The sequence below is a fragment of the Anarrhichthys ocellatus genome, unplaced genomic scaffold, assembly GCF_004355925.1.
Source record: "Anarrhichthys ocellatus isolate YVR2014 unplaced genomic scaffold, GSC_Weel_1.0 scaffold23, whole genome shotgun sequence".
Lineage (NCBI taxonomy): Eukaryota > Metazoa > Chordata > Actinopteri > Perciformes > Anarhichadidae > Anarrhichthys > Anarrhichthys ocellatus.
In genome coordinates this window covers 4,667,925-4,737,295 of record NW_022280053.1, presented here as the reverse complement: position 1 = coordinate 4,737,295, position 69,371 = coordinate 4,667,925, and the positions used below count along the sequence as shown (strand labels likewise).

The 69,371-nt window shown below is 40.2% G+C and overlaps 4 protein-coding genes across 6 annotated transcripts in view; all 4 read left to right on the top strand.

Moving 5' to 3' along the window:
• gpsm1b (G protein signaling modulator 1b) overlaps positions 1-4,477 on the top strand; it is a 20,878-nt gene extending 16,401 nt beyond the window's left edge. The window contains exons 12-14 of the mRNA XM_031860052.1: positions 1,948-2,110; positions 2,217-2,422; positions 2,578-4,477. Coding sequence (XP_031715912.1) covers positions 1,948-2,110; positions 2,217-2,422; positions 2,578-2,778 — 570 coding nt within the window. The 3' untranslated portion in view covers positions 2,779-4,477. The remainder of the gene's footprint in view (positions 1-1,947; positions 2,111-2,216; positions 2,423-2,577) is intronic.
• A 713-nt stretch (positions 4,478-5,190) lies between these two features.
• ak1 (adenylate kinase 1) lies at positions 5,191-10,871 on the top strand. The gene is made up of 7 exons (XM_031860053.1): positions 5,191-5,306; positions 8,266-8,303; positions 9,008-9,043; positions 9,150-9,313; positions 9,617-9,733; positions 9,831-10,022; positions 10,112-10,871. The coding sequence occupies exons 2-7, from the start codon at positions 8,297-8,299 to the stop codon at positions 10,175-10,177; spliced, it is 582 nt and encodes a 193-aa protein (XP_031715913.1). The 5' UTR covers positions 5,191-5,306; positions 8,266-8,296; the 3' UTR covers positions 10,178-10,871.
• A 5,123-nt stretch (positions 10,872-15,994) lies between these two features.
• On the top strand, positions 15,995-52,554 carry eng (endoglin). 3 transcript variants are annotated; one of them, XM_031860015.1, is made up of 14 exons: positions 15,995-16,084; positions 17,181-17,351; positions 31,052-31,194; positions 36,905-37,018; positions 40,470-40,647; positions 42,559-42,739; positions 42,843-42,945; positions 43,116-43,311; positions 43,744-43,895; positions 44,179-44,403; positions 44,663-44,729; positions 48,357-48,467; positions 48,557-48,604; positions 48,691-52,554. In XM_031860015.1, the coding sequence occupies exons 2-14, from the start codon at positions 17,294-17,296 to the stop codon at positions 48,810-48,812; spliced, it is 1,698 nt and encodes a 565-aa protein (XP_031715875.1). In that variant the 5' UTR covers positions 15,995-16,084; positions 17,181-17,293; the 3' UTR covers positions 48,813-52,554. The 3 variants fall into 3 exon arrangements, with proteins under 3 accessions (XP_031715875.1, XP_031715873.1, XP_031715874.1); XM_031860013.1 differs by having other exon boundaries at positions 17,150-17,351; XM_031860014.1 differs by having other exon boundaries at positions 16,035-16,096; positions 17,150-17,351.
• Positions 52,555-68,684: 16,130 nt separating this feature from the next.
• The window catches only part of brinp1 (bone morphogenetic protein/retinoic acid inducible neural-specific 1), a 152,914-nt gene continuing 152,227 nt past the window's right edge, over positions 68,685-69,371 (top strand). Inside the window, exon 1 of the mRNA XM_031860066.1 lies at positions 68,685-68,917. The gene's annotated coding sequence lies outside the window, so the exon portion shown is untranslated. The remainder of the gene's footprint in view (positions 68,918-69,371) is intronic.

Sequence of the window (69,371 nt, the reverse complement as noted above, 5' to 3'; positions counted from 1 at the left end):
GAGAGAGAGAGAGAGAGAGAGAGAGAGAGAGAGAGAGAGAGGGAGAGGTGGAACAGAGGGATACAACAGGAGAGGAACTGTTGAGGGAGGTAGTCTAGTACAGCAAGGGAGCAGAGAGAGAGAGTGAAGTGGTGGGTGAAAGTAGAGGAGACAGAGGTGTGAGTCAGGCGTGAGGACAGAGCGAGAGAGAAAGAGCTCAGAGAGGAGAGAGGAGAGAGAGAGAGACAAAGCAACAGTGCTGACGGTAAGATATTTCATAAGGTAAGTTAAAGCTCAGTTTAGTTTGATTTCCAATAGAAAAAGAGTTAAAGGGGGGGAGCATATTGCTAGAATAGAGGTGAGGGAAATCAGCTGTCTGCTGACGCTGACCTACTTCACATCTCGCCTGTAAGGCAAAGTGATTTTAACTTCATCCACTAGTTGTGTTAGAGATGTCACACATTTTTCAACCTCGTGGTATATTGTTGAACTTGTAAATGGCGAATGTTAATGGGGGCAGTTTGTTAAGATGGAAGAAAGAAGTGTAGCCAAAAAGCTTTTATAATAGAGACACTGTTCTCCTTCTGTGATGCTCAATCTTACCTCGTCCCCCGGTAACCCGGTAAAGTGATCACAAACTGATTGTTGTTCATGTTCACTAAAGTGTGTGTTGTCTTGTCAAGTATGAGTAGTTAAAATGAGTCCTAAATCCACCGTTAGTTTAGTTAATCAACGTTTAGCCAGTTTAAGAAAATACATCATTAATTGCAGAATGATGTGATGCTGTATCGATGATATTCTGCTGTGAACTGACCTGCATAATGTAGTTTAATATTTTATTGGTCTTCAGTAATGACTACTTTGAGTCTTGCATACTTTTAAAATGATATTTATCATATGAATATTCTATGTAGTAGATATAGTAACTCTTCAGTGGATGACTTTTGATGCTTTAATAATGTGCCTTTTATCTCACAATTTCAGCAGCTTTATTCTAATGATTCATTCTAAAGTTTTGCTCACAATCGAGATGCATGTTGTTGAAATGGTTAAGAAAAAAACCCTTTTTAATTAAGTTAGAATTATTGATCTGGTTAGCTTTGCTGGGTGTCTGTTTGCTCTTGGTGTTTCAGATGTGACGGGTTTTACTCTTCGGGTTTATCCACATCTTCAGTGAACCTCTTCTTGGAACTGTCCCCGGGCATTTCTAAGTAGAGCCCTTTAAATCCTGATAAATTCAGCCTATTATCGTACTTTTAGTTTATTTACTTTTGAAATACAGAGGAAAGGTTGGTTTTTTTATTATATTGTTTTTGCTTTTTCTGAAAATTTAAATTAAATTGTTGGCAGTTTAATATTTTTCAGTTGGTCAGCAGCTTATTCTTTTTTTTTTTTTTTATTTTGGCCCAGAATATTTTAGTCGTGCTGGTTAAACAGAACACATTCCACATCTGCTTTGCTGCCTCTGCGTATGCGTACTCTGACACTGGATCAGCATCATTGGGTGTGATGTGAGAGAGCACCTCTCGGTGTTAAAGCAGCACCGTCAGAGGCTAGTTGTGAGGATGTAACACATTAACAGCATTCAGTCAGTCAGTGATTGAATTATTGATCGGCTGATCATTGATTGGAGCTAAATGCTCATTTCCAGCCCTGCCAAGTTGCATTTAGTTGGTAACAATTGCACCGCTTAAGTGTGAAAGTTTAAACTAATCCAAACTTTTTGATTTACTTTTCTCTTGTTAGATCAATAAACTAAATAAACCAAAAATGTAACAAAAAAACAGTACAACTATCACAACGTGATCTTGCAGATCATATTTCTTGTATATAGGAGTGGTTCAGCATAATTATGTAGTCCAGTAAGATCTAGCTCTGAAGCGTGGCAGAATCTCTCCTGTAATATCCATATTCAGTCTTGTGCTGACCAACGACGAGTGTTTTACCAACTTGTCATTCTTCTTCCAGAAGCTGGGCCGTGACCCGTCCGATGAAGACTGCTTCTTTGACCTCCTCAGCAAGTTCCAGAGCAGCCGCATGGACGACCAGCGCTGCCATCTTGATGAGCCACAGAACGGAGACAACGGAGAAGGCGCCGCGAACTCCGTGCCGTCCCTGAACGAAATAATAGGTTGGTTGAGAACAGTATTCCCATACCTGTTTGGTCCTTTTTTATTTGCTATTTTAAGGACACATGAACTCCTTTTTGATAACTGGACTCCTCTGTATTCTTCTAGATCCTGCAGTCACCACTTCCCCCCAGACGGAGGAGCTGTTTGATTTGATTGCTAGCTCCCAGAGCCGCCGTCTAGATGACCAGCGGGTTAATGTTGGGAACCTACCGGGACTGAGGATCACTCATAACAATCTGGGACACCTGGTGGGCGAGGGAGATCATCAAGAACCCAGCGATGACTTCTTCAACATGCTTATCAAGTGCCAGGTGAGGCCACAACTTAAATGACAAAAGTCAAGGGTTCACTCCTCTTTGATTCCTAATTCTCAGTCTTATAATTGACATTGTCGTACAAGGAGTATGCCGCAATCTCGGTCACATTTGCTTCTACACTCTAAATGTATCTGTCTCTCTGTCTGTAGTCCTCTAGGATTGATGATCAGCGGTGCTCCCCACCAGAAGCTGGCCCCCACGCCCCCACAGTGCCTGACGAAGACTTCTTCAGTCTAATCCAGAGGGTGCAGGCCAAGCGCATGGACGAGCAGCGCGTCCACTTGCCCTCGGACGACCAGGACGACCCTCCATCCCCTGATCCTGAGCCGCCTGGTGGTTTTTCCAGCTAGGACTTGGTGAATAATGCTGCAAAATTTCATGTCAAAAGAAAATGCAAGCGGAGGAAATGGAAAGAGGGACGAGCCAACATTTTAAGGAACGGCACCGAAGGGTGAACTAACAAGATTTTTAATAACAAGACAAATTCCATGTGCAATAGGTGGTGGCCTGTCAAATGTTGCTCAATGTGTTGTGTTCTAAATGTGCGTTAATATAAGGGGAAAACAAGTAGAACTCAAGCTCGATGGTGTAAGAAGGTAATACATTTGGGATAACATGAGACAAACATGAACTAATGTACTCGATCTAATGCCTTAATCAGACTCAAGATTGTATTCCCTACTGTCAGATGTGTTCTGTAGAGGCACATGATGGGCATACAGTGTAATATGGACGATTAATGAGCAGAGCTACAGCACGAGTTGTGGGAATCACAAAGATATGATGATAGTAACTGTTGATGAAACATCAGAGAAATGACAGATTTGCACAGAAAATCTTAACCAGTTTTATAAAGATATGAAATATAATGTGTATACCAAGTGTCTTTATCAAACAAGTTGAACTCTGATCAATAGTGCTTTATCATTCACTGTTTGTGGTTCCCGCTGCTCATAGACAACTGGTGTTATTTGTGCAGTAACAGTATTAGGACTCATCATCATCCAGTGAAACTGCTTTGGTCAGTTTAAACTTTCCACTGATTGATAATCACGCTCTATTGATTCCTTTTCAAATAGACAGACTGAGTGAAATATGACTTCCCACATAAATGTTATTTATGTGCATTTGTGCGAGGATTCAAGCTCCGGCTATGTGTTTCTGCTTAGCTTTGAAAATAATGCAATCTGCTGCCCACAACGTTCGCAACATCTGATAACAGACTACTGCTTACTGCCATTATTAGCATCACTTAGCATAGATATAGAAGCAGATGGATGTGTCATATTGTGACGAATCTAATACCGTGAACAATATTGAAGCACTACTTCTAGTGTGCTGCCTCCCTGTGGTCAGAGCCCTGTATTACCTCTGTGAAATACAGAGTACTATTTGGGGTGAAAGGCGTTCCCTACATCTTGAATATTTGTAGGACGACATTATAATAATAATATTGCCACACACTACAAGTATGACGATTCTGAAAACATTCCTCTGGTTTCAGCAACAGTGTTTTTGCCAACTTGCCAAGCATCTCATAAAGGTCACAGTGTATCGTTTTAGTTCAGTTTCTATATATTCTTTGCCATACAAGTTCCCAAATCAGCAGGAGAGGTACAAACTGCAGAAAGTACATTTTAATCGGCTAAGAGTTTGAAACTTTTTGCCGTGAAGAGCATCTGTATAATGTTACTGTGCAGAAAGAAGTGGACCTTGCCTCTGGGCTTGGTTTTTATTCTTAAGTAGTGCATACCTCAATTTTTGTACCTCAAAGCTCCTGAACTGAGATGTTGAGTTCTGAACCAGGATGGATCATGTAGCAGGGTCTCAGTGGTTGTTTGATTCATCTAACTTTCATAAAGAACACATTGGGAGCTAAAGTAAATATTTTCATTGTTTTTTTTTTTTTTGTGAATTAACAAAAGTACTTTGTACGCTTCTATTTGTCTTTGCCATAATTTGTACATGTAAATATATTTTGTATTTATGTTCCATATGAGGACATGAATATGTCCCCTCATGCTTTTAATAAAATGTTTCAGATGTTTATTTGGGTTCTATTTTTTTGTTTTTTGGCACAATTATGAATAGTGTCATTACAGTATCGGTACACATCAACTCATAAGGAAAATGACATGAGCAACACTGACCTCGATAGCACAGAGATATCATCACATTCACTACGTTGGAAAATAAATGGATTGCCCCAAACTCTAATCCTTAGAACAAAGCACGAGAGGCTGACCAAACATCTTGGTTTACTTCCAGTGTGGTTGCATCACCGTGATTCAGTCATTTATTAAAAGGCAGAGATGTGTATTCAGCACTTTTCATTGTTATATTGACACTTTTCTTTTTTCTGACCCTTATATTAAGTCATGTCTAATTTATCTCAATTCTCTCAAATCACAGTCACTGACTCTTAGAATAATTACTGTATTACAACAAAAACCGTGCCATGACATATTTCCCCTTTTCAATATTTTGCTGGGTTTGAATAATAAGTGTTGCGTGAAATGTTAAATATAAAACACTGTGCACAAAATTACCTGAACTAATGACTTGCGGTACCCTTCTTTTTTTTTTTTGTTTTTCTCTCGTGCCTCCTCTTGTCCATCCTGTCTCTGCCTCCCTTCCTCTTTCACATCCATGCTCTCACTCTCCTTATGTTTGTGCTTCCTCCTCCTTACCCAGAATGCAACGCCGGCTGAGCAGGCTCAGCAGAGCTATAAAAAGGCATAGCAAGGGGGAGGGAGGGCTGCCGTGCAGTAGGAACTGTGCAGACACACACACACACACACACACACACACACACACTGGGATCCAGGGACGGCAGCCCCTTTGCACTGGGATCTAGAGCCACAGCGCGAAAAGAGAGGTCAGTACAGAGGACAAAGGCTCTATAGAAGAAGCATGAAATGACAGAGAGTGGGTCTGACTGTCAGAGGGAGTGTCAAATAGAGAGATGTCAGAGAGAAAGAATGTGGGCAGGTCGGTTTGACGGGATGGAAAGTGAGACTAACAGACTGTAATGGTAAACTGTCATCTGGTTTCTCGGGAATCTTTGGTGAGCGAATGCTGTTTAAAATGGTTGACATTGTCAGCAGATCAGGCATTTCTGCATAGAGCAAAGGCACGAAGCTCTACTGAGATGACACTCAATGCATGACATAATTATTTTGCAGAAACAAATGTGTAATACCATCATTGATTCTTGATTTTCTTTTCCTCCAGACATTAAATTTGCATATGGTTTGCCTTCTCTCCAATAACATGTCAACATTATCCTCCACCTACACCCATTAAAGGCTGTTTTCATGCAGCTAGCCTTTTAATTCCACTGCCAATGTTCTAGCCCCAGTAACAGTCATTAACAACTGAATAGGGGCTGAGTACTATTGATTCTTGTCAGTAGATGGCACACATTTAAGTGAACCAAAGCTTGCCATTTGGAACACAAACACATCCACAACAGCCACAGCTAACGCAAACATTATCTCGCTCCATCCTTTCACAAACATAATGGAATATCTCCCACTGCACTGACGTCAAAGGATCCCCTGTTCTCCCTTAAAGGAACAGTACGCTCTATTAATTTGCAGAGTGCCTTGGTTACGGTACACAGAGAGAATGCAGTGCACTAATAGATCATGTGCTCAGTACTTTTGTTTTCACTCCTGTTGCTTATACGGGCAGTCAGTGAAAGCTTCATCCCCATGTGCTTTTTGAGAATGGTTGACACGCTATCCCTTAACAGCTGAGTCTTTTTTTAGCAAGGCCAAATGTTAAAAAACAGTAATAAGACATGAGGGTGGGACGGGTGACCCATATTGGGTTGGGGGTTGTGGTGAGTCCAGGATCTCTACATACAAAAATCACATGTTCAAATGTCTCTCCATGTATCAGGTGTCATTCTGTATTAACAGCGCACTTGTCACATGATGCCACATTATTTATGCAGTAAGAGATTTATAAATGTGAAGGGAAACAATATGGATCTAATCCTACAGCACATTCATAGGCTTTGGCCACAAATTGATGAAGTCCAGTTCAAACATCTTGCCACATCGATTTCCTTTACTGATACTGATCCAGTACGGCATTCTGTTGGGATGTGTATTAGCACTAATGCGCTCAAGCAAATCCATGTAAAGTTTCGTTGCATGGTAGATTTCCATTCCACAATTTCATGCAGCATTGAGTGCAATTCCCACACACACCGAGAGCCATGTAATCTTGTTTGCACCCTATTAGAACCAGAACATCTATCACATGCCAAAGAAGCATGGGGACCCTCAAGATGGCACCATAATAGGCCAGAGAGGGATTCCTAAACCGGCTCTGTGCTGACTCAGATACCAGCCTTGAAGTGACCTTTACACGGACGACAGGGTTAAAGGCCGATGACATTAAACTGGACACCTGAGAAGCAGCAAGCTGGTAGCATTTGGTGTGTTACTCTGCTAAAATATAGCTTAAAGTTGAACCAGGAAACGTGCATCAGCACTGGAAAAATCTATCATTTGGACCATGTATAGTGTAATATAACTATATTCTTCCACTGCTGCAGTCTAGCTGCAATGAAATAACACACCTTTCTGATACCGTACTTTCATTAAAGCATGTTTGTCAACCTGGCTTGTGACAGATTTGATTAAATAGCAGGCATGTGGCAGTGAGCAAACAGCCACATTGTCACCAGGTCAAATTAATTTGTATTTCTTATGAAGTAGGGCAAAGAAAAATATGCAGGGTGTAGAAATACCCACCAAGACTTAGAGAATAAGTCTAAAATCCCACGATAATACTCAAAATGTTTAATACCGCACCTATAAAGAGATCTGTAATTATAACTGTGTGCAGTATGTTCTTTCTTCCCTGCTGACCATACCAAGATACTCCTATCCAAGCGGGACCATGTAATCTAAGAAGTCAGTCCTTTACCCCAACTGTCACAAATCTGGTTTCACAAAACCCAGACCAGCAACTGCTCAGGTTACTTCATGAATGTACTGCGCATGTGTGGAAGATTTAAGTAACCCAGTTGGCAAAACTGGAATGTGTACGGAAAGGTGAATATCCCTGTAACATAACAATAAGATACAGATAATTTACATTGACTTTATGTCTCCAAATTAATTCCAAATGTCAGACGGAAGTAGCTGTATTGAAGGTAACAAATGTATTTAGAATACATGCAAAATTGAGAGCAGGCCTCCTCAAATGTGACCTATAGAACGTCTCGATGGTCAGCGCAGACACAGGCAACACTTGGTGCTTATTTTGGCACATAGGCACCACCTGTTGAGCCAAATCTTAAAGTTATTTAAAGTCGGTTCTTTCAAACACACTCGTTATCAACCCCGGGGCACATGACACAGGCAAGCATTTGGAGAAGGTATCTATTTACACATGCCAGCAGCGATGACTCCCTTGGTCTCCTCCTTCCTTATCTTTAAGTCAGCTAGAAGAGAAGTGTAAACAGGAAACCACGCGGTCTTTTTTTAGATATATTCAGTACTGTTAACACAGAATTAATCGGCATTTCCTGTCTCAATCAACTAGCGCTAGACTAGAGCCTTTTGTCAGTGGTGAGACACATTGGAAAAGCCACCTTACTCACGGCTCCAATTCTGCAAATGACAAAAACACAATCAACAAAGTGTCCCTTGCCTTTTCTGACCTTGTGACAAAGACACCGAGCTTTTCACAAGATACAGAATGTTAGTTCATCCGTTCAGCAATGGACTCTCTGAATAAAGTGTAACTGCCTTTAATTAAAAAAGATCTGCTGCTGTGAACTTATTTGCTCTTCTTTGTCCTTTTCTGTCTTTTAGTTGAAGGAAAATACTCATCTAACGCAACACAATGGCAGGTAATTAATATATCATGCAGGAGATTGATTGATGATGATTAATGATGCACTGAGTTAAAATATAGCAGAGGCAGACTTGTTGTGTTCTCTTAAACTCTACTGCCCTCTTATGGTGGTTGTTGAGATTACAGCGGAGGTCTTGCATTTTAAATTTTATGAAAACTGCACTTAGACATGATATTCCTTTAAAAAAAAAACATTGCTATGATAATGCATTTAATTAATAACACAACATTATACCATTATTATAATTATATAACAATATAGCTGTACACATTATTATACTATATAGTTAAGAACATATCAAAAGTTTGTGGTTTCTTTTCGTTTTTTGCACTTTTGTTTAATTTATAACTCATACTTTCCCTGTTCCCTGTGAACAGTTGTACCCGATTAACTAAAACAATCAGGGGACAACAGTTGCCATAGACACACTGTTTGAGTAATTGCACAAACCTACACAAGCTAGCACAGTCATAACAGGCTAGTGGAGTGGGCAACACTGTGTTGAAACTCAAAATAGGAAGTATATGTACTACTGATGATTCAACTGAAGGCCTTTCCTCCACATTTGACTGTCGAGATGGTTTGTTACAAAAATTTTTTACTCGTGAATTTTCTTTGTCTATTTTTTTGTTGTTGTTTGAAAAAAAGTTGCCATATCACATGTACGGACTCATAATTTTTGTTTGTGCTCATTTCAGACAAAATTAAAGATGCTAAGATCATCTTTGTTGTGGGTGAGTACATTAAGGCGGAATTTCTGTCTAATTTAGCAACAAAACACTGCTAAAAAACAACATTCTCCCTTGTGCTATACCAATGCTTTTTGTCCGTCTTCTTCAGGTGGGCCTGGCTCTGGAAAGGGCACCCAGTGTGAGAAGGTAGTCGCAAAGTATGGCTACACCCACCTGTCATCTGGGGATCTGCTCCGCGCTGAGGTGTCTTCTGGCTCTGAGAGGGGCAAGCAGCTCCAGGCCATCATGAAGAAGGGAGAGCTGGTGCCCCTGGTAAGAGATATGATCTAATGCGACACTCCTGCATTACCTTCACAAAGTTTATAATGTTCAGTTGTGTTGAAACTGTGTTCGAGAAGTGATTAGTCAACCTGATTTATGATCATTTTGGAGGATGTAGTTTGTGGTGCTGTTTAACTGCATTATAGAGGTGCTTTTCTTATTTAGCCTACCCCCATTGATATTAATGGGGAGACAGAATCTGTCAGCATAATAAACTAGCAACTGAGTGTATTTTCTATCAGAAGAGCCATATTATTGCGAAGGTTGATCATAATGCCTTGGGTCTGTTTTCAGGACACGGTCTTGGACATGATTAAGGACGCCATGATCGCCAAGGCTGATGTGTCCAAGGGCTACCTTATTGATGGCTACCCCCGTGAAGTGAAGCAGGGAGAGGAGTTTGAGAAGAAGGTAGGTGCCTATAGCAGAGGGCATGAGGCTTTGTTCTATAATTCATCCCTGCAGAACAAAGGAAAACATTGAACGAGCAAACTATCTTTGATCCCAGATCGGCAAACCCTGCCTGCTGCTGTACGTTGACGCAAAAGGAGAGACCATGGTGAAGAGGCTCATGAAGCGCGGTGAGACCAGCGGCCGCTCTGATGACAATGAGGAGACCATCAAGAAGCGCCTGGACCTGTATTACAAAGCAACTGAGCCGGTCATCACCTTCTACGAGAGCCGCGGCATCGTCAGGAAGGTGCCTATGCCTGCTACTGTGTGGTAGCAAACATTTTAAATTCAATGTGAGATGTTTGTAAAATCTAACATGTATTTTATTGATCCTAGGTTGACTCTGAGCTCCCAGTGGATGAGGTCTTCAGCCAAGTCTCCAAAGCTATTGATGCACTGTAGTAAAACAACATAGATGAGCTGTGTCTGGTTGTTGTTTTATTTTTTTTTATTTCATCAGTATAAATTTCACAAACACATAACATGAACAACGACTAATTTAATACCCTAACCACTATTCTTGGTCGTTAAAGATCAAAGATGCCTTAAGTAGGAATCTACAAATTCTTGGAATGAATCTGCTTAAAGCGGCATTGGAAAATCCATTTGTGTCTTTCTTTAAGTATTGATTCTGTTCTGTGCTAAACTCGTAAGTGGATGTATCCAAGTGACATCTCAAAGGGTACTACTGTATACAGGAGGTGTGGACCATCTCCTAACCTTTAAGGCACCATGCTCACGCTCTGGGGCAAACCTGCACTTTACACAATCTTGTTTCCAACTTTAACCCTACCATATAGAATCCGGAGTTTATGGGAAAGTATTAGAGTCCTTTATGATTGTGCCATTCAACAATAGCAGAGATCACCCACTGTGGGCAAACTGTATACATGTACATTCACAGAACTGTCAAATTACTTTTCTCAACCACCATTGACATCATACATTATTTTCTATTAATCCATTTATAACTATATTTAAAGCACAGAAATCTATATTTTTTTCCCATCAAGATGCACACATGTAACATGCTGGTGTATAAAGTGGTATATGTGAAAAAGAAGAAAAAATAAAATTAAAGTATATGGGAAAGCAATGATATTTGAATTAGTTTATTAGCTGCAACCGTGTTTGTAAAAGATGGAATTTCCAATGACATGCAATCTATATTTCTGCACTGGTTGACTGTAGGCAGACTGAAAGTGTGAGTAATCCTGGACAAACATGTACACAAACAGACATCATGGCTGAAAAGGAGAAAAGCATTGCTATTTAGACAACATGGTCAAGGTGCTGCAGAATGTAGACACAACAGGATGCCGGACACGCTGCTACATCCACAGTTCACTCCTGTTATTATAACTTTTCCTTTGAGCCCATGATGACCAACATGTCTTCCTTTACCTATCACCTTCCTCACACACACACACAGGCACAGACATGCACACACACACACACACACACACACTTCCAGCTGGCCAAGCAAACACTGCAACAGGTATCCGGTGTATCCCCAAAGGAGAGCTCTGATCATGGCTGCGCTGTGGGGATGAGGAAGAGGAAGACGGCTTCTGAAGGGGGACAGGATGTGTCCATCGGAAAGTCAATCAAGAAAAGGCGTCTGTGAGCACTTTCATAAAGCGATCGAGGATGCTGCTTGAATGCTAGGAATGCAGCTTTTACCTAATAAAGGTACAAAACAAAGGGGGAAGAAAGGAGATGGCGGTCACGTAGCAGAGAGAAAAAGAAAGAGACACATGTCTGCGAATGTGGGGGTGAGAGGAAAACAATGAGTCGACGTGCCACTGTGTGTGGACTTAACTAAGTCCCGCAATTCAGGTATTACAACCTATGCTAACTTATACTGCATTTAGTTTTGAAGACGATCCCTTGAACCGCCAAATACAGAACATTAGAGCATTCAAGACACAAGACAACTCACTTACAGCTCCTATGTGTACGATTAGTTAAGGCAGACAGCCCTGGGCTACACCATTTAAAATTTGGTATAACATTCTCATCTCAAATTGAATACTCATCTCATTAAATCAAAATAAAGCAATGCAAAGGAATAATATAGGACCAATAAAGGATCGGGAGAATATTAAAATGTTTAGATCTTTCAAAAATAGCAGATGATCAATGCATTCACTTTTTGTCAAGGAAAAAGCAACCAGATGTCTAAATGATGGGACCCATATGGTTAAAAAAAGCCCACATTTAATCAACTTTTTTTTATTCATCACAAGTAGATAGGCGTCAACTAAATAATTTATGTTTCATCTACCTTCGGAGTTAATGGTTAAATCTTTGAAATACGTTTAATAATCAAATTTGCAAACGTAACCTTCTGTGAGAGGCATTCCAAGGCAGATAAGATCAACCTAAAAAATATGGAATATATAGAATTGTGTGCACTTACGTACATGTAGCTGCAAAGTCTGACATAATTATTGTGGCACGAAGCAGCTAAAAACAACCAAACATGTTGTACGGTTACACAACATATATGCATGCATACATGATGCTTTTGTTTCGGCTGTAAAAGGAGTGTGCCAAAATGTAAATACAATTAAATAAATTTACATCTCTGTGAGTAAGAAAGGCTGGTAGGCTAAATGTAACCTGGTTACGCAGTATCTCGTGGGAATCATCTGGGCTACCAGTGAGTTATTCATCCGAGGGTGATACGGGGACATTCATAGCTTGAAACATGGCTGTCTTGCTGAGAAAATAATCCCTTTTCAGACTGTCACAGACAATTACATGCAGCCTTGTGGCTCCAATGTAAACTGAACCAGGATCGGCCACTTAACAGAATGCTAGCTGCTTTTATTTTTATGCAAAGATGGGATGTTTCTCAGGCCCTGTCAATTAGCTGCCTTGTGAAAATGTAAGTGTAAGTTACTTTGTAACGGCTGACAGGCCTCTGTTCATCCAGGTTCAGTCTCGGATATTACCGCTGCAAGTGAATGCGTCAGATCACCCCCCCTTGGAGGACGATAAGTAAACAAGTAAACTGGCACACACACTTTATTCTCTCCCCCCCCCCTCCCTCTGCTATAGACTGCAGAGGGCTGGCAGGCACCACAGAGACCCAGTGGCACCGTGCGGGAACCAACGTCAACCTGCGATGAAAGACGATGGCCGATTGTTTCCTGTTATTGAAACACTACTCATGGGTGGGGGTGGAGAGTCGAGGGGAGGCTCCAATAAAAAAGGGAAGCCAGTGAAAGAGAGTGCTACTGTAGAAGTGTTAGCCTCAGATGTGATGAAGTACCTTGAATACCATGAATGAATGCCAGCCGTGACATAATGCCTCAGCAACTTAATACACGTCAAGTCAACTGTTAGAGGATTGCAATCATTTCAGTAACACGGAGTACAAATGTGTCTCTACTTGGTGTCGTATCCCGTGTGCATTTCTTTGTTCGTGCTGCCAAGAGGAATGAGGTCAAGGCAAGTTCACAGAGTCAATAAGAAGAATGTCAAGTAGTCTCAGGAAACTCTATGTACAGTGCAACTGTTGCAATGCACCATGGGATTGGAGCACTCTTACATGTAAATTAGTCCAATTAGTCGTTAAGCACTCATGATGTGCAATCATGGATTAACTAGATTAGGCCTGTTGAGTGTCTACAGTTCGAGTGCCCATTGAGATCAATTTCAAATGATGGTGGCAGGTGTATTCTTCTTTACAGTATCCTGTACATGTGAATTGTTTGCTAAAATTGAGCAGTTTAGTGCTTAATTAAAGTGGGTGTTATTACACTGGCGACCTTCTTAAATATCTGCTACAAAAAAACCCACTAGATTTGTTCATTAGGTGTCCTGGTTGACGATGCCAATAAAGAGTTTGAATTAGAGCCATGACACTTGTTGTGACAACGCTTTACATTACTTTGCACCTTCGTGATTTACCGTACTTCACTGATTCTGTAACACGCTGTTTTTGTTTTGTCCTGCAGCTGCACTTGGTTCCTGTTTCATACATAGTAAAGGAGACTTCAAACACTCCTTTCAACTTTTTTTTACTGAATATAGAATGGAAGTTGATGGAGAGACAGCTTGGTGCCAGCGTTGCTGTTAATAAGTGCAACACATGACACACACACACGTGGAGCAAAATTAGAGAGAGAGAAAGAGAGAGAGAGAGAGAGAGAGAGAGAGAGAGAGGGGGGGGGGGCAGAGTTGCTGTTTGATAAATTTGCTTTGCTGCAGCACTTTTGTTGTTATTCTAAATGCTTTTGTGGCATTGTTGAAGTGTAGTCCATACGTTTGTTTTTCTTCTCTCTTACTCCTTGTTTCTGCCAATAGACTTTGTGTGGAGAGTTGATTTTACGGGATGATGACTCCTCGGAGTCTGTTCAGTGCAGAAAGGATGTTATGTCTACTCTTTGTTCCACTCAATTTTCCTCACAAAGTACTAGTGGTGCGTGGTACTGCATATAAAATGCTGTTCCTTCAAAGGACATTTTTTGCATGTTCTCATTTTTTATCAGGATAAATCAACCAATAGTATAGATCAAAATATTTGTTGTAATATATGGATACAACATTATGATATGAAACAAAAATTCTAACTTAGATTTTTAAATCTCCTAGTACTCCCAAGGAAGGGTTGTTAGGCAGATTGTTCAGTACACATACCATTTACATCTAGTGAGGTCAAAGTAAATACACTAATCTCAACACACCCACGGTGCACCCACACATGGTGATTTCACTTATTCGGGGTGATTGGGCCTCCTCTCCACACAACTTCAACCGAGGGAGAGGTCTAATCAGAATAACTGAAAACACCTGTGTGAGTGTGAAAGGTATTTGTATCCGTGAGAACATCTCTCTTACTGTATTGCTTTTTTATTGTATTTTTTTAGCTGTTTTTGTGCTAACCATCTAGCCTGGCCACTACAGTATTGCACTTTACAGGTCAGATTTGGGCATTTCCTCTCACTACAGGTAAAAGGAATATAACAAAAACATATGTGACAACAATGTTAGGATATTACTAATAGTGACTTATGTTCTGTTGGAAACAGTTTGATACCAAATTGAAATGTTATGACTCATGAAGTGTTTCTTAAAAATCCATATCCTTTGTGGTCAAACTGTATCCACCCTAACAATCCTAATGTTGGTCCACTTTGGACCAACAAACAATTTGTCACGTAAGAATGTATTCAGTGAAAGTCAGAAAGAATATTAATTTCATCTGTCATCATTATCATCATACTGTAGCTCAATTTTGGCTTTAAAGGGACAGTTGGGATCTCTTAAAGCGGGGTTGTATGAGGTACTCCATCGTCGGTGTGTTGTCTAGATGGCTGTCAGTACGCCGCTGATTTGGAAAAGCACTACAGCTAGAAGTCGCTCTCAGCTGACATTGCCCCCTGACCGACTAATTTCTCCGTGGGGGCATTATGCTTCCACGGAGAAACAGTCGGCCATCGATCACCCCTGCAGGTAAACAATGTTACCTCTGTCGGCACTGCTGTCATTGTTTGCACTGTTAACACCGATAACTGCAAGCCACCAGCTCAGCCGTTGCAATGTTGAGAGCTGTGTGGAGATATACTCTGAATTTCAAATTTAGCCCAATTTAAAGTAATAACCTCAAAGATTATTATTTAAGTGTCTGTAAAGTCCCTATATATGGCAGAATGAGGTAACACAACAGGCATTGAGCCTATGGCCCACCGATGAAAGACATTTTGCATTTACAGTATTACAAACTGGGTGTCTGTGGCGACATACAGGGAAAAATCACAAGCGGGGAACACTGTTGGGCTCTCTGGGAAGTGTGAGTCAAAAAGACACCTACAATAAGGCAACTGTTTATAGGTGCCCCTCTTTGAGATTGATATTAAGGCAGCACTTTGTGTGTTGCCCAATAGGACACAAAGAGGTGTTTAATTTTGTTAAGTGTAAATTAATGTTGACTGTTTTTTATTTGTGAAAGGAAACTATAGCCTATCTAAATAAAGACTGTAGCTGAAGAACAAAGGAACCTAGGCTATTAATAAAATGCAATGCTACAAAATCACAATAATAACTTTGAGATTCAGACCCATGTTTAATATATTCTGTGTTGTCCAGATATGACAATGCTATGACAGGGGCAGCAGCACTAATGTTGCTCGGAAATAGAAAAAGAAAAAAAGGCCGGTGGGAGGGGTACAAAAGTAGATCTGCACCGCCCAGGCAGCTCAAAAGTTTGGAAAGTCCTGACATCGTTACATCGGCCACATCCTCGCCCGTGGATTACAAAGCCTTACTTTATTCAAGAAAGCCACCCTAACCTGAAAAGTAAGTTTGGAGGTTCGTGACTTTTGTTTTAAGTCTGCCGTATTTCCACAGGGATGTGTGTGGTCCATTTTATTTCCGTGGTAGCCTAGGGGGCAGTAAAGCAGCCATGCTCTGTCCTTAATCCTCGACCAGTCCGTGTTATGTCTGCTTTGCGATGATTGGCCGATCAAATAACATATATATAAGTGCTTAGTATTAGATTTGTGTAAACAAGGAGTTATGGCCAAAATGTCGATACTCGTATAAGGGATCTACTTTCATATCACTGTTTTGCCTCATTAAGTCCATCCTTAGCAGTTTACAAGTGTTTATTGGTGGACTCTTTTTTTGTTTTTGTTTCACCAGTTCAGCCTATTTATGGATTTTTTTTAAAGTACACTTTTAGTGATTAAGACAGTTTTCTCCTGCAGTAAGAGGTGCGCGGGGAAATAACGTGACTGTTTTCCTTTGGAAGTGCATCAACAGTTTACACAGGCTCTTCCTTTCCCTCTATATGAATCATATAACAAGAGCAGTCTCCTCCTTATCTGATGTCGGCATTGTGATATTATTTAAAGAAAGCGATGCCGTAGTGCTTCCTGCAACAGTGGGCCAGAACTTAGTGACCACCAGATAACCCTTGGGTTCAGACCCTCATTGTGCGCCAGGAAGGCGAAACATAATTATTGCGGGATTGTCTCAGGAGGAAAATCCTGTCATCTCACTGGAGGAATTTCAAACATTTAAGCAACTCCTCCGCTGTCAGTGTTGAATAGGTTGTTTAAGTGACCGATGCCCTGGGTGCTCTCAATTACTTTGTTGCATGACGCTAATAAAATATGGTTATTGATGATAAAACTGCACTTTTTATATTCATGTACAATACTTTTGCCCACATGTGTGGCTGATATGGGATATATGTGTGTTGGATAACAGGAGATAGATGTGCTTACACTACTTGTTTTGACATTGTATGCTGAGTAAGAAAGTGACATAAGATTGGCAGCTGGTCACATCCTTGTCAACCATCATATCTCCTCATTGAATTCCGGCCTCTTTTCTTTTTTTTTTTTTTTTGCCTTAAAGACTGGAGTTGTCTGCTCTTCCGCCGTCACAGTCACTGCTGCTCTGCCACTAGACGAGGACTCTCCAGCCTCTGCCCGAGAAGCTTCACACCCCAGAGACCCAGACTCCGCTTCTACCGGCACCTCGAACGTAAACTTAACAGAGATGGAAGGTCACGTGGCGCGGTTTGCACTTCTTCTGTGCATCACGGCTGCAGCCTCTGGTAAGTCTACCAGCTGATGTTCAGCGTTTTCAGCATTTAGATCTTATGTCGCTGGGTTATAAAACGTGCATTTATTGAAAAGGGTATAACCTCAGACAACAAACCACAGGCCGCATGGGTTTAGTGGCTATTGAGCCCCCAGGGCATATTTCTGTCGACCCAAAGTTCAAAGGGAGATATTAATCTTGTCCCATCTTCTGTTCTTCCATAATTTCATACTGAAGACTATTATTTCGCTCTTTTTTCTTCTTCTTCTTGTTTTAACTTGCACGATAAATCAGGATTTTACTACCGATCTGTAGAGAGAGGTTATGTGCAAAATAGTTGTTGTGAAGTCTTTTGGCTTGAATGATGGTTTATCCTTACAACAGCTCAGAGATTATATAGTGCACAATATTTTTGATAGAGTAGGGAAATAAATCCGATGATACTCAGACTATTGAACCTCTGATTCATCTTGGGGAGCAATTGTTTGTGTAGTTGTTCAGGTTTTAGTGATGGAGAATATGTTATTGAAAGACGGCCCGGGCACAAGGCACAAGGAAACGTGTGGGGAGCTTACACGTTTCATATGATCCTCCTCTGCTGGCCCCCTCTAGCACTCCCTCCACGGGTTGTCTGTGGCTATCCATATCGAATTCAAACCTGTAATCCCTATAAGGTGGCAAAGAGATCTGAAACTATCCCTGTGCCCTCAGGCCATAATCCAGCCTCACACTGTTAACAGTGCTCTGCACTGCAGCCTCGGGGTGTTTGGGTCTCACTTCCCTGCAGTAATCTGGCATCTGTGGTCACATGGATTCAATAAATAAAACAATGCTAATTAATGTATTTTATTACTACCTTGTTGTGCAAATATCTTCAATACATAGATGTAATGTATGGTATATAAAGTTTTTAGTCAAAACTTTTATATAATTTTAGGTAGATATTCGAGATTAACTGGTCTTTTCAACCCTATAAATCTTATGCTATATAGTTTTAGACAAACTGTACCACTATCTGAGTGTATCTGAGTGACAATTATGATAAAAGTAATAAAGATGTACACTCTCTGTTCTCAGCAGCTTTTTTTTTATTTTGGTAAGAGAATGTATAGAAAGAAAATCCCCTCACACTCTAAATGCCATAAAAGAAAGCATAATGCACACTGCTGTTATGTAGTAGTTCTCACAGACTGTCAGCAAAATAAGGTTGTCCGCATTCATTTTCCAAGCTGGCACAAACACTTCAGTGCCAAATAACCTTTTTCACACCCTGTCTCTCTATACTAAAATAATAAACTGGCATTTCCAACTTACTTTTAAATTGGCCCTGGCAGGCATACATCACTGTTATGATCATGTGCCAGAAAAAACATGCCTGTCCACTAAATCTGTCTTCAGTGCTGACCTACTGTATGTCAAATCACAATATAGCCACAAGTGTTAAAACACCCCCTCAGCATGGGGTGCTAATGGCAGGGATACAGAGGTATACTTATGGCCAACTGGCAGACCTGCGGAGAGTTGACCTCATGAAGCTTCCACCGCAGGGGATCAGTCTCACTGTCTGCTGGTGGAGTCTTCAAGGAGATGTTCAGTTTAGCCTTAATTGCCTGCGACAAAATAGACCTGAAATCATTTTCTTTATTTCTTGAAAGAGGTTCCAAGGATTTTTCCTTTCCTTCTTCTTCTCTTAATTTCTTTCCGGCAACACCATCTTTAGAAGAAGACCCAGACACTGTTCTCAGACAGCAGTGTCCTCTGACCCTGTGCACTGAATGTTGATGCATTAATCAAAACATTGCTGTGACATGTATACATTCCTCTATCTCAGGCATTGTGTATTTGTCATTATATAGTTCAGTGTTGTCACATTAATTTGTAATTTTCTCTGACATTGTCTCCTGGGCTTAGTACTATTGTTGTTGTTGAACAAATAAGGCACAAACATCAGGTGTGACTCATTACGGCCAAGAGTATACTCCATACAAAATGAAATTTGCACGCTCCCAGACTGAGTGAGGTGCTGTGAAAACTCACTGAGATTTGAGGTTTGTTTGTTTAACAGCATCCTCGCCAGTTGCGAATCAGTGTGGGAGCAGACGCGATGTGAAAGTTTTTTTTTTCTTTTAAAAGAAGAAGTAAACAGAAAAAGTAAATCAAAAATAGCCTGCAGCCTGCAACAAATCCCACGTCTCTCTTGGCCAGTTGCAGGCAATGGTATGGAGTCTTACTTGAGCTTTAGCTTTGTTTCTCCTGTCAGCTCCTTGATATCAGGCTTATTAAATCCTTTTGTGATGTCTGAGGCACGCTTTGAATGTACAGCAGCTACTGCGCTCACAATTTAAGAAACCTGAACACTTGTCTACTTTATCTGTTAATATCCTAGGTACATAACATGTATGTGTATATTTATATAAATAAATACCTTGCCAAGGGACCAAGTCTGAGACTTGTATATACTTATCCGCTTCATTTCCTGGAACTGGAACCTTGAGCCCGCTGCCCTGTCTTCTGCTGTCATGCATTTATTTATTTTTTGGAGAGATGCAGTATCATGACTGGTCGATTAATGAGGGAATTGGTGTTGTGCAGTTTAAACACCATCAGATCGCTTGGCAATAGTTTTTCTTTAATAGACTACTTCCATGGTTATAGACTTTTTGCTTAATTTGAAATGTTCTGGGGTACATTGTTAAGTTGTTCTAATATCAGCCAGTGGACGTATCAGTACTGTTGCAGCAGCCCGAGATAAAGTATCTAGATAATCTGACCAATTTTGCAAAATGTAAAGACTGTAGTTGATGGAAATTGCTGGATGATTCACAGCCTTCTCCAGCGATTATCGGAGTAAAACTGCGGTTTTGTGATTAAGTCCACCAGATCAACTTCTTAAGTCCCAACACTCATTTTCTGTCTGCCTATCTAAAACCGCAGGCAAAAGAACCCAGACACAGCTCTTACTTCTACCCTGGAATTTGACATGAGATCCTGTTTTTCATCAGCTCTGGATTATTTATAAAATCGCCCACTGCCTATTTCTTTTAAACCTAGAGAAGCTCATCCTTGCTTTCACCTTACACCTTGATTATTAAAATCCCTGATGTGCTGGGATCAGTCACAAGAAAGAGATCAGTCTCTTTCTTGTCTACAGCGCATCCATAATCTCTGGACAGGCCTCTGTCAGGCGCCAATAAAACAGACAACAGCACAGCAGTCTTAGTTTCATTACACTGCCTCCCCTGTGAGGTTAATTGTGTTAAAAATGTATCTGTTTGTTTTGAAGTTCCTACATGGTCCAGCCTACAGGTTTATCTCTGAGTGCTTATGGTGCCACAATTCGTCTAAATCCCTTTAGTCATTTAACTGTGGTATTTGTTTGTGGCAAGATCATACAGGTGGCGAGGCCTTTGAAATAGTGGAATTAATTCTCCCTCCATGTTTTGTCCTTGCTTTATGATAAAACATGCTAACGGCTTACCTTTTCTTCCAGGCTCCTATCTGTGCCTCTTTCAATTTTTAGTTTGGACATCAGTCTTTTGTTAATCTTTCTTTCTTTCAGTCTGTTGCAACACTCTCTTGCAATTGTGTTGTTTAAAGAATGTATTTCATTTGCCACCTTTCACTATGGATGTGATAACATCTGCCTCAGACAGGACAAAGCACATCATTTTTACACATCTCTCGGAGGGTTACTGCTGACATTTAGTATTTGTCATGCATAAAGTTGGGGGATAGATTAAAAAAGATAGCACAGGCCGAGATATTCCGACTTCTAGTTGGTTTTATGGTGCAAGCTCCAATGTCGCTCCAAAAACAAAAAAACGCTCTATTTCTCCATCTTCTCATGGTGGACTGAAGACAGACACAACACTACAGTGACTCACTACTGCCTCTAGAGGTACAAGTGGTATTACAAGACTGGACGGGCCGGGGCTAGCTGGTCTGTGCGCTCATTTCAGTAGATAACTGCAACACAATAGCCATCTTCAACATAATGTAAATACTGTTACCACTTCACATTCGTTTTCTTTTTTTTTATGTTTTAGACAAAAAATTCTGGTCATATCTTACCGTACATATTGCACATTATTTAAGTGAAAGTTTTGAGATTCTGTCTGGACCTAGCTGCTTATTAAATGGGAGTTAGTTATATAAGACGTTTTTCAATTTCATATTTCCGGGCTATTTCAGAATTGCAAGCACAATAACTGCTACCACTTAAGCTGCCTGTAGCAGTCGGACACAAACAATTATCTATGCGTCTGACTGAAGTCTTTGCATTTTGTGATTTTATCCACTGTGTGCCCAGCGTTTCCTGGTAGGGAAGTAGTGTTGAACATGCCCCTTTCTGCAACAACTTTCCCAGCGGGAGCCAGGCATCATGATGTTAACTACCAGACCTCCTGCTACATTTCTGCCTACCCCAGAGTCTCCCTCCACGGGCTAAAGGAAAAGCACAAAAGTGATTAGCGAGCCGCTGGAGAAGAAGGGAGGGCCGTCTGAAAATGAATCATAAAGAGGGAAAGAGAGCGAGACAGACAGACAGACAGACAGAGATAACAGAATTCATAAAGACTGATTCATGGAGACAGTAAGGGAGTGGGGGGGTCAAATTTCTGTGACTGTCAAAGAGCAGATAAGTGGTTCAGAGGAAAGATGTGGGGAAAGAGAAGTAAGTAGCTAGGGGATTAAAAAAAAACACAGATAGGAAAAAAGGACAAGACGGAGATAAAGACCGGGAGATATGGAGACCCAGTTAAATGATAAGTTAGAAAAAGTGAGGATAAAAGACTAAGTTGTTCAACAAAATATGTTGAAAAATACGAAACAAACAACGCATGTGTTAAAAAAAATGATGACCAAAGTTCCTCAGAAGGCAGGCAGGCAATACTGAAATAGGCTTAAAGAAAAAAGGAAAAAAAGCCATGTTAAATATGGCGTTGAAAGTCAAAACAGTCCACTTCCCCCGTTTTACTGCAGTGAGCCAGCTCTGCCTGCCGTCAGACTGGGTGGCAGGGAGACGCGACCACTTGTCGCTGCCTCTAGACCGATTTCAATCTCCTCGAATGTTATGCCCCTCCCAAATAACAATCCATTTCTGACTGCCGGGAGTTCCTCTGTTTGAAAATGCAGTGAAGGAGAGCCTCACTAACGCTATGTTCCTCTTTGCTGTTTGTTCCCGCAGGACTTTCACCAGCTAACACTTGACTGTTACTCAAGATGGCTCTAGCATGCAATGTGGCATATAAGTAATGCTATTTGTGGGATTAAAAAAAAACAACTAAACACAATTAAATGGCATTTCATGTAATAGTGACAATATGGATGATACATTATACTCTTTTTGATTTAAATTGTCTTTAGATTTGGTCGGAAAACCCAGAAATTCTTCAGTATGTGTTTTGAATAATAGAAAAAGGTGAAAATCAGATAAGAATAATTAACCCTGCTTGTTCATTATTATTATACTATACACATTTTGAATATTATTTATTATACATATTAATTATTATTGTTATAAAAAGCTGATAGTGTCTGGTCTTAACCGCCACTTTCTGTTACAGGACTGGATCCCTCTTATTCTAAATGGCGCTCCAGCATTGCTTTAATAGTCATGCCTGCTTTTAAATAATTTAAGTAACGGAAAGAGTTTAGTATGAATGAGGATTTTAGAAATCTATGCTCATCAGTATAGCTCTTTAAGGCTTTTTGCTGTGTTACTGTGTGACTGCTAGGTCTTGCGCCCCCTGGCCCGACGCTTTTCCTCATGCAGTTGCATGAGCACTGAATGGCTCATTAGTGGCGGGCGAGATAAACGCCTCGTCAGCATGGCGACCACTTGTTCATATCGACATGCCTGCGGTCTGTCCAGATAAGGCATGGCATAATGTACTCTTATCTCTAGGTCTGTCTACCCATGCTCAGTCCTGGGGTCTGCAGAAACGCAGGACATGTACCTGGATAGAAAAGGCTCAGCTGTCTCACCTCTCACTAACAGTCAAAGTTCGGAAGGCTTCCGATGTCGGGGGCGGGGGGGGGGTTAGCATTTTACATCATATGTCTTCATTTCTTTCAAACTTTATTCACCAGTGACTTTCATTAATGAGGGTACTGTTATGCTGGGCAGAATCAGCCCCTTAATCGCTTCCTGAATAGCTATGAACAAAATGTTCTCGGCTCAAATGTCAGCTCAAATGCTTCATGTCATGTTTTAGCACGAATGAAGGGCCTTTGTTTTTAACCTTTTCTTTTGGCCGAAAGGAAATTCTGACAAAACCCCAAAATAGCATTTTAGAGCATGCTCATCCAATTTTGTTGAACTAAGTACATGGCATTTTTTCGTTAGAAAGTATACTATATTTCCGCAAACCCTAAAGTGGTCAGCACTGTCCAGTGTGTTGTATAACCTCTTGATTCAAGCACTGGGTGGGTCGTTTTCCTGTTGATTCAGGTGCCACACCGGTCAATCTGTATTTAGAGAGCTTGTGTGTGTGTGTGTGTGTGTGTGTGTGCTGGGATGGGAGAATCCTCACTGGATTTGGACATTTGCTCATATTTCTGCAATATGTTAGAAAGCAGACTATGTGACTCAAAGCAAAAGGCTCGAGACATCTGACAGATTATTTTAATCTGCTCATATACTATAACTACAACAAATCTTACAGTCAAACTCTGGATACTTAATATTTTCACAGACGCTGGAGGGAATAAAGTTACACTTATTTAACAACTCTCACCAGTTCAGACACTTCCATTAGTTATATAGTGAAAATGATATCATAAATTTGAAGCGGTCTCAGAGCTCACTTAGATAATTCAAAACCTTTATGTTGTTTGAGGCCCGATAGCATTTGTGTGACCAAAATATAAAAAATACAAAATAAATGGGCTTCTCTGATGTTAACAGACTTTAACATCAGAAAACAATATTTGGTTATTGTTTACCCTGGGATGCATTTATTGTACTTTTAACTTCCCTCACTTTTAATATGTATAAAAAATAACAGAGCCTTCATTACGATGCCACCCTCGTATCGGAAAGCATTAATATTTTCTGGCAAAAATCAGTCAAGAATAACGAGCTAATCTCTGTTGGTTCTCCACGAAGCATATGTTGTGCAAAGCTACATCAATCTTGAATGATTGGGGGCAACCACTGTGCAATGCATCTCCAAAGCTTCAATCTGTTCTGGTTGCACGCAGTTAGCATGAAACTTGCTAAATTAGTCTGTCTATCCACCAATTAACACTTGGATGATTAATTGTGTTTTGCTAGTGCTCTTTCAGTGTATGGGGGGGATAACTATATAAGTGAATGGAAACGACGTGCTCTTCCCAGTAACTGATGGTGTCTGGAATATAACAGATCACCTGAGAGTGTATTGGAAAATCAACATAAAAATGATGGCATATATTTAATGGCCGCAGCTGCTGCATGCTTAGAATAACCACAATCCAGACCATCAGATTCATCTGCATCAAAGAATAAGGAATGCCTAATTACTGGCCGCAGACAGTGCTCTGAGTGAGTGAGTGAACAACGGAGGAAGTGAGCCATAGACCTTCCATACGCCACTGTTGGACTTGTTGTTCCGCTGGCTTCCGACAACGATGAGACAACGGACGAATGGCTCCCGGAGGTGTAAACAGAGCTAGTGTGAAGACAGGCTGTCTCCAGACCCGCTATCACATCCTCCAGCAAACATTGGACGCAGGGACTTGGCACACACAGAAAGTATTTTGCCATTATACTGACGAGACTAATCAGCAAATTTTTGGGGTTGAATTTCAGGACTTATGAGGGAGATGAGATGGTCAGGAAGCGTGTGTGTGGTATGGAGTGTGTAATGTGTAGTATGCAGGTTTGAGAGGCCAGGGGACAGTACAGGCCCCTGCAGAGCACTGATAAGGGGTTGTTTACCTTCCTGTGGATGGTCAGGCCTCGATCAGCAGTTGCGGAAACGCCGGGACAATAGGTGTGTGTGTGTGTGTGGCCTTGAAGCTCTCCTTTCCCTCTCCGACAAACTCTGATAGGACCGCTGACCCCTCCCTCCCCCTTCCCCGTCACAACCGACCCTGGACACAAACAGTTTACCCTACCCCGAGGGACCAAGGGAGACAGTTCGTCTTGACGTTGTCTGCCGTCAGGGTAACACTCCCCCCCGAGCAGTGCACTGTAGCCTCAAGTACTATTAGTCCATCTAAACTCTCAAGTAGCTGGTGCTCTTTTACACAGTGACTTACAATCATGGATGGCATAATAGACAGGGCATGAAATCAAGTCTGTCTGCTTGCTTGCCCGAGGTAAGTGAAAAGCCGGCTTGTTATTGGGCCGCAGGTACTCAATCCCTTGAATCTAAATCAACATTTATTTGTGATAAAAATTCAAGACCTCGCCTCTGCCTGTCAGTACTCTGCAATGTCGGCACAGCACGGCTGCTCAAAGTTGATGCAACAGTGTTACACACAGGCAGGCAGAGCTTTAATTTACAGGCAGAAGTAGCTAGTGAACAGAAACAACACTGGCGGTAGCACTAACAACGAGCCATGTCCACCATTTCCACCAAACATAACCTCAAAAAATCTCAGCAAAAATCTGCTAGTTTATCAGATAAACCATTTATCTGAATCCATTAAATCAAATGTCAAAAGACATTTGATTTTTCTTTTCAAGAAGAGACTTTCCTCTGGTCGTTACCTCTATTACCATAGTTCTATTATTTCTAAATTAAGATAAGGTCAATTTTAGATGATACTGAACAGAAATTATAATCTAGATATACAGTCCCAGGGAAAAATGAAAAAAAAACGCTTTTTCATTTTTTTGTGCAGAAGTTAAATCAGGCGCCACAGTGTGCCATTTCCAAGAAATGCAGTATGACCTCTCAATTATGTTTGTCATACTTTGTCATATACAAGTTGCTTGTATGGTGAAATAGTGTTCATGTAAATAAGTGGAGCGACAACAATTGCATCTCCTCTCTTAAGGTTATTCTGTCATCACAAATGCAAGTCCATTTACAATTTGCCACTCCACTCGTTGCCACTCTAGCTTTTTCTACTTGTGTCTCTCCACTTTCTCTCCTCTCACAGTAAGAGAAAACCCATTTCCAGTTTGGTTGGATGGGTTGAAACAGATTGATTTTTTTTCAAATCAACATAATGTTAACATAGTGTGCAACAATGTGGTGAATGCTACCCTAAAGTTGTATTATGGCTGTCAGCATAATGTAATGTTTGAGGGCTGGAGCCGTGAGTGCACTGCTCACATACCCTGCAATGCCCTTTTGGCCTCGCTAATGCCTCGATGACCGCCCACATTATGACAACATATTTCCAAGAGCAGTTATAACAATACAATGTAATTTGGTCCACTCAACTTTGAAATATACATGTTCTTTTTAGCATTCAAGAATGCTACTTAACGTTTGTAGCAAATTTTCTAATGATTGCTATGTCAGTGAGTCATTGTGTTCCTCAAAAGTGTTTTAAAGCAGTTTTGCATACTAGCAAAGCGGTGTATGTGCCGCCATTAGCATGTCATGACAGTTACTGTTAGGGACTTAAAGCGTTCGTGTTCAAACACTTCTGAGAAAAGGCAGAATAAGATGAAGAAAAACTAAGATAAGTCACCTCAAAGTCTCCTGGAGCGCCCATAGCACAGCCACCGGCCTCAGTGCAGCTATGTTGAGCTCTGTGTAATTACGTAGAAAGTGAAACTGGATTTAGGAGGTTCAGGTTGGCATTTTGAATTAATTATCTTTTTACAGGGTGTTTTAATTTATGTCTTGAGACAATGGCGATAACACTTTAATGCACACGTGGTGTTGTTGGTCAGGCTAGCTGCAGGATAGCTGCAATCTATAAATCTTTCTAGTTGATCAAATGTTACGGCCATGTCAAGTTCAAAGTGTCAGACTCGGCTCTCGACTGGACTCGATTGTATCTGTGCAAGCTCTACTTTGTGGGGTTTTACTCCTCATCCATAACAGCGGCTTCACAATGGACGCTGGAGCACCGTGCCAAGTCAATTGTCGCACAAGCAGGAGCCCGGCTGTTCACACCAGAAGCGCATTTCTCCACACCAGTCAACAAGCGTTTCTGCTCCTCTGTTATTTTCTATAGAGCGAATCTCTCACTCACTCACTCTGTCACTCTGTCTGTCTGCTTGTACGCGTATGTGTGCCTACTCATGCCGCTCGCTCTCTGGTTTGACACAACTGACAAGTATGTGAAATGTATATGTCAGTTAAAAACCACAATCACAAACCGCAGTTTCACTGGCTATTTTCTGATAAATATAGTAGTTTATCAGTGCTTTCTTCCCAGATTAGCTCGAGGAACGCATAGAAATTAGACCAGATGCCGAAACTATTTCTACATTCAGTGTGAACCCGGCGTGAGACTCAGCTGCACTTCAGATTCTATACTGTGCACAGTTCACACTTCACACAACATATATGTCTGAAGCACAACGTTAACTCGAACTGGCTTACCTACAGCTAAAGCTGCCAGACTAAAGTTAAAACTGATAAAGTACAACTGAAACTGACAACGTACAGCAGCCTGACGCAACGCAGCTTGTTGAGCTAAACTTAGCAAAGTCAGCCTTCAGACTGTTGCAAACAGACAAAAGTGAATGTCAAGCTAATCCTGAGATGTCCCAAAATGGTCACAGTAGTGGTGCTGTCTTAATGGTACTATGCACAATTGAAGACATGGGAAACGGATGCCGGTAATTTGTGAACTAGTCTCCTATCTTTTTCTGGAATACCCTGGAGGTTAGGGAGCAGAGAGCAGTGAGGCCCTGTACATGGGAAGCTACTAGATGGGAGGTTTTGTTGTCCTGCAAACGTTTATTCTATATTCTTGTTAGTTATGGCTCCAGGTGCTGCAGACAAACCAGGGGAATGCTGATGGTATTTTAAAGTGTATCATATTGTAAGTTTATTCATCGCTCCCATATATTGGCACATTCCAACAAAATGTGCTTTTTCTCCAAAGGCTGCTGCGCTATCAGCAAATTGGCCATCATCGATTTTGGCTGCACACTCGTTGGTCTTCATTTTATAAGCATTCGATCAGTTTGCTATGATAATGTTTCCAGTTAAATGTGTTTAATACACATTAAGTCTGTTCATTTGGCCATATAGTGTTGTTATTATGGTAATTGGCAGCAGTCTATTCAGGCAGACACATTCATTGATACCTATTTAATGGAATTTGCATCAAGAATTAACGCAAAGTTTAAGGTCAAATGTGATTATAAGCACTTTTCGTGAAATTAGGCCATTTCCTGTCCTCCCTAATGCTCCCTAATGGTTTTCCACTCACATCTCCCCCTCATACCTAACATCTAAATGAAAATCATCAACATCCATAAACATGTCTTCTCATGGAATGGGAAACGGGGGGGGGGGGGGGGGGTGGGCGAGGGTGGGGGGGGGGGGGGGGGGGGGGGGGACTGATATAAGTATGGAGAGGACAGGGAATGGAATGGTTGTTCTATACCTCATTTACCAGCAAACCGCTTAGCGAGGCCATTGGCATTTCCGGGGTCAAGAGGGCAAAATGAATGTTCTTCACATCCTATGGTGACTTGTAAAAAACGAGACCAGTGTCGCATGCGTGTACGCACACTCACGCACACAGCCTTACGCAGTCAGTGTGATTTATACCAAGACTGCTTGGGCGACAGTCATGGGCCGTTGACCCTGTCACAGCAGAACAAGAGTGAAATAACTTTATGGATGCAGATATTGAGCAACAGATATTAGCACAGAGGGCCAGAATAACAGGAAATCAGCCTTGACCTCTAGGGTGAGGGGGGGGGGGAGAGATGGCAAGGGATCATGGATGGCTCTCCCTCTTGATTAGCTAAAAAAGCTGCAGTCCAAAGCTGAGCGGACTAAGAAACAGTGAAGAAGTTGTTCCAGGAGTGATGCAGCCCCCCTAAATCCCTGAATAGTGCCAAATGTGTACTTGATTTGACCCTAAAATAAAGAACAGTGGTAGGATGTATTACTCCCCCAGGAAATAGGACAAAAATAAGATTTTCATGGGACACAAACAAAAGGTGTATCATTTCCAAAATGTTCAACAATAAGAAGCCTCTCAGTTCAGCTATTTCTAACAATGACATCTCATCAGCGGCTCTTTTCCCATCAGTGGTATTATGGGTCAGAGATGTTATGAACAAATTAATGGATTGAACAAATGACTAAGAGTCTATAATACCAACCTAATTTCAATGTGGGTGAAACAAAAAAACAGGAGAAAGAGCTGAATATGTTCCATGTTCTAGCTCCCTTTGTTCTTGCTGTTTTTCATTGCATTTATCACTTTTATTCTATATTTCTATTTCCGTCCGTTCCCCTCCACCGCGGGGGATGACATTGCCTCAACCAGGGTCTTTGATTAGCGCTGCTTCTAAATACGACACATCCTGTTGACCTTCCGAACGTTGCAATTTTCTTTTCACCCTTTTCCCCTCGATTCCCTTTTCTTTCTCGTCTCACTTGCTTTACTCCTCGTCTCCTCTCTGAGGGATTGAGGCTTGCTGGGTTAACAGACCAAATACATCATAAAAGTCAGTGGAGCGCTATGTCATGCAGCATTTGCTTACTAAATTAGTTGTATCTGTTATGATATATATATATATCAGTCTTGCTCGCTTTTATGCTTCAGCGGCAACTGTTTTGGGGGTGATTGAGGCTTGCAGAGTCGATGCTCAGACATATATTGCTTGTATTCATCTTACTGAAGATGTGCTTATCTAATGCTTAGGCGCAGGACAGAGTAGTGCTGACTGATCCACTCCATCGGGAAGTTGGGTGGCTTTAAGGCCTTATCCTGACGAGTAAATCCAAATTGGAGACTGTGTCAGCCATTGTGGTCGCCACAAAGACTACAATGGCACAGGACTCCCATAATGGCCCAACCAGACCATTCTATCTCTAATCAGCTAAAGGAGGGAGATGGGCCAGTAAAAAGACGAGTTGGAACAGACATCTGACCCCCTACACTCTGTTCTCCACCGTTCTTCTTGAAGAAAGACGAAGTTTGCTGGAGTATATTTTGTACCTGCCTGATTGGGACAAGTTAGAGTGAGCGTGTGCACATGCATACTCACCTTACACACACAATAGAACACACACACACACACGTAGCACAGGTCAAACACCAGGCATTTATACCCACCCTCATCCATGACCGCACAGCCTCGGCTTGATTAATTCGGCCTCCAGAGACACGGATGCCCAGGTTAAACAGCAGGCTCGTAGCGGAGAGCAGAGTGAGCAGGCTTGATGAATGACTGCAGACCGGTATCCTGACATGCCTGATAAACGTGAACCGGCAGATTCGTTCTTAAACAATGTAGTCCTACCCACACATTTAACATCCATACTCTGAGATCAGGGAAAAGCTTTCAGAATGACAAATAACAAATTTAGCCTCTTTCCGACAAGGAATCTGTTACATTGCTTCGTTCATCTATCTTTTAAATAGTGGTCTTGATTCATGTGCTGTTCATGTCCAAATATGACAGGATTGTGCTGCGGATAGAGCCATAATCTCGGAACTTGGCATTTGACACACAGGACTGGATAATGTAGGAATTTGCGTATTAATGTTGGAGGCAAGAGATTATTTGGTGGAACCTGATTGAATGCTGCTGACACTGCTTAACCATTTGTATTTGATTTCTTTCAGCCTCAAGTCAGAGGTGTGATCCAATGGAGGTTAATGACAACCCATGGGTCTACGTGAGTGAGATTCTAATTGGCTGTTGGACCAGCTTCATCAGAGAGGACAAGGCAGAGGTCCACATCCTTAACCTGAACTTTACCACCACGGTAAGCATGTCAAGGTTATACAAATGAGGTGCTGAGTGCTAATTACATAAATGTAAAAAGGGGGAAAATCTGCTTGGCAGTGAGTGAATTGTTAGAGGCTATGCTAGTAAAATAGCAATATTATAATGGGAAAAAGATACTCTAATTTACCTAATTTGTATACTAGACCAGATGACAATTGAAAAGCTCCCCTGCAAGAGGACGTCAAAATTTCAAAGGCTACACAAATCAACACCATAGCTATCCGTCAAGCTGACAACACAGCTGCCTTGTCATTGAAGTCCAATACCGTGGCCCGTCCTGGGTATGTTATCATCCACTAAATAATCATCCTTTAGTGTGGACAGTCCAATTTGTCAAGTCCAGTCACACCTACAGTAAAAGGAAGAAGCATTGTGCCGGTCCAAGCATTGCACACGACCGTCATTGTTACAAACGCAAGTAATCAGTTAGAATCCACAGTGATAAAAGTATAGGTTTAAAGAGAAAAAATAATGGCTGAATTCCATTTTGCCTCTTTGGTCTCAGGATGATGGCATTGTGCATGCTTGTTCACTGTAACGCTGTCATGGCTAATGTTATTGTTGTACATTTAATGTTGTTGTTGCACGAACTCTAATCCTTGGGATAAATAAGCCTCAAAATGTTCTTCCCACACTATAAGATGTAAACACACACACTTCCATGTCCAAATTTTATCAGCCAAATAACTAACTAACCCTTAACGGATGCCAGACATGTCGGACAGATAGGGTTTCCCAACATGCTGCATTTTTTTTTTTTAACACTAAACAGACTTCAATAACAACCCAGCTCTGCATGTTTGACTGTGTGTTCAGTGAATTTTCTTTTTCAGTTAAACGATCATACACCATGATTTCAGATGGTGTATTATGTCATTTTCCTTTACTTTTAGCTTTAGGAAATGACACCAGAAAGAAACTCGTGCAAACTTTTAATCTATATGTTGTTATTGCTGTGCCAGACTCCATTTTTCACTGTCCAACATTGTCGGTCAGCTCACATTAGTCATTTCTTTATCAGTGTGCTCTGTTTATTTGCTTCTTCTCTTGGTTCTCAGAGTTCTTTATGTTGTACTTTCACATAGCTTGTGTTAAGCAACTGCAGTTTATTTATTGTCTGTTTTTTATTTTACACTCTGCTGGCCATGCTTTCTCATTTGGTGGCGAGTATGAGAAGGGAAGCAGATGTGCTACAGTATGTGCAGGCAATACAATGCAGGCCTGAATCAATCACCTCTATAAAAATTAATAAAAGCACTCAAGGTCCTTTCCGTCAGTTGCTTTTAGGAAAGCTGTAGAGAATCCTGTCATAATTCTTCTCTTAAGGGACACCTTCACCAGTAAGATAAGCTGATTTATTCAGTATAAGTGCAGATTTTTTTTTTTCTGGATTTTTCGACCCATTTATATTAGTATCTTATCAATGTAGCTAGTTAGCCTCACAGATGCCTGTAACAGATATGTTTCCCTGCTTAGTGTTGTTTTGTAGGTGTGCTAACATTGTGCAAGAAGAAAACAGTCTTTGCCTCAGTGACAGGGTTATTGGCATAAATGTTGCTGAACTATTTTGACAAGTATTTAGTCCCATTTAATGGACTGCAGTGTTGCAGCATATTCAACGTACTGGAAATCAGAACAAAAAGCTGTTTGATGACAAAACAGATTTAAAGCATAATAGGAGGGAAATAATTCCCCATCTCCTCAATAGGCCTGAAGAGTAAAACCAGACAAATCATGTTGTGTGGGTAAGAAAAGTCAAATTTCATTGCAAAAAGTAGTTTGTACAAATAATGGTGCAATTTGTCTTAAAATAGTATGAATTCATGTGGCGTTTGTGGGAGGTCACAAAAGGAATTTGGCTCGGGATCTGTGTGAGGCAATGGACGTTTCCCAGAATTTGCATATCTCTTGTGGGACTATGAGTTTTTTCAAATGAAAGAAGAAAGTGGACACAAGATCTACTAACACAGACCCCTTATCTGCTCTCGACTGCCTGTTTAGAACAGATTCCTCTTGTAAACACGGAGGATGGCGGACATCTTCATCTCTTGCCAAACTGCCCAGTCAGATGGGAGGTTTGCTCTTGCCTCCCATTTCTTTGTCCTTTCATTATTCTTATCACCTTCTTCCCCATCTCTTTTGTGTTTCATACTGATTTACAACCTGCCAGGGACAGTTGACTCTCACAGTTTGACCGCACAGAGAATTATGGAGGGAGCATCAAGGGGCTGCATAGGCCAGGCTAATTCATAGGGAGGAGCTGCTTGCACGGGGCCCATTGATGTCACACTGGCTTGGGTAGTCAGGGTCTTGGCACGAGGCCGAGACTACACCAACGGAGCCAATTCAAGTTAAAGGGAGTGAGCCAAAAGAATAACTGGAAACGGCATCAGAAAAGGCCCTTCAAAAATGCTCTCGAGAAAAAAAAAGAAAAGTCTGAAAAGGAAAACAATTGTATCTTGAAAGCGCAGGAAAAAAAGTAGAAAGGTGAGTGATCAGGGTCAGCAACAGTCGTGATTCAGAGTTCAAAATAAAAGAATGGAAGTCACAAAAGGATGAAGGGGGGGAACTAGACAGAGAGACAATGAAGCTCATTAGAAAGGAGTATTTAAGGAAAGCACCGCTGAGTTGTCTCTGTATGAAGCACAATGAACTCCACAGGAAATGCCATTCATTCATATCTCTGTGTACGTGCCACGCGATTCAGGTAAAAGGAACGTGTTTTTTCTGGAAAGACATTGTGTTAATACAATTCAAAGTCTCTGACTCTATCTGTGATAAGTGATATAATTACCGTCCCTTTTATCTTCCTTCAGTCTTCAAAGCAATCAGGCTATATTATTTTTGTGATGAGACTTTCCATCTTCAGAGTCTTTTATTAATCAAAATTGCTAATACTCCCCCCCCCCACCGTAAGATAGAACTTTTGTTGTTTGTTTTGCCCTGTCGTGTCAATCCTGTCATGTCACCAAATGCATTAAGTTCTGTCTCGTCTAGTCCACTCTGTCATGTCTTGCTTCACTAAAAAAAGAGAGAGAAAGAAATAGAAAGGTATCTTTTTTACAGGTGATCCTGACCCCTGGTCCATCCAGAAACTAATGTCACCTCATTTTCACCTGGGATTCCAGTTCCCCCTTTGGCCAATTAAAAAAACGTGTTTTTGTGTGCGTGAGACGACAGATCCCTCTATCCACTGCACCATGTGAGCTGCTCTTTCAAATGTGTTTTGCTCATAGGCAATTTGTTGATGGTCTCAGACCTAATTTGTTATGTACGGGTCTGAAAATGTCCATAGCTGAAGCCTGAGCTCATCACAATTCCTTTGGATCCAGCTCTGGCAACATCTCCTAGCAAGTGAATGAATTTAATATCAGGGATTCACACTGTTTCCCCAGCATGCTCATTGTCTCCCCAGCAGGCCCAGCTCTGAAAACAAACCACCTTCAAATAGACAGAATAAAATATTTGGTGTCAAATGTTAACGCAGACGATTGTATTTATGAATATTAAATTCCCACAAAAGCCTCACACCGGAGAGATCTTTCCAAGCTTTTTTAAAGCTCTTGTTCATTTCTAATGCATTGAGTCATACAATTGCACTGATTTCAAATCCATGACTCTTTCCCTTTTCTAAACCCAATTGCCTCGGGCCATTATAGAAGTAAAAGTAATTAGAACCACGATTTATTGGAATTAAGTCAGTCTTGGGAAAAAAAACCCTCTAAACTCAGACTTATTATTCCACGGAGAAACGGTTTACTCACCACCACTTACGTCCATAAAACTCAGCAGTAGCAGCTTTACCCTATGCACATATGGATCATGGTAATTAAGGCTGATTCATAGAGCGACTGTGGGGGTGATTAGCGAATCACATCGCCATTGTGTTACCCTCAGCTGAAAATATGGGTAATGAGGTATTACATTATGTGTTACATTATGTTAAGGAGGTTTTATATACAGTATATAACTACCACAGCATCAGCCACATGTGGGAGGACACTGGGTTGCAAGTTATAAGAAATACATAAATTGAAAATAAGACTACTGTACAATCACTTTGAGTGACACAGTTGGTATCATTATTATTATTAATGGCATTACTCATATTTTTATCATTACTCTAGGGTATCATCACCCTATTTTCCACAGTTTTAATGATAGAGATATACAGCATAGAAATATGGAAAAAAGTGCAGCTCATTGCACATCGGGTAAATTATTGATTTTAATAGCTTTTTTTTTTTTACCTTGTGGACTTGCACTGCATGAAGATGTAAGAATAGAACCAAGCTACACAACCTCATTAATGTCTGTGTCAACACAGAGGCAGACAGCAAAGACAGCTTCCTGTCTATCGATATGCATGACTGGCACGGCTTTTTCTGGAGAGATGCATGTGTTGACATTTAAAAGTTCCAAAAACAAGAATAATTGTCATATCCCCAACTGATTTTTGCAATAGGACAGCAATGGAATCAAACTTGTGTAGAATTAAACTGCAGTTGGAACTATTTTTAAACTTGGTGCCATGAGCGAAATGTCTCTCTACTCCGTCAACTTGAGGTCTTGCTCATTTAATGGCACTGCATGCCAGATAGGGAGGCTTGCAAATTGGGGAATGGCTATATCCTCTTCTATACAGAAAACAAATGGAAAAACAAATGCTGGCTCAGAGTTTTTCAAAATACTCATACATCAGGTCACACTTTATACAATGCTTAAAGTGTGTGTAGGAATTGTTGGCTGTGTGGTTGGCGATTGCAACTAACTGAACAGCCCTCCGCTCACTTCTCCCTTTTCCCCAGACTGCGGCAACGTGAGCCGCAAAGTGGAAAACCGGGTTAACACAGTTTGCCTCGATCAAAAGCCATCCTACGACACTATGAAGTCAGACGACGGCTGGCGGTACCATTGTTTTGCAATCAGCGGTTTGTCCATTCTGGGCTGTTAGAACACGGCGGTGAAGAGAACCCGTTCCCTGAGCAGATATGAAGGGCACATTCTAAGCTAACAAAAACACAATTCTCAGTTTCACGTTATTATAGACTTATGAAAACATGCATATTATATTCTATTTCTAAAAATAAATGTCTCTAAATCATACATTCTGTGCCTTAAATCCTATTGTTTTGATGTTTCTATTTTTTTTTTACCTTGGCAGTAAAGTTTCCTAAAATATAAACAAAATTTTAACGGAGCCTGTCATGTGTTTGTAGTTTCCCAGACTGCACAGCTGAATTAAACCCAGCACTAACGATTATGTAACAGGAACGAGAGGCATTGTTTGAAGTACTTGAAACATATCATAAAGTTTTTTGTTTTTGTTTTACTTCTTTGTAAAACAATGCACACACTCATTATAGGCAGTGCAGTAGTTAACATATGGATGGCGTCACAGTGTGAGTGAATATTCATGCCACTTGAATTCTTTGTCTTCCTGATCAGTCCCAGTGTTCTACCTGGAGATTAACTCGACTGCCAAACGTTCTCTGCCTTCAACACAATCCTAAACTCCAAAGTACTGGCTTTCACACATAATTAGAAGTAATTATCTCGTTATCATGCCCAAGCCGCATTGGATTTCCAGCGAAATAAGTGGCACTGTAAACTTTTAATGTGTGAAGTGCATTGGGATTGCTTTAAAAGTAACTGAGTTGGAATATGTTGCTTTCTTTTCCCCTCAGGATATCAACATGTTCTCTCTGGAGATGACCAATGCCAAGCCAATGAACCTCATCCTCACCTCCCCAAACAAGGCCTACGGTGCACACGTCCTCAACACCGACGTCAACATTTATGTGAGTGACGCCTTTTTTTATTTAATAGTGAAGGGGAAATAAAATGCTGATCGTGCAACATACCACTACATTTCATTCATGTGCTACTCTGTTGTATGTGATTCCATTACTCAAGCTTGCTATTGATACAAGAGAATGTCACACAAGTGCTAAGTAATCATGAAAAATTAAGTGTTGTTGTTTCAGTATTGTATCATTTTTAAATTTCTCCAGATTTACTGAGCTTCTATCTCGTGCCAGCTGTTTTGCATGCTGTCAAACTGCCACAGCTGTGCCGCTTTTTGGAGAGAGCAGTTTAAGAGAGACAATGAACCATGTTGGTTTTCTGTATATATATATATATTCCCCAGTTGCTGCTCTGCACGAGGCAGTTTGTGTTTTTGAGTTTTTATTATCCACGCTCTAAATCAGTAAGACAAGTGGCCAGCAACAAGAGGGGCTGATGGCATCGGCTGTAAAATTAATGTTCCAATAAAATTGGAGATTCCCACTTTTACACAGTGTCTGCCGATTATATCTGTGAATTAAATCCAGGGAGGCTAAGAAACAACTTTTATTCAGCTGTTTGAGTATCTAATGAAATCGAGGAATAATACTGTTATGGGGGAAAGTGTTGCTGCGGTTGTCACCGTTTGGTCATTGAAGTGTGTCAAACTATTTTGGTATTTAAATTGGCATTGGCGATGAACCTAACGAGGTGAATCAATCACAAAAATCCTGTTATTGAAACAAACCACTGATGGCTTCAATTTAGATTTTGACGGAAAAGTCTTCTTGGGATATGTCACACTCTTTTATTACCAAACTAAATAGCCAGACAGGAAATTATATTAAAAGGGACAGAAGTGTCCAAAGAAATGGCATTGCCTCGAACTGATATTGAACCAATATTTAAACTATTTAGCATCTAGATGTGTTAAAGAATCCAATTACAAATGATTTAGAGGTTCTATGTGTTACATTATTTGTTGTCCTAATCTTTTCAGTCAGTTGAATTGAGCAGTTTCAGCCTCCTGTGCTGTTTTGTTGCACCAACTCCATATTACATGTACTGGTGTCAGATTCTCATGTCGCAGTTGTACTCTGAGTAATATGTGTTTCTTATTTTAGAGGCAGTCACTGGTGTCAGTTCATATTAGTACAGCATGACAGCTGGATTGAGATTTAAAACTTCCCGAAGACGAACACTCACAATTGATATTTCCTCATCTTTATTCCTTCCACAAACTGACATTATAATTGTGTTATCTTGGATTGTTCAATTAAAGTTGTCTGAGGAACGCTTGAGATTTGACAGGCGACTGCCAAACGGTAACATTTTTAAAAGATAAAAAGCTCCGACGTTCACATTTTGTCTATCGTGACGCTCGTAGCTGATTGTTTGCCTTCCATGTTTTGCACTTACGAGTACTCATAAGTGCAAGTCAGTTTGGCAGCTGCATGCCAGAACTTTCCTCCTATACATGAATGCATCACTTGTCAGAACCATGAATTTTTTACCGTTTCAGCACACAAATAATTTCACGCTGACAAAGAAAAGTAAAGATGAATTAATGTTTACTGTGTTCATTAACTAACCAGTATGTCAATGTACTTTCATACTGACATGACATCAATTAAAACTACTGGACAGACAAGATATAAAAAGCTATATTTTTGTAAAAGGGCCAGCAATTTTGTACAAGATTAGCAAATATAAATAACGGGCTAACCCTTGACATAAAACACATAAATAAATAAAATAAAAATCCGAGCTGACCAATCAGGGGGATGGAATATTTACTGATATGCTGACAGCTGTGTGATACCACATGCTATATCATGTCCTGTCGAGAGCCTGGACAACATTGCCTGTGACTGCAGGATGTTTTTGTGGGATGAGCAGTATCACTGGGGGATAATAGTGTTTTACTGCAGATTGCCGTGTCAGAGAAACAGCATCTGTTCTGCGTCTGAGAAAGTACGTCACCAGCTTGACAGCTTGGCTCAGTGTCAGAATCACAGCTCTCGTTGGCCTTCTAAAATGTACAGCAAGATTTTTATCTATTAAGTCTTGTGAGTCTAATTAATTGTTAGTCACGAAAAGCAAGTTGTTCACTGCAGTTCACACATGATGCAGTACAATAAGATATACTAACATCAATTAAATACATCATCTTTTATGGTAGAATCTAAGATATTGATTCGGCAAAAGGAACAGAAGGAGCCTGGCATTAACAACTCATACATCCATCCCTAGGCTGACTGATGGGAAAGAAGTATCATTCGAACTTTATGTTCCTGTAGACTCGGACGCGCTTTTCTCTCAAAACGTCTTTGAGTTCCTTGAACTTTACTGTGCGCCTGCAGAATATCAAACAGATTTCACAGCGACTAATCTGAGTTAAGTTCCACTGTAATCATTAGTATGTGTACCATTGTTATTTCCCTTCCCCAGCCCTGGTTCTGTTGTGACTGGTTTCCCCTCTTTTATTTCCATAGTTTCCCTTCACGTTGTTTTTGATCTCGCGTCAATCAAATATTCATGTAGAAAGACCAATGACTCCCTCAGGCTTACATGGTTTTCACCATTTGTTTCTGTCTCGCTTCGTGAGGCAAGTACACACACACACACACAAGTAGTCATTCACACTAGACAGGCCGGGAGAGGGATTTTCATTATTTAAACAAGCATGCTCATGCTTTGTAAACATTAACACACTGATTTGCAGAAAATACAGTTCTTTCTCAAATAATTTCAGCACAAGTGTTTACAAAATCAAGAGGTACAGTGCAAATACAGATTTTTGTTTTCCACTTCAGCCTTTGGTCCTTTGAAGAAGAGGAGGACAAAATCTGTTGACAAAATCTTATTTATTGAGTACATTATGTCTAACTGTCTAGAAGCCTACTGAAGAAGAAGAAGCACTCCGCTGCCTTCTTATTCACGCACAGCTTAATGTAAACTCCATTATTTCCCATTGGCCCAGACAAGGAAACAGCGGTGTCTCGTCGCTGGGATGGATGTATATATTTATACCTTGTATGGAGCCAGATTCCAGCCGACTGTGGTGACGCACAAAGCTAAAAAAGGTCCCATTTCCTGGCCCCAGTCAGGAAGCAAAGGAAAGACCATGGCTCCAACAGGGTTGTGCAACTGGGCTCGTGGACACTTAATCATAATAAACATTTTTTTTTTAACAGCACCCTGCTCAGAGAATAGAGGGAGCGTTGGGTGGAGGGTAAGAAACCGTTATAGCGGAGTGTGAGAGGGATGGTCAAACATGTTTAATATGACAAAATGAGAAGACATGAGGTAAATATAAATAGATGTAAAGCTAACTCACTAAATTCTATGTTGTTGCAGTAGACAGACTCATGCCTTTTAAGACTTAGGTGATTCTGACTGTGTTCTTTCTGGAAATAGTATTTTAATGAAACTGATTGGCGTGACTTGGGCTCTACTTTCCAGATTAACAATGACTCCACACTCAGTCTTCATGGTACTCAACATCAAAACAACATCCACAAGCAAGACTTCCCGACTCAAGACGAGGAGCTGGTCAAGTGGGCAACACAGAAGTTTGGGGGTGTGACTTCATTCACCACAGTCAGAAATCTGAAAACCATGTCATCGATGGGAACAAAAGGTGAGAGTTGCTTGTTTGTTTACAGAGCTCTCTCGATAAAATGAATCACTAACCTTCTCTTATCGTAAGTGTGTGTGAAATCCCTTTCTAGTGTAAATCACTGAGCAAACACTGTGCTTTGATGAGGACTGCATTGCAGTGAAATAGCATATTTCAATGCTTGCATATTCTATATTCTCACTTTTTTTATTTTTACATTTCTATTTACTAATTAGAAAGAAATTATATTACTGTACAGTATGACATCAACACACTGATTTCCAATGTGCCCATGTCAAGTTGTACAGAGTTGACTGAAAGAGTGACAACGTTCACCCCGCAGAGCTGCATTACATACAGAACCAGACGCCATGCTGTTTTAAAATATGGTTTGGGGGCCAAGCTCCAGCTGCCGTACGGCCATTCTCCTACAAAGGCTCCTTAAACCAATAGGGGAATATAAGTCGACTGAAATATATTGCGGTCAAGTCTATATACTTAAGATGCTGAATGCAATTCTAAAAAAATCAAACAGTGTCGCTCTTCTACTTTTCACATTTTATATGTACACACCTGACTGCCCATACTAATTTGGACAAGTCTCATGCGGGACCATTCTAGACATTTCCAGGGGAGCGCTTTGTGTACCCACCAATCCTTTATCGTATACAGCAGTGAGCTAAATGTCCGCATGATCACTATCAAAAGCAAAAAACGGATTTAATACCGAGAGAATCCGTGTAGCCTCAAACAACCCTACCTTTAAAAGGTTTTATTTATTTTACCATCCGCATATATTGAGCAGCAAGCATGTGGAGTTTTGTGTTTGCAGCCAAACTGAAAGAGCTTTATACTCAATATTCCAAAATATACAGCACTACTAAAGCTCACTTAACTTTTCTCAATACATGTTATACACAAATACCTGAACATTGACAGGCCACCCATGCTGAAGAGGGTGGCACAAACACTTATGATTTAAAGTGAGCTTTCATGTCTGAGTAAAGGCTGGACGTAACCAATATCATTGGTTGCTATTGCCAGCAGCAGTAGCAGCGGGATGCTCAATGCAAGCATACGGTTTTGCTAATAAAGCCTCCCTAACGAGATCTGGGCAAACGACGAGCTTTGACATGAGTTTAGGTAGAATAAACGGTGGTGATGCTGCTTTTATATCCAGCGTCTTTTCACAGTATTTTGGATGGTTTAAGTTTGAATCCCTGTCATTCTAATTTTCAGTCCTTCCCCCATTGTGCGTGGTTTGGAAATAATTCTCAAACCACGCACAATCCCAGTATATTCCTAGTAGTCATAGTCTTGTCAACGTTTGGCTCAAATATGCTGATTGTGTCTTCCACACTGGTCAGCTATCAGTGTGACAAGGTATACAAGGTGCTGTGAGATACGTATATCATTCCCATCTATAGCATAGTGTTTTGAAACAAATTGCGCGTAGCAATTTAGGCACCGCCCCAGGGTGCACCTGTAAACCATCAGTCACCATTATTTGGTCAAGGGCTGAGCATAGTGTACTCTCATGAGATTGCTCATGGAACATCTCCCATCGGGGGAAAGGCGAGGTAATGTGCCTGTCCCCAGCAGTTTGGTCTTTTGTTGCAGATTGGGCTATGGCTCCCTGGTGCTTGCTACAGTCAAACACTGTAAATCGCACTTCTGTTATCACTGAACAGAAATAGTCTCTACTGCCCTGTTGAATAAATGTTAAAAACAAAATGTAATTGCTTATTACAGCCACTACCCCATTTTTTTTCAATCAAGCATTTAAACAGAAGTGCTGGCAGTCCATTTTCTTTGAAGCTTTATTATGAGATTATACATGAAGGAATCATTTTACTTCTCATGATTTGCCCTGGAATGTTTTGCAACCAATGAATGAACAATGACGCAAAATTAATAGTTGTGGTTTTACAGGAACCAAACCTGGCTCTCGTTCCTGCATACTCAGAAATGAGAATGCATTAGAGAAGCACTTTATGGAGATCGAAACAGCAGCCCGGGCTTCTTTCTTCAAATTCTGCTCCCCACAGCCAGAGAACCCCGGTGATAAAGCTGAGCTTCACATCATCAACATCCCGGATAATTCCACCACTCGGTAAACCTTGAGATTCACAAGACATGGCATCTTATGGAATTTTTTTTCGATCTTTGTCGGAAAAAAAAAATTCACTTATCATTTTTGGTTCTTCATATTGCAGCAACGTATCACTTCGCGTAGACACCCAGAAGACCAGCGTGTTCCTGAGAGGCCCCCGGGGCACCACATGGACCATCATCAACCCACAGCACGCCCAATTTGGTGTAAGCTCACACATAAACATAGAAAGTTAGCATATTTATTGCCTCACAACCACATGTGAGATGACTGGATCTGACAGTAGTGTGCCATAGCTTACTTAATAACGGGGTTAATTGATAGACAGTCTCTAAGTCACTACTGATTTATTTGAACTCGTCTTCTCTTTCTACAGTCCACCAATGACATCCTGCTGACCACATTCACACACAGAATCCCACCGTTTGTTACACTGGACAGCGACAATGCGGAGGAGGTGCAAAGGAAGGCTTTAGATCATTTCAAAGTCAGTACTTTCACCAGCTACACTGAACTCAGACCAGAGGACTCTATGGTTTCACTGGTTCTTGGAAAAAAAGACAACTCTGGAGGTAAGACGATGAAAGGTAAAAAAAAAAGTTGTTTTCAACTTTGAGGCATTTTATACAAAGAGAGCAGATGGAGTACGGCAAAAAGACACAGCCCACGCATGGTAGCACTGAAATGGAAAATTTGGAGGATAATGACTACTAGTCACAATTATCATTATTACATTCAATTTATTATTTTACATACACAATGTGCTGCAATTTGAACGACCCTGAGTTGTTATTCTTTTAGTTATTTTTTAATCCTTTGTATAAGCCTTTCCTAAAAAGCCAATCCTAAAAAAAACTTTGTCTTGAGGAGGGTATCAGAAGGAGTGGTATAATAGCATAGTGTGCCCAATAAAGGACAACTACCCCCATATTACGTACAATAGAAATTGATCGAAATGGATGTACATGGTTTATCTCTTGTAATTTTAGCCATTTTTCTTTCAGCTGTAGAAGCAGCACCAACGCCAGCCACTCCCATTACAGCTAATGCCCCTCATCAGATGCCTCTGCTGATGCAGCTATACACCTCCCCAGACTACCGTTCTCCCCTGGACCCTACCACCAAGGTGCAGAGTGACAAGAGAATTTATGCCGAGGTAAGAAATCATTCTCTGTCTTAGCTGTATATCTCTCAATACAACTCCTGCACAAAAATAGCTAAATATTTTCTGGATGATGTATGAAAAAATGACTTGTTTAGCACTTAATACATAATATTGGTCAGTTTATGCCAAACATTTCCAAATCACTTTAATGCGCAATACAGTTTTTCTTTCTGAAACACAGCTATTCATACGATACCACACTCGGCTGATGCCCATTCTTGTGCTTTTCAAGTTCTGTTAAAAGTTTATTTGATCTTTTCTCTGTTTCCTGTAGATTTCAGTACACACTTTCGGAAATATCGCCTTGACCATCAAGGTGATCAGCTGCTTTATGCGCTCCATGGGCTCATGCCCTGTTTTGAAAGAGCTGCCCTTCATGCCGGAGGCCTGTTCCTTAAATTCTTGTCCCAGCAGCACCCGACTCAGCTTCTCCTTAGATCAGCTCCAAGAGCTGACCACATGGGACCTGGAATGCGCCGTCAAACTTTGTCACAGTGAGGTAGGAGTCTATCAACTATTTTTACATAGCATTATAAATAAAACATGGCATGTAAGGATGTAGAATCTGTGTTACAACTTTCCCTTGGTTGTCTAGAATCATTTATATGAATGTGTAGATCTGTCATGGTGAGAGCATTTCTTTTCGGGACTTGGCTTCTCTTCATATTTAGCAAAAATACTGAGGCTTAAATGACGCTTTTTGACACACTTGTGACAAAGTGACCTTGACAAGTGTTTCTCTTTCCTTACCTTGATAGAAATGTGGAGATGGAGGACGAGTGAAGAGGAATCTGGAGGTTGCCCAGCCGTGTCTGCAACCACCAAGTGAGTTCAGTATAAACTCCAAAATATGGATCAGTTAACTTTTTTGATCCAGTTCAGATGCTGATTAAACCCTCATTGGACCAGATTGGACCAAATCCTAATATTAGGGACAGCTATTAATACAGCTGATTTTCTCTTCTTTCTTCTTTTCCTACAATAACTTACTCATCAAAAGCTTCCCGACATAAAAGTAAATAAATTACAAAGCAATTCAATACTACATGTGTTAGATTATTTTTATCATAGTTTTCTTTTTTATTCCTGTAGTCATGTAAATATTATAATATAAATATTATATAATGTATACAGTAAAATAGGCAGTTCAGTGGAACAAGAATGTTCACAACCCCATGTAGGTGTGTTTGCTTTAACAGCACAATCGACAAACAAACAAAACAATTGCTCCAGTTTCCAAAATGATTGTTTCTCTAAGAATAAACTCTCCAAACTCTTAGGTGAAAAACAGAAACTTTTGAATCACCCTTTTTGTTCTCAGGACTAAATTGCTAGTCTAGTGCTTGGCCAGTAAATTACTAATGCTGGGCGGGCGGTTGTCATAGCAGTGAACTCGGGATACGCAGTGAAGCCAGTAAGAGGTTGCCCGGCTGGGCCTCGTCCTTTAGGAAGGTCTGCAGGCTGACCTTGTGGCCACAATCAGAAGTAATGGCCCACCGGGGGACGGGGGTGAAATCCTTTGTGTTTCCAAGGGGGTCTTGACTGTGTTGCTATCCAAACACAGCCACTGGGCCTGATGCTATTCAACACAGTTGACTCAAAAAATGTGTTTTTCTTCAAGGAAATAATAGTCTCCAGACAGATGACTAATTTCTAGGAACATTTCAAATGATTTAATTTCAGTAAGACAAAAGGAAGTAGAAGTAGTGATTAAATGGTGAATCACCTGAAGTTTGTCAGACTTCTTTTGTAAGCCTGATAATAGATTTGTTTATTCTTCAAGCTTCCTTCATCCTCCATTTCCTTCTAGAGGAGAAAGATAAAGAGTGGTATGTCAGTGCTGCAGCAGACTAAACCACTCATCCTACTTTCCTGTGTCCTGTTTGTCCTCCTCTTTGCTGTTTTGCTTTAACTTATGCAATTAAAAATGTTTTTTCCTGGATACTGGGACCCGGAATACAGGAATGTATAATGCCAGTTGTTAAGGAACATGTTGGTTTGGTAGATGTGTTTATGTGGTTCCATTGTCAGAGATACAAGTGTCATATCAGCTGGACTAGCAGACTGCATTCTGTCACGAACCCTTGCTCAGCAGGACTGAGTGCTCCATTCAGCAATCATTCCTGTTTGGTACGTTTTCATAGAGAGGGCTCAAGGGAGTCACAACACAGGCCTGCAGTCTGCCTCCTCCTCTCCACCTGCACTGGAGCTTCTGCTTCCTGCTCTTGTTTATTCAGCTTTGCTGTCAAAGCCTCACTTGTACAAACTAGCACAGCGACTGATTGGGGGGGGGGGGGAGAAAGAATTCTCAAGTTGCTGTGATGTTTCTGGCTCATTCGGGGTCGTGGAATGTTCCTCGCTGACAGATCATCAAACTGGGTTGGCTGTCTGGGATGCAGTCGGCCCAAACGCCCACAAGATGTCCCTGTTTCAGCAATCTGGGTCATGTTTAATAAGTCAGTAGATATTTATGATTGTTTCATCAAAATCAGAATGATAGTCTTTAATGGTGTTTTCCTCATTTTAATTACAAAGAAAACACAACAATGTGCGATGCAAGTGCCTCTGTAACGAGCCTAGATCAACTTAATACTGATATCAGAACGTGTAATGTTTCAACTGAATTGCACGGACATTAGGAAAGTACAAAGTCTGATATTTTACATGCGACGCCATAAGGTTTCATTTGTTTGCACATATTGGAATACACATGATCCGCAGAGTGGTGGCAAGTTTCTACAAAACAAACCCACCGTCGTCTGTCCTTCATGTCCTCTCTGCAATGTACGTCAGGGAAAAGGAGAGCTGTATTGTATGAGGCCTAGTATTGTACTTAGCCAAGCACATTCCACCAGGAGGCAGGAGGCAGCAGAGGCAGGTGAGAGAAATTCGTGCGAAGGTGATGATTAGTTTCTTCCAAATGTTCTCGAAACTTGTGGGAGGATCTCTACAGGTAGCAGAAGCAACGGTGAAGGAAAAGCAAGTGTTTGTGCAGTTTTTTCTTGATATGCAACACATAGTATGCACACATATGGCTATGTTATTGGCCTTGCAGAGTCAAACTATATTCCTAAATTAATAATAATAAAAAAACAAGTCTGGTAATGATTAATATAATTAATTCATCCAAATACCAAACCCTCAAACTGCTTTCTGCTTGAACATCGCTAGCAAAACTCCATGCTGAGTTTAAGGTGATGTCTAAATGAAGGGGAAAACTGTCAAACATCTATTGTGCAGCCTTCTTGGAATGACGTCTATCTCAAGGTAATCAATTCACGGGCTTGCCAGACCACAATAAGCAAAGCGAAATTGGAATGGCCTTGCCAGGCTAGTAACGGATGTCTGTGCCACAGTGTCATGGGCTTGAGCAAGTTTTAGTCTTTGAGGAAATAATATTTTTCACAGCTACTGGCTCAGATTTTGATGTTTGCCAGCAGTGAAGCACATTGTGCGGGTTAAGCCAGCACACAGAACATCACCAATGTCAAACTTGATGTTGAATTAAAGTTTGTATCATTAATTAGAACAGAGACAATGAGCACATTTCTTTATATTTCAGTTCGGCTGAGGTCTAACCCTGCAAAAGAGATGACTAGTTATATTTACTGCAAGGGCTTTGCTTTTATTGCCATGGTAACTAGGAGGGGGAAAGCGTATCATTAAAGGACCATTCCGTAGCTGGGACACATTGCATATGCTTTTCAGCACTGTTATGCATTTTAGAATCTATACCATCAGCTTTAAATTAACCTTTGAGGCAGCTGTTGGTTTTGGCTCATGCTACAATGTCAATCAACTTGCAGAGACTTAAAAATGGCATGATGTCTGTCCATCACATTACACTTATAGTCATGTCTTTCTTTGTCAAAAATGCATTGTCATTGCATGCTCAATGTATTTGAAATCAGGATTTAAAAAAAAAAAAAAACACCATTATTGGTGCATGCCAGGAAACTCCATCTTGAATTCAAGATTTTGTTGCCTGAAAACATATATTCACGAGACACGCCAGTTCCATTTCTGTGTGGGTGTTCTGTTACCCTGCAAGGAAATTTGGTGCTGGCAACTGGTACATCTTGTTTGCTACGGTTCTCTGGAGAAATCGGCCAATCTGATAAGGTTGCTGAAATCCATGAACTTCTTGCTGTTCCCGAGTGAAACGTACTGTTTAATATATCTCTGGATTTGTACATATAGAGTCAAATCTCACCTCTGTTACATGGACAACTTGCATCATCACGTGAAAATAATGTCACTGTGACAGAAAATAAAACAATATCAGCATGTCCACTGCGATTGACCACCTACTGGAACATCTGCAAATGTATTTTCACATTGTGTTAGCATAAACGGTAACCATCAGTTCTGCCTTGTGATTGCTATGATTGCTGTTGTTTAGCTGAAGCTTGCACACATTGTTTTTACATTGTTTTCATGTATATGTTTCAGCCCCACCATGCTTTGATTTTGGCTTACCCGGTGTTCTGGGCATTGCATTTGGAGGGTTCCTGATTGGAGTATTACTTATTGGAGCACTGTGGTTTATCAAGATTAAAACAGGTAAATGTATGACTAACAATATAGTGTTTTTGGTTTAATACAGAGCTGAGTTGTCTGTATTTGAAATTGTCTTATTTTGCTTATTTCAGGGTACCCAACTGGACTGGACATTAGCTCAACTGCAGCAAATCTACCTGGTAAAAGATTTTTCTTTCTTTTTTATTCGTTCTTTTTTCCCCCTTTTCATCAGGTTCTTATTGTCTTCTCTCTCATCTCTCTTCAGGATGTCCCTGTTCAGGGGCAAAACGACAACCTGTCTCCACCAACCCTTCCCCCTCTGAGAACAGCAGCGCCAACGCAAGCATTGGAAGCACCCAAAGCACGCCGACCAGCAGCATGGCATGAGATTATGGTAATCTCCACCACCAGCAGAGCCACCCTTCAAAGTCACCTATGTGGGTTTTGTGCTTTCGTTTTCTTTAATAATGCTTAAAAAGCATTTCTCCCTTCCCTGCCCCTTTCAAATCCTCATTTAAAAAGCACAACCCACATCTTTGACTTACCAAGCCTGGAATGTATGTGATCTGGGAGTTTGTAATGGTGGATCGAAGGTGGGGGGGGGGGGGTGGGTGACGGATGACAGAAGTCTAATCAATGGCCTCTGACGCTCACTTTGCGGCCTCTCTGTAGAGTCAAGCTCCTAGACAGGAAGTTAAAGAGGGCAAGAGAAAAAAAATTGGCTCCAAGCAACAGGAAAAACAAACCATATCCCCCAAGAGCTAACAGGAAATTCCCTGCATTCCTTTCAGTGAATTATGCTTGTGTGATGGCTGCACAATAATAGTTAGACAGGAGACAAACCAGTCCAAAGACCGGCTTTAAAAAAAAAAAAACAGATGAAAAACTGTTTTGCATTCACATCTAAGCTATAACAATATGTAAGGCTTGTGGCTATGTCAGCCCAAAAAGTTATTAACAGCGTCTCTGAGACTGAAAAGCTCAACATGTTAGGATCTCAAACCTGTCTATGAAATGCTCACTTAAAGGGGTATTCGTCTTAATTGGAGTGCAAGGTCAATAGTTAACAGCTACCTCCTATTATTTAGAAGTCTGGAGTTAAGTTTAAACTTAATACTAGATTTCACTGGTGAATTGATCTTACTTTCTGCCTTTTTTCAATTTTTGTTTTATTCTGTGTCGCTTTAGGTGAATCTTGTCGTTGACCTCTGTGGTCATTTGTAGCTCTCGACAACAAAGTCATTTTGCCATTTTCATACTATCCAATATCTGTGTCATACCATATGGGCATTCATATCAAAGTCAAGTTCTATCCATCCAGTCTATTGGAAGATCCAGAGAATATATGCATGATTTCCTAATTACTCAACAAAACCAATCCTAAATTCTATTTATGGCCCGAAGGACACAATAAATAATGAACCATTAAGAAAAAAAGTACTTCTGTTTATGTGAACTGAGAAATACTCACTTTTGTAGTGTACAGTTAGTACAAAAACTCACATTAGTTCTCATACAGCTACGCCCACAGGGTGGAGTTTCCCCAAAATAGTCCGTCTGGAGGTGGAATTCCAGTACTTTTCCTTTGCACAATGTGCATTTTCAGTCCATCACAATTGCCTGGCAATTAGTTGTAACCATATACAGTATCCATTCATGTCATTTCTGTAAAATACATAAATACAAAAACACATTTCACTGAATATATTGCATTCAAGTATTTTTGGACAGATTGAATCATCCCCCTGATGAACTAAATGCCAATGCTGATGGTGTATAAACCGTAATACTCTTCCAATATTTGAAGATCAAGACTTTTAAGAAGTATAAAGTGCCCCAACCTGCTTTCTCATTTTCAATGACTTTTCATGTAAGATGAGTGCACAAAAGGGAAATCCTTTTTAGACCCCTGATGGATGTTATGGGTCGATGTAACCAAACTCCTAGCAACTTTTATTCCTTGTGGGGGAACTTTTGGTACAAACGATAGGCTTTCACAATGAACACATTGATATGTTTGTTTCAAACGAATGGGCTAGAAAACCTGATTTCTCGGTGAAAACTGGCAAACTCAGACATGAGGCCTGTACACACGTGGGCTCTATTTCAGTTTGACTTTGAGTTTTAAGTTTAACACCTGCAAGCCCACTTCTCCCTAATTTTTCAAACTTCAACTTCCTATACAAGTCACCAGCTCTGAATACAGCCTGTTCGGACTCCAAAGTATAATCAATAATAACAACAGTATAAGAACACATTTTATATGCACTGTTTGCAACAATACATTAGTCATTCCGTTGTGCTTTAACCCCATGAAGACTGCTTTTAAAATATCAACTCTAGCTTTATTTCCAGCTGTCACATGTGCCGAATGATATGGAAACTGTCACTTGAGAGGGATGCATTCCTCATTCAAATGATTTACTTCTGCTCTCTACATTTGATAGGCTGCATCAGCCGCTGCAGTGCTAATGCTAGACAGAAGCTGCATAGATGCATAATAAGGACTCATGAGGGCTACAACTGTACAGTGACGGTTGATCCGTGAACCCAATATTTGTTTCAATGTACAAATGTAAATGTAATTTCATTTTTTTTTTTTCACTCCGTTACCTCTTAAAAAATATTGCCATCACACGGCTTGTGGAATAAGTAACACATTTGTATCCACAGTAGCTTTGACACAAGCGCCACAATTGTGATGTTAAAACATTTCGTTTTATACATTTGAAACAATGACCCTTACATGAATATATATAAATATATATTCACACTCCAAATAGTTACTTGCCTTCTGATTTAGTTAAAATAATTTATTAACCTTCAAACCCTAATCTCAGTATTCAGCGTATTCCAAAACGACTGTTGTGTATGTAATCTGTCTCCTCATTGTATGTGAGCTATGTAGCCTCTTACCCACCTCTCTATCTCAGTGTGTGTGTGTGTGTGCATGCACAATCCTTTGTGTGTGCCTGATTTTCTTTGTGTATTTGTATAGAGACGGAGAACAAAGAGGGCCAGTACAAATTGCCACTTGAGTATTTGTGCAATATGATGAGGTAAACTTGTATGTCAATATGTAGTTTTTTTTACCATGTATTTTTGTGCAAATGTATAATTTTCTTACTTTGAACCTTTTCCTTAACAGACTTTGTTCTTATTTGGAGAACTGGGACAATTCCTAATCAAGGCACTCGTCAAATGCATAAATTTGTTTTGTATTGTTATCTTAGTTTTTCTCCTTCTCGTATAGATTTGGGTTTTGATTACAATGTAGTCACAGACAGTGCATGTCACATCGCATGTCAAAGACGGAAAGATGTTGTTTTTTTTACCCCTGTTTGACTTTTGCTCGAACCCTAAGATTCTCCTTCTGTCCAAAAAAACATGGCATATCTCTGCCGATACTGACATCCTGACATTGTATTGCGTTCATTGTACTATCTTCGCTGGGTGTGATGGGGAAGTACGTTTTTGAAAGACAGAATGTCTCGCCACAGAGGAAAATCTAAAGGAAATATTCAACACTCACAAACTTGTCGAGTGCAGGGAACAGTCAAACTTAAAACAGTACAAATGTGGTGGTTATTGAGAAGTTTTTTATTTCATTTTTTTAATGTCAGGTATTCTGTAGCTGTGTTAAACCAGCCACAGTGACTGACAGATTCTGTCTGAGCACTGACAGTAAAATCAGACAGGTTGCCAGTTAATTCACTTGTTAACCCTGCAGATCCCTTCGTTACATCTGACAACAGCTTCCTCATCCAGAGACAGTCTACACAGTTAACACAATATGTGTGTGTCTGTGTGTGTGCACACATACACAGTATCTGTGTCTGTTTTGTAGGTGTACAATACAAACTATGCCTACATTTATGTGAGCGGATCCTTGCTCCAGTCTCTTAACAATGTCCGTATTCTGAATTCTTACCAAAGAAGCTGAAGCCTTAACAACACGTCAGAATGTCTGCTTTGATTTAATCAAGTGTAACATGCAGTGTTTCCTTTTGTACCATTGAAAATGGGTCCATTTCTTGAGATAGTACTAATCTGATGTAATTCTACCTTGTCTCCGAAGAAATATATGTTTTGTCTGAAAGTATCTTAATAAAGTGAATATGACAATTGCTCTTTGTGTTGTCTGGTGTCTTTATTACAGCCTCATGGCATTGTCCTGGGTAAACCTATTGCAATATGTTGGAATACACAAACTCCCACAATCGCTAAGGACAAGTAATATCATTTAGTAGTTATTCAACACGCTTGAGAGCAGAGCACTCGCATAGAATAAAGAGCATGAAATAGACAAACTCTTAAACATATTAACAGTGACAAAAATGAACAATGGAGGATATTCTGTATTTAGGCTGCATTTGCTTTGGGGTTTAATTGAAATATTGTTGAACATGTTGTGTGCAGGTGGTGAAAATGCCCAATTACTCGACTGGTCTCTTCTTGCAACAATTGCTGTGACATGTTCACCTGATGACTTGCTGCATCTACAGTATATGTGAGCTTCTTCTGTTGACTTCACTCCCTGATTTGATGACACTGTCACATTAGCACTGGCATTGTAAAGAGACTTCTCATTAAATGTAAAAAGTACAATATTTCACTCTGTTGTGTAGTGGAACAGGAGTAGAAAGTAGAATTAAATGGAAGTGCTTACATTTCTACTCGCATACATAACAGAGTAAATATACCTAGTTGCATTCCACTGAGGAACAAGTTGGATGTTTTTTCTTTTTTTCTATTTCTTTATGTCACAATGAGATTTTCTCACAGATTAGTTGTTAGAAATCAAATATGGCAGTTCTTTTTTTTTTTTAAATCACATAATGCAAAAAAGTTCTATTTGTATATGTTACTATTATATGCATCTGATTTAGCAGAGCTTGCCTTATGACTCACCTGAAACACTATCGGCTTACAGAATCAAAGACATCATACTATAATGATGTTATGAGTCATAAATAGCCTTTATTGTTGGGCGAAATGATGAAAATAATGGTGTTTTCTTCCATCTATGGCCTTTCCTGAGGTTTCAAGTTTTCCTTCTTATACACAAATTCAATTTTTTTTTCAGGACTGGAGCCAAAGCACACAATACATGTTTATGGGCTGCCGTCATCTCTAAATATGACCATGGAGCCATTTAGCCTTATACAATCTGTGACGTGTGTGTCTATGTGTGTGTCGCTGTGTGTGTGTGCTTGCTTTAATTCAGGTTGTTTACCTCTCAGGAAAAAACATGTTCTTTTCTGCAAAATTGTGCATGTAACAATGACCTCAGGGCAAAAGCAGTCTTTGCAGCTCTGTTCTATGAAAATGAAGGTGTAAATCAGTAGAGAAAATGATTTTTTGAATATTTTACTCTGAGGTGTAATGGAATAGATGTTTAAAGTAGTATAAAATGTAAATATACAAATTCAATCTCGTTTTCAGGACTGATGGCTTCATACAGTCTTTATTTTTATATGTGAATAAAGAAACAGATGCCAGAATTGTATGGAGCTGTGAGCTTTAAGGGTATATCTTCTATAAAACCTTCTGTCTTTGCAAATTGAATGTAAGAGATATCATTTCAGATGAAAAAGGGAACAATTGCACTGTGTTATTGTTGTTCGGAAGCTGCTTCCATACACAACATCAGAGTGTGTTACTTAGACTATGCTAATGTGATCTAGATGAAATTGTTGGCAGTGTTTGTTAGAGCTTGGCCTTACCTGCTAAGGAAGAATTTTAACTGAGGTCACTGAATAAGTTGGAATGTAGAATTGGAAATCTTCACAAATGGAAAGCACATTTTTTTGTCAAAAGATTTATAACCTTATTGCTTCTGGAGCTTTCTTATCATCTTTTTTTCAAATGGGAATAGCTCTTTCATTCCCTATGTGCATTGCTCAATAATCACGCTAATTTATTCTGCAGACTGAAATTGTCGAGTATACTACATTTGTCGTTTTTTCTTTGTCAACCCATTGTATATTCACAAATGTAAAACATTATCACGTAGTATCGAACTAGGATACAGCCAGTGTTATGTCTTGTGAACACTGTGTGAAGGGTAATATAACCTTTTCTTGCCATGTGCTTTTGACACTCACATGTTGTAAAATAACAATAGCCAAGCAGCAACATCGCCGCTAGATGTTCTGCCTACTTTTTAGTAAGTTCAACAACATTTGACATCTAAAATGGCAACTAGAAAAAATTACGCCAAGAAGAAAGAGACTAGAAAAAGGGGATCAGATTAAGAGAGATTAGCTGAGCTGGTGAGAGTAGACAGAACTTTGGCAAGTGAATGGCAGCAAAGGTATTGTATTGTTCCGTAACCTTCAATAAAATTAACCTCATATATATAAAGAAGAAGGAAAAGAATGCCTGATTTCTCTTTACACAACTTCAAAGGAACTGACTTGTTCATTCAAATAACAACAGAGATAAAGATTGTTAGGATCTTATCTTGCTCTAGTCTGGATTTATATTGAACTGGGGATTCATTCCCAATTAAAAACATTGTATTAAATGTATTATGTTGTGACGCCCTGTGCAATAATATCCTGTATTTCTATGGGACACACAAAAAAAAGCTCTTTACAGACATCAAGACAGAAAAACACAGTGCAAATAAGAAATAGAATAAAAGTAAATAAAATGTATGGATATCCAATTGGGAGAAAATGTGAGTGACCCTAATATGGTTATAGACAGTAAAGGTCAAGTGTTTAATTGTATGTCCCTGAGCACTATGTAAGTACTCAACAAACTGCAAATTGTGTAGAGTTGACCTGTGCCTATAATGAAATTAAAAAGATAAACTATCCCAGCATAGCTTTCATTACAGTGTTAGATTTGCCTCAAACGCTGTGTAATGAGTGGCTGCAGGGAAACGTCCCATTACATTTAATTACTCTGATGAATGGATTACCACTGACCACCACCAGATGGTGCTATATTTATCTATTTTCTCTGAACACAGACTGTATAGCCTATAAACAGAAGAAGACAATGAGACTCATTGTAAAGCAAAGCTACCATGCACTTTTTAAATAGTTGAAATGTAATCAGCAATGGCGTAATGAAGCAATGCAGTGCAGAAGCAATGAAAGCATTTAGGATCGTGCCGCTGCCTTTATAAAACACATTTAGGCCGGCACACGTAAACAGTGGCACGAAAATGATCTGATTTGGACTGAACAATTCTATTTCCACACCTTGTTTGCAGTACAAATTACCGTGTAGCTATATTTAAAACCATTTCTTTGAATCAGGTTAACAAATCTGTAACCAATCCTGACATGAAGCCTATAAAGCCGCCAGGGCATGTTGAATTCAGGGAGCTACATGAGAGCATAACTGAAGCTACTCGGAGTAAGCCGCCTCTCCCTCAGACGTTCACACCCTGAGGCGATGTGCTGCACACAAGGTTGTTTACAGACACCGACACTGTGTCCAGGCTCTGCCTCTCTCCCCATTTCTCACCCACACGCAGACATTCACTCTCTCACAAAGCAGCCGTACACTTGCCCACACCTCACTGAGCAGCCACAGCCTGGACCAGGGTAATCCTCTAACTTATAGGCAGTGCTCTGCGCTCGAAGCCAAACCCAGCCCTTCAATATGCAGACACCTCTGGAGCTGTGGCCTAAACACCTCAGAGGTGATATAAGATGCTTTGTCTTCTTTTATGTTTTCTCCCTTTGGGCCAGTCCTTGCTCTACTACATGTAAATAACACTTAAACATGTGTAATAGAGATTTCCAGTCTGCAATGAGTTCTTATTATAATGAGTTCTTGTTTGCGGGCTGGATATGTGACTGTTCACTGTGATGTGGTAACAACACACAGGCCGTACTATATAATCCTTAACATAACAACACATTAACGTAATGCAGATTTGTCATGGAAGGATCAATTTAGTGTGTTACAGTTTTCACAACAACATTGAAGAAAACCTTGACCATAATTACAAGTATTATAGATCTAGAAAAGGGATTTTACTGAACAGCAGGTAGATCGTTTTCTTGCATGTTTCCTGTATGTGATTTGGGACGAACGGCACTTGCATCAACATGAACAAAGTGTAAGTTAGAGGGAAACCAGGTAGGCATGTTCATCTTCCACCTCCCGACCAAGGCCTAGCCTCAGTCTAGATGCAGGTATTTCTAAATATATATTTCTTTGTGGTTGTGGTTGGAGAATTACTCTCCGAAACCCAGAAGCTCAAACAGCTTCAACCGGATGGGAGAGGACAACAGACCACACTTCTGGAGCAGTTTTGCCTCCACATACCCTTGCTTGTCTCCTCATCTAAAATAAACAGGTTGTCAGGTTGGCGCTCCAACTTCATGTTCCAAGTCATTTTTTAAAGTGAGATACCAAAAAGTGGTGCTTGAAGCTATGCATTTTTAATGGAATAAAGATAAGCAAGGTGAGCAAAGGGGGCGAGCATTTTCTCCTTGAGCTTCTTTCCTGGACATCCAGCTGATGTGTAATAGTCCACAACAAAATGCTTAACAGATATTCGTTTTTTCTCTTCTAGGTTGGCTCTTACTGCCACAACTCATAGTTTTTTTTTTTTTTATTGTATTGCTATTTCCTTCAACTGCTAATGCTGGTCTCTCTGAGAGAACTTCTCAAGTTTACCACTTTCACCGAAAATGGGCTGAGCACAGCACCAGACTTATTGTAGTGTAGGAGTCGAGGCAAGTGTTTCTGCTTGTCATGTTATGTAACTTATCACAGCCAAACACGACTGGAACTGGCTAGTTAAGTAACCCCTTGACTCCGCGTTGGGTTTCGTTGGGTTTGAAGAATGACGGATGGTCGGCTCAGACTCTCTGGCACTGGCAAAGTAACACAGTAAAATATCAAGTTATTTCAGCACAATGGCTAGATGGCTTGTTTGCAGAGTGCACTATTTTACATTATATGACCAATTTAGCACAGTAAAATGCAATATAGCATTTAAATAACACTAGTACCTGTATGTCCACACAAAGGACATATGACCTGTTAGCCATATGGTGCAAGCAAATAGATAGGACATCTCCAAAAAAGTAGTAAAAGAGGGAGTAAAAATCTGATTAACCACAATGCTATCAACTGGGATACCGGCAGACCCCAGAGGTATACTTTTTTTGCCGTATCTCACACGTTCTATCGTTCTATCATGACTTATTTAATTCTATCCTAATAACGTCACGTCATTGTTTTTTGTCTCTGTTTTAATTAGTGCTTTTAAAAACATATATATTTCCATTTTAAACAATTTGCATATCAACTGTAACTTTACTAAAATAATAATAATCTGGTAATTTTTTCGATGACGGTTGTTGTTATTGGTGACACCTGCTGGAGCTTCTGGTATAGCCGCTCTTAGTTTATTTCCCTGTTAGACAGGAAGTTGTCATGAACAAGGAAGTACGTACAGCTCAGAAAGGGATATCTTCACGGTGTGCACCCAATGTGGCTCACCCGTGTTCAATCTGTTTCCATCCTCCTTCACAGAGTGTAAATCGCAATTTCTGTAAGTAATTCTGTTTAATGACATCATCTTTATGTTTTGTGTTATTGTGCAGGATTGTGATCATAATGAGAATATGTATCCAAAAAAAACTCTCATTTACCTCCATTGTACTTGATGGTTTATATATAAATGTGTACTCTTTTATATTGAGGGTATGTTTCCCGGCTTAACAATGGCTAATGATGTTTTTGAAGTCAAGCATTCAACCCGTGGCACAATTTTAACGATAAATTAGGTGAAGACATTTTGTTTTTGACAGCCTTGTTTGTGTCTTGTTAGTCGCATGAAATGATGAGAGATGATGATATCGTCTTTTCACTCATCTCGGTTCTCTATGTTTTTGTAACTCTTTGAAAAGTCCTCTCTCTACTTCATCAATGCAGCAGGGTGGCACAGATTTCATTGTTCCATGCTGGTGGGTGTTTGATCTCAACTATGTGAAGTCCTCAAGGATATTTTCAGGATCTGATATTGTCTTTGAATTTATCCGCCAAGTTATTTTGCTTATTTTTGTCAAGAGCAAAATTCTTATTGACCTCGTCTGATATTACTGCTTTCCATGCAGGTGATGATGTTATTGCATCACCCATCAATCTCTCTAAACCGTGTGTGCCACAATGCTTTTGTGGTGCTGGAACAGCCTGTGTTAGTTATAGTTTAAATGTGACTGATGCATTTCCTCTGTGAAGGCAACCTAGCCCCACAGTGGCAGATATGTAAATACGTGGAAAGGAAAACACAAATGTAAATTAGTGTAAGCAGTAAGTGTAGCTCCAGATAAACCCCTGACTGGCTGTAAAGACAAGTGCCTCCGTGCACAGAATGCTGAGCACAGCTAGCCCCTTGTAAACAAAGCTTCTGCTATTTAGTTTCAGTTGGCTTAATTAGAATGAATGAGGGGGGGCTTGTGCAAAGAGGACAGTTTTTTGTGGGTGGAGGGAGAGAGGAATTGGCCATGGTGGAGGGAAAGCTGGACTGAGAGATAAAGTTACTAGCGGGTGGCACAGACCAATTGGACAATGACAAACAAAGCCTCCAGCCAAAAGCGCAAACCGTAATGAATTTAGGGGAACAACATACATGTTAATGTGCATCCAAATCAAATTATTATGATTATTCTCCACGTTTTATCTATACATCAAAGAGAGAGAAACTGTGTGTGTGTGTTGGAGGGAGAGAGAGAGAGAGCATTTGCAGTTGTGATTCGTTTTTGCAGATATTCAGCTTTTAAGTCTAGGCACTTCACCAGCAAGGGGAACAGATTATTGTTTATCATCAATTTTAGTAGTGTAATGGAGATTACATAAGCAATATTTTCGAACAATATTGCATTGTAGCACCTGCTCAGTGCCTTCTAACTATACATTTCATAAGTTGGCAGCGTCATTAAGACACTACTTTCACTACAAGTGCAACACAACTTAATGGGATTTAATCACAGATACAAGTATAAACACAGCAAATGATGCATCGCACCATGTGTTGTTTTTTTCTCCTAAAGGCAGAGTTATTGTTCAGGGTAATGATTTTTTATCTGATGCTTTAAGTGTTTGACCTCAGTAACTTTTATCTGAAAGGGACTGTTAAAACATTACCTTCATTTGTAGCAGGGTCACTAAACATGACTAGGATTCAATCAATCAATCAAAAAAGCTAAGCCATGACATTCTTCTATATTTGTTGGTCCAGCAGTCAGTAACTGTACCTCTCACAAACCTTTGACATGGGTGTGCTGTCAAAGCTTTTGAGCTGTAGTCCCACCATAAAGCTTCAAAATATGAGATTAAGGAATATATCAGTTACATGTCCACTCAAAAGCATGACAAATTGAGGGTGACAGGTCACGTAGAGAGAGAGAAGGTAATAATGACCAATGATTTGGACAAAGATGGAGACTGGAACCCAATCAGGTATGTGTCACACTGAGTCCTGTCAACCATACAGCCCTGGATGATCGAGTACCTATTGTTAAATGTAAACGCATGAAACAAAATCCAAGAAACATAAAGGCCGAAAATGTTAATTTTAAGTTGTACGGGGATAGACTGAAAAAATCTGATAAACACAAAATGTACTACCTCAACATTTGACTTCAATGAATACACTTGATTTAGTTAGAAATACATCCGAACAATGGTGATTAATCAACATGTCCCATCTCCGGTCGGATTCTCTCCCCAATAAATTTGGCGTATAAACAAGAATAACACAGAGGTTACTGTGTGATGTGTTCAAACGCGAACAAGTCACCCATATTGACTTTGTGTCACTCTACCACTTGGCCTTTTGTTTTGGTGGGGATGTCCTGTCACCGAGATGGCAGTAGAAGGAGGGAAGATTTCTCTGAGGGAAGATGGCAAGGGAAAGGTCATGGTGAATAAAAGGCTTTTAATCCGAGTACCCTGTGTCGTGTGCCTAGGGAATATCAAGTCATTCCAATTTTAGCGAGGTCAGACCAGGGCAGTCTCCCTGTTTGTCCACTGTTTCCCTTTGTGTTTTTGATGCCTAAATACCCAGAGATGGGGAGCTTTAAGAAAAGGTTAGAAACGGTACGGTGTTTTTTGTCTCACTGTCTTTCTGCCAATGTCTGTGTCTCTCTCCATGTGTTCGCGTGTGCTTCTGTAAAGCTCACTGCATAGAGATAAGATATGCAATGTTACTGTGTTCGGAGCTTAAGGTTTTGTGATGCTACCATTCTCAAATAGAAGGAAGATACTATATGTGCTTGTCATTTTGTTTGCAACCATTCTTGAGAAAGATTCTGTGGCTTTGCCTGATTCAGACTTAGAAGCTATTACAATTCTGCAGGGTTTATATCAATTATGAAAAAAGTTCTCATTTTGAACACGTGTAGGCTATATGCATTTGTTGTACAATATGCTGGGAGAGTTTGTCTGACTGAGATAGATAGTAAAGCTAATTTGATGTCAGCAGTGTTGTCAGCCTGGCAAAATGTCTGGGCCTTTATTTAGGAACTCTAGCAGTCTAGGGGATGGCTTGCCAGTCCATTAGGTGTGAAGTGGAATCACGTTTTCCACAACACTGGCCCCGAGCATCCATCATGTCACACATTCACAACTATTCAACTCCACCATGGTGCACTCTGTGATCCAAACATAAACAAAGGCTGAGACCCACTAAGAACCAAAACACAACAATGGAGAAAGCAATCACTTCAAAACTGCCTGACAGCCATAGAAGAACAAAAACATCAGATCAGGACTCGGGTCAGAACGGTGTAAGACACAGTTCAAAATGTCCAAAGCTTAGACAAAGCGTATATGTGTATATGAAACTTAAGAAACCCTTACTGAACAGGAGAAGGGGACTAAAACAGGAATATTGTTCTGCATTGTCCATGTTCTGTGTGCCCGTGCCAGTTTTGTATTCAGATACACAATTATAGGGGTCATTTAATTTGGCCACCATACTCAGGCCATGCATATCAATCGATATACTGCTGCAGCTTGCGAGGGATTGCACGGCGTGTCTTTTAGCACATTATGGATGTGTTAATAAGTTGTTGACTTCGAACACAGTGGTCACATTGAAACCTTCAGATGATCCTGATTTGGCAGACAGTGTTAGGTGGGTTTCTCATCAGAATGAACCAGTCAGTCCCTCCAATTGCAGGAAGATTCCTCAGACGAGACACTGAGCTGATACCTGATTACTTAACACTGATTGCTGACACCTAAAATCCTAAATTGGATGTGCACACACACATTTTAAGCAGACTGTGTTTAATAGTTGTGAAAACTACATTTCCCAGAAATGTGCTTTACCGCATGTATTATGCGAAATTTATGCCTGACCAAGCTTAACTGCGTTAGTGCTAATATGAAGAATAGCGGCGTGGGCGTTGAGTGCACTGCAATGACGGCAGACATAAATGCAACCAAAGAAAATTAGTGATAATGTTATATTTTACTAGTGATTTGCATGTTTTCAGTTCATATGTTGCACTTATATACATTGTATAAGTCAATAAGAAAACTAGTATATTTTCATGTACCTTTTTATTGAAACGTATTTTCAATAATTTTTCCCATTACACGACAAACAGATGTCCTAGGCTAAGGTTCATGCTGATAGTTGCAGCAGAAAAATCAATAAGTGGACATGTGGAATGTAATAATCCATGTTTATTTATATTTACCACAGCACCCTGTAATGGAGGGTTTCCAACAGCTTAGCATCCTCCTGAGTAGCACTAAATGAGAGAAGTCAGGGATGACACATACATAGGTCAGGACTAGTCAATGTCTGAGTGACCGTTCCATGACTATTGATCCTGACAACGTATTCCTCTCCTCGTGGACCACTTTCAGCCCTAGTCAGCATGCCAGACTGCCTTTGTCAACCACTAGTCCAAACAAGTATGTTGAGACACAAATCAAACAAAGCAACCCCCCATAAAATGGTAGGGTCATGGCAACAACAAGAAGAGTAACAACAATAACAGGAGTATTACATGTCCCACTTGGTTTGCCACAACCACTGGTTTTATTAAATAATCTGGACACGCAACACTTGTTATAAACATTTTTTTTTAATGCTATTTATTTGTTTATTGTAGGGACAGAGCATGATAATGAACATCAGTATAAATATACAAGATGTAAACATGCCAGAGGTAGCAAGAATGCTCATTTACATCCATGTAGACTATAGGATTAAGTTCCACATCGCCAGCCAGTAGTAATATTCAGCCATTATCATGGCAGGTTGTGTAATAGCCACAAAATGCAATAAATTGTTTTCGTGTACATGGACACAAATTATCAGGTTTTTTTTTCGTGTGGCTCAGGATGAAAATAATGCCAATGGAAAGTCAATTAGAATCCTTTTTCATGGTGGACACCAATGAAATGCATCAATGTGACTAAGCACCAGTCAGAGCAAATTACGTAATATTTCATATACAAAAAGACCAGTTATTGTGGGTGGGACGGGAGGTGGGTGGGTCCAACAAACACAGGACTTTCAACCACGAGACACTGTTTTGTGGTAAACCTAACTTTCGTTTTTTAACGTCGTTCCGAGTCGTTCTTGTAATAGTGCCGCAAATTAAACAAATCTCGGACACGTGTGAGATGATAGTATCTCCTCACGCATACTTGCTGTGTTTGTTTCGGAGCTAGGAGAAGAAAAAGATGTGGGCTCCTTGTGTGGTCAACAAAGGAATTGCTGGAAACACTCACCAGTGCTGGGTTATCAAAGAGAAGAATGGTTGTCTTTAATGAGATTGGAATAAGATGCCCTTATGTTGAGGTCAGTGAGATGTATTAACAAAAGCTGAGGCAGCAGAGAAACTCACCGTGGAAAGGCCATTTTGCGTAAGAGCACTGTGTCTGATGTTGTGGATTAAATATCATGAAAATGTAAAAATAGAAAAGCAGCTTTTGGACATGAGTGCCAATTTTAAGATCAATGATGTCCGATTGTTGTATATAATAAAATGTGTTGGAAGTGATGTGAGGTTGCAATGCTTCACCAGAATAAAATGCATCTTGGACAGGTTGACCTTTCTTGTTGGGTTCGGGCAAGGCAACGGCAAGACATTCACAGGAAATTCCATTTTACTTTTATGTCCTTCCTCTTTTTTTGGAGAAAAAAATGCATTCATCTTCCATAACTCTGTAGCTGCACAGGAGTGTTCTTGCAGAGGGCTGCTTTCTGAGTGAATAGTTGTTTTTTTTCTTTATGCTGAATGAAATTATGTGACTCTAAATCCTGCCTTTGAGTAGCTTTCAACAGTAGCAACTTTTACTGTAGCAAGTAGTAAGAAATATTGGTTGGTGATGTGCCAAGGCATTGATTGCCATGCTTGACCTTGATAGCCTGCCATATTAATGGACCAACTTGTGAAGTAATTTAACAGAAATGACTTTGCAAGTTTGCAAAAATATTCCAATGGCAAAATGCAGAGTGGAGGTTGGTGCAGCTGAGGGATAGATGATGGAGGCGAGCCTGACCAATGCTTAAGAGGATGTGTCTGCCATGCTGTGTTCAACTAATGGCACCACAGGCCTGCTCATCAAGCGGTAATAAAATGTGAGGGCACAAGTCAAGCCTCAACCTAGGGTTCTTGCAGGTGTGCAGGTCTTCAAGCTCAAGCTTCTCCATGGTAACCCAAACCATCAGATCTATCTCCATCCTCAATTTCTGATGTGTTCAACTCTTCCATATCAAACATTAATGTCAAATTGCAGACTTGTAAATCATTTCAGGCCTGTCAGAATATTAGTTGCTAGATGGCAGAAAAAGAAGGCTTTAAACCTATTTTCATAGAAAATTGAGGCTACAAACTCAGTGCTTTGTCTAGATTTTCCAAGTATTAGAAAGTATCTCCAGACATTTTCTCCACAGAAACAGACTGGCCAAGAAATATGCTGTCACAGTACGTCATGTTAGAAGATGGCAAATCCTTACAGACAGTCTTAAAAATCCAGTCAGTGGAAATCTCTCCGTGGCCCCAAAAAACAGCTTCCTCCAAGAACTTGATAGCAGAGTATATGTGACTGAAAAATAGAATGAAGAGTGCCACCAGAGCTGCTTTTCAGCTGAAAGCTTTGGAAATCAAGAAACAGCTGAATCTCAAGTTGTCTTTGCGATGGGCCACAGTTTTCCTTGCCACTGTTTTTCTATTTACCAGTAAACAGCTCAATGTATACATGTTTGTTACTTCATTTTAGTTTTCATTGAAATGAGATAATGCATCTAAAATATTGTATATTTGTCTACGTTGTGAGTCTTGTAATGAAGGTTGGCTTATACAGTATTTGCATTCTGTAAGCGCCTCCTGTACTACTATACGTTGGACGACTTGGGTGTCGGTGGATCCCGGCAAATATGTTAATTTGATGCACACACGGGGAATGATCGCAACACAGATATGCAATACTGTCAAACACTGAAGAGAGCAGCTTGTGGAGACTATGCTAATGGTTAATGAGACAGTAGCTGAATAAAATAAGAACGAAGACGATCTACTGCTGATGTACCCTCTTAATAACATACTCGGCACATTACCAGTTTAACTATGATGATTTGTTCGTGTTGTTTGCTGTACTTGCTGTGTTTGTTTCCAAATGAATCTCTAGGCAGAGTAGATGCTGCAAGGCCACAATGCTGTCCGCTCCTTCAATACTTTATTCTGTTCCAGATGAAAGTGTGAAATATTGATGTGACAATCAGACACTATAAGTGTTACCAAATCCACCAAAATAGCACCACGAAACAATCTTTGAGACTTGGATAGCAAATGGAAATTCTGTACACTTCACTTTAAGGTAATTTGTTCAAGCCTGTTCTCTCTTCACAAAGCCTGAGCCAGAAACAGCAAACACTGCAACAATTCGCTCCACTGGTATTCAGCTGTGATTTCTATCACAGGCCATGGTTGTATCCCCTTAACATATTGCAAGTGTCACTATCTTCATATATATATATATATATATATATATAATCTCAGGCTTCATCCCGTTTTACCTATGCATACGTAAGGCCCAATATTATTGGAGGCATTATTACAGAACTGCATTGGTTCTGCAAAGCATGCAATATTACTGGAAATACCACGATGAATTACGTTTTGAATTTCCTGTTTACAGAGGGCTTGTGATAGTAAAAGTTGATACTGTGCTACTGAGAGATCATCCTACAAGATATTGGTGCAACTCCTTTGCCAATTTCTTCCTTGTACGGCTCCCAACTCCTAAAACCGAAAGATATCTTTTTCATTTTTCACCTTATAAAAGAATCACATTGTTTTCTTTTTCTTTTTCCCACTGTGACCTTTTGAAGTGTTTGTTTAAGTTTGCCCCCTCAATATAGTTGATGCATATTGACATGTCTGGCCTCTCTTTGAATCCAAGTCAATTTGGATAATTGTTTGTAGCATATAAAAGTGTCAGTCATCTTTTTGAAGGGCAAAGGAAGCCAGGTTATGTCTGCCAGATTGAACAGACTAAGCAGCAATAGTTTCAAACCCATAATGTGTCAGCTGGACAGCAATGTGGGGAAATAATTACTATAGTCAGAATAATTACATTTTATATTTATTGTATTTGTACAGTACAAAACACTAGGACCAAGTAAGATACATTTTATGTAATAGGCATTGAGGCTCAAGACTGTATGGAAGTTATTTTTCAGCATTCACTGACAAAAACACTCAAAGTGCAAAGAGCTCAATGCCATTGAGTAGTTGGCACTAGAAACCTGTTGAGGTCTGAATGATTCAAGTAAAGATGAAACAATTCAGGAAGCTTGTGATTCCATAATTACTGAAAAAATGCTTGCTTGATGAAATCCAACTGCATTTGCATTGAAAATAGATTCATTTCTCATAGGTAACTGTGTAGGCACCTTCTAGTCAGCAGACCTTATAGCAGGCAAGCATATGAAGACAGCACTGCAATGTGTTCGAATTGTTACAATATAAAACCACGACAGAGAGGGAGATTGATATGCTCTCTCTCATCCGATAGACTGTAATGGGGTGCTGTCCGAATGACTTCATGTCAGGCTGTCACTCCAGGCTCCACTCAATCAAACTGATGCATCTGTGCCTAAAAATGGCATTGTTTTAGGCAGTAGAAGCAATTAAGCAAGAGTTTAAAAATATTTCAACTTAAAAATGCTCGCAGGGTAGAGTTACAATTTTGGAGCTTTAATGCTTAGTTGGTGGGTAGGAGACTGTAAAATCTCATATATTCTCCTAATTCTCACTTAAATGAAATGCTATATATAATTATATTCAGCTATACTCTTGTTCTAGAATCTAGAACTAGATGTTGTAATTTTTGCTAATGCGTTTTCTGAATTGAGGGCTGTCTTTTGCATTTAGAAGACTATCCATCCCAAATAGGTTTATGGAATTTGACTGATCAGCCTTCTCCTGAGGAAAGTCAGCGCCTGTCCAGGTTTGCCTGGGAGGCATGTGAGGCATACATTCAGCCTCACATTTATAGCCTCACTATATAAAGGTGCCTGGTTGGTCCTTAGTCCTCAGTATGGCCAACTGTTCTGTTGGTGATGAATGCTTCTAAAATGACCCCTTACCAAAGCGCTGTCCTGATAACTGAACTTGGTTGATTTGGTGGAACGTTCTACTTTTAGAAGTCTATCCAGCTCACACAAGTGTCAGTCTAATTAAATATGACCTCAGAAAACCGTAAGCTTGTGAAAAGCAGTTTCCCTGACAGATGCTAAAACTTGGTCTCCACCACCTTCCAAGATAAATATTTGTTTCTTTATCTGCTAAATGCTCCACTACGTATGTCCACCAGCTAGTCGCTTACTGTGACTGTCTGCTATTTGGTTTTTAGCAGTCAGTGTATTCTGGGCTTTTATAGCTTTTTCTCTGAAAACAGCTACCTGCTGAGGTCGAAAACAACACTATAAGAGCGGTTAGAGTGAAACTTTAAAATTGCACGCCAGGCAGCTAAACAATACGTCGAATATCACTATAAAGCTCTGTAAGGCAAAGGGGAGCTGGAGCATCCATTTCACATTGTCACATTGTTTTCATATTGACATTTGATACATTGTTTTTATGAAAATATTGATTGCAGCCGCATTAAGCTCAATATGATTTGACTGTTGACCTATTTGTCTGTATCTGCCAGCTGCCACGAGCAAAGAAGGGTTTGCTTAGGAGCTGAAGCAGAATGTGCTAACTGCTGCGAAAATGAATCCAAACAATATCCCAGTTGTAATGCACCTCAGTGCCTGCTCCCTGAAAGACCTTCTAAATGATGGAGCCTTTTAGCGAAATCAGATTAAGTCCAAATTGGATGACAGGCTTAGTGTGAACTCTCTTAGGACAGTGGTGCAGATACATGGGTTGGATGAAATAATAAGAGCACATTACAGTATATTGTAATGCCATGCAATAACACCAATAAATACAGCTGTTGTGAAACTTTGGATAATGTTGATTCCATGCTGGTGAATTCTGTGGCCAAAGTGTGTTGTGATATTAAGCAAAGAATCCTTGGTTTTCAGCTGGATTGAAGGTCGACATATGAATATATCTCAATGCCAATTCCCCTATAATGTATAACTCTTACAAAAACAACTGTATTCCTCCCCTTTAGAACAGTCAAGAAAAATTTCTTCAGTGACCAGTTTACAAAATCTGAAAGCAATACCAAGGCTTCATGAAAAAGATATTAATCAGTTACATCAAAGGAAAAAAAAAGCCTCCTCACAATGTCCTTTAACCTTTACAGATGAAAAGTCAACCTTCACTGATCCTCTTGCTATAGATTGTAAATTCAATGATTTATTTTCAAGTGTTGGTCCATCCCTTGCCAGAAAGATAGTTGATACAAAAGTTAATCCATTAGATTGTATAAGGAGTTATTTTCCATGAGTAATTTTGATCTGTATGACTCTAAGGATCCCCGCCACCTTAACGTGGTGGAGAGTTTCGTGTGCCCCAGTGACCCTGGGACCTGTGCTGTCAGGAGCAAACGCTCCTGGAAGGGTCTCTCAAAGCAGTCTCCCAAAGTGATCTCAGGGGCGGAGTCAGACCATGAAGGATTCACCAACCCCATATGAATCGGCCAGAAAAGAGTTTTGGCACCTCGCCCAGAAAAGGGAAAGAGGGGTCCCCTTCTGGAGCTAGACCTAAGCGGGGAGCTCGCCAGCGAGCGTCTGGTTGTTGGGCCGAGCCGCAAGCTGAGCGCTGCTTTGTTGGCGTTTTCCCCGGGGAACAAGAGGGTTGCCTCTATGCAACTGTGATTCGCTGGGAGGAAGTCTCTGACGGTTGTTTTTGCTCCTTCGCGTCAAAAGGGCCAGCTGAGGTGGTTTGGGCATCTGATTGGGATGCCTCCTGGACGCCTCCCTTCAGAGGTTTTACCGCCACGTCCAACTGGTAGAAGGCTCCCGGATAAGGAGAAACGATGATGGATAACTTTATGTTGGAATTTTTCAAAATTGACTCTGGGTAATGATGGAATTTCCACCTATTAAAGAAGCCAGGACTCCTGTTGTGAGCCTTTAATTTTACATAATCTGTAGAAACTGCCATCATACATTCTGACCTAAAAATGTATCAGCAAGTCAGCAGAAACGAGTTATCTAGGATCCTTTAACTATATCTTTTTCCTTACCGCCGTGTTTTTCAAAGATTTTGGAAAGAATTGTGTATAAAAGAACCCGGGAAATTTAAACAAATTCAATATTATCTATAATCATCAGTATGGATTCTGTGAAAAACAAAACTAATATGGCACCTTCAGAACTTACTGATTGCATTATATAACAATGAGCATGCAATAGGTAATGTTAGACCTTTCAAAACCATTTGACCATATTTTGCTTTCAAAATGTATAGATATGACTTTCATAGTAATGTTTAAGTTAAAAAGAAATGATTAAATATGTTCCTCAAGGATCCT

What these genes read in the sequence shown, in the direction of transcription:
- ak1 (XM_031860053.1), top strand. An exon ending in AGGGAGAGCTGGTGCCCCTG is followed by an intron (nt 9,314 to 9,616) that starts GTAAGAGATATG and finishes GTCTGTTTTCAG; the next exon opens with GACACGGTCTTGGACATGAT. An exon ending in GAGAGGAGTTTGAGAAGAAG is followed by an intron (nt 9,734 to 9,830) that starts GTAGGTGCCTAT and finishes CTTTGATCCCAG; the next exon opens with ATCGGCAAACCCTGCCTGCT.
- eng (XM_031860015.1), top strand. Translation starts at nt 17,294, where the DNA reads ATGGAAGGTCACGTGGCGCGGTTTGCACTTCTTCTGTGCATCACGGCT. An exon ending in CACAGCACGCCCAATTTGGT is followed by an intron (nt 42,946 to 43,115) that starts GTAAGCTCACAC and finishes CTCTTTCTACAG; the next exon opens with TCCACCAATGACATCCTGCT. An exon ending in GTTTATCAAGATTAAAACAG is followed by an intron (nt 48,468 to 48,556) that starts GTAAATGTATGA and finishes TGCTTATTTCAG; the next exon opens with GGTACCCAACTGGACTGGAC.